General features: G+C 37.3%; 7 protein-coding genes and 1 non-coding gene across 10 annotated transcripts; 4 read left to right on the top strand and 4 right to left on the bottom strand.

Annotated features, from left to right (window-relative positions):
- Nucleotides 1-14778: 14778 nt before the first annotated feature.
- LOC130746310 (AAA-ATPase At2g46620) lies at nt 14779-16760 on the top strand. Its single transcript, XM_057598891.1, has one exon. The coding sequence runs from the start codon at nt 14969-14971 to the stop codon at nt 16397-16399; it is 1431 nt and encodes a 476-aa protein (XP_057454874.1). The 5' UTR covers nt 14779-14968; the 3' UTR covers nt 16400-16760.
- A 1851-nt stretch (nt 16761-18611) lies between these two features.
- LOC130746311 (ras-related protein RABA3-like) lies at nt 18612-20364 on the bottom strand. Its single transcript, XM_057598892.1, has 2 exons — nt 19877-20364; nt 18612-19217 (listed from the first exon to the last, which is right to left on the bottom strand). Exons 1-2 carry the CDS (start codon nt 20140-20142, stop codon nt 18761-18763), a joined length of 723 nt encoding a protein of 240 aa, XP_057454875.1. The 5' UTR covers nt 20143-20364; the 3' UTR covers nt 18612-18760.
- Nucleotides 20365-21371: 1007 nt separating this feature from the next.
- Nucleotides 21372-21444, bottom strand: TRNAE-CUC (transfer RNA glutamic acid (anticodon CUC)). The gene has a single exon. It is a non-coding gene; the product is annotated as a tRNA-Glu (tRNA).
- Nucleotides 21445-31256: 9812 nt separating this feature from the next.
- Nucleotides 31257-40850, top strand: LOC130746308 (U-box domain-containing protein 43-like). Its single transcript, XM_057598888.1, has 5 exons — nt 31257-31560; nt 32404-33788; nt 34401-34704; nt 34872-35359; nt 39330-40850. The coding sequence occupies exons 2-5, from the start codon at nt 32568-32570 to the stop codon at nt 40323-40325; spliced, it is 3009 nt and encodes a 1002-aa protein (XP_057454871.1). The 5' UTR covers nt 31257-31560; nt 32404-32567; the 3' UTR covers nt 40326-40850.
- Nucleotides 40851-41754: 904 nt separating this feature from the next.
- Nucleotides 41755-43939, top strand: LOC130746307 (pentatricopeptide repeat-containing protein At5g08510). The gene is made up of 2 exons (XM_057598887.1): nt 41755-43104; nt 43217-43939. Exons 1-2 carry the CDS (start codon nt 42106-42108, stop codon nt 43817-43819), a joined length of 1602 nt encoding a protein of 533 aa, XP_057454870.1. The 5' UTR covers nt 41755-42105; the 3' UTR covers nt 43820-43939.
- A 30-nt stretch (nt 43940-43969) lies between these two features.
- On the bottom strand, nt 43970-48950 carry LOC130746306 (calcium-transporting ATPase, endoplasmic reticulum-type). Of its 2 annotated transcripts, none has more exons than XM_057598885.1 (8): nt 48666-48950; nt 46734-48233; nt 46522-46643; nt 46033-46311; nt 45555-45938; nt 45233-45342; nt 44924-45152; nt 43970-44810 (listed from the first exon to the last, which is right to left on the bottom strand). In XM_057598885.1, exons 2-8 carry the CDS (start codon nt 48211-48213, stop codon nt 44250-44252), a joined length of 3165 nt encoding a protein of 1054 aa, XP_057454868.1. In that variant the 5' UTR covers nt 48214-48233; nt 48666-48950; the 3' UTR covers nt 43970-44249. The 2 variants fall into 2 exon arrangements, with proteins under 2 accessions (XP_057454868.1, XP_057454869.1); XM_057598886.1 differs by lacking the exon at nt 48666-48950 and adding an exon at nt 48574-48594.
- Nucleotides 48951-61326: 12376 nt separating this feature from the next.
- On the top strand, nt 61327-64230 carry LOC130746304 (serine/arginine-rich splicing factor RS31-like). 2 transcript variants are annotated; one of them, XM_057598882.1, is made up of 6 exons: nt 61327-61623; nt 62405-62828; nt 62955-63067; nt 63196-63419; nt 63516-63812; nt 63900-64230. In XM_057598882.1, the coding sequence occupies exons 2-6, from the start codon at nt 62801-62803 to the stop codon at nt 63928-63930; spliced, it is 693 nt and encodes a 230-aa protein (XP_057454865.1). In that variant the 5' UTR covers nt 61327-61623; nt 62405-62800; the 3' UTR covers nt 63931-64230. The 2 variants fall into 2 exon arrangements, with proteins under 2 accessions (XP_057454865.1, XP_057454864.1); XM_057598881.1 differs by lacking the exon at nt 62405-62828 and having other exon boundaries at nt 61330-61623.
- A 3042-nt stretch (nt 64231-67272) lies between these two features.
- Nucleotides 67273-68000, bottom strand: LOC130746305 (calcium-binding protein KIC). The gene has a single exon (XM_057598883.1). The coding sequence runs from the start codon at nt 67876-67878 to the stop codon at nt 67498-67500; it is 381 nt and encodes a 126-aa protein (XP_057454866.1). The 5' UTR covers nt 67879-68000; the 3' UTR covers nt 67273-67497.
- Nucleotides 68001-70730: the final 2730 nt, after the last annotated feature.

Raw genomic sequence — 70730 nt, 5'->3', positions numbered from 1 at the left:
GAGGCGGCAGAGGATCGACGCAGTGAATGGGCCAGCGATGTTGGTGTCGGAGAGGTCGAGTGTCGTGGCGGTCGCATTTGACGTCGTACCAGTTGTTGTTGCAAGGGGTGGTGTCTCGTTGATTCTTCCATGCCAGAAATTTCAGAAATCTCCTTCAAGGTTGACATGGCAAATCTCCCTCTCTGTGTGAAAGAGGGATTAAAGTATTGTACGGTGATGAAGAGGTGGTTTGGCTGGAATTTGATTCTTAGTATTGGTTATGGGTGGTTTGGGGATTACTGTTGATGATGGATTGGGGGTGGATGGGTCTGGGAATTGGGAATCACTGTGTTTTACGTACATAATTATTAAAAAGGGTAGGACATATTTAGTAAGCTAAAATTTAGGTGGAGTGATAACGTAAATAGTGTAAAAAATCTAGTCATCACTTGTTATATTAAATCTAGTCATCTCTTTTCTTCTCCCTTTTGTATTTGAGTCTAGCACCCCTTGTGCTAGTTTTGAATACAATTCTTTGGCTTATCTAAAAAAAAAAAACTTGTTATATTAAATGTTCATGTATTACTGGTACACCTCACTACTGTAGCCTACACTCATATAAATTTATGGGTATCCAAGCATGCATCATTTTTTCAGTTTTAAAATTTGACATCAATGTTCCAACCAACATCCACCCATTGGAAAAGTTGTATGCAATGTGAATGTACGTTGGAGGAGGAGGCTAACAGAAAACCATAGTAGAATTGCATGTTTCATGCTTGTCTTATCACTGCCAAATAGACACGTTAAAATCAAAACTAAAGACAAATAAATTGATCTTATTGAGCAGACGCAACTGAATGTAACTGTTGTGTAGGCTTAACCAATAGCAGCTTTTGGAAGCTCAACCAATTACCAAATTCTAACCTTCATTAGAATATGATATTTGATGCTGATTTCATCATGATTGGTCCACAGAATCATACGTGTCAACCACACTGGGATGCTATATTGAACTCAAAAGTAAAAAAAAATAATAAAGAAAAAAATAGCCAGGATTAATTAACCTAAATTTCATTTGTTGTACGGAGCATCATATACAAGTTGTAATATATTTTCTGTAATATATTCAGACAAAAGCAAACGAAGAACAAGAAGCAGTCCAAAACAAAGCATAAGGCATGATGGTTTGGCAATATGCTAAAGTCCCACAATGTAGACCACAGTTTTAATTTTAGTAATCAAAACGATTGGGATGCTTGTGGTCAGGAATCGTATGCTTGTAGAAAATGGGTCCAGTTTTTGCCTTAATTTATTTTTTACTCAATATTATGTTCTTGATTTAGATTTTGACAATAAGGTTCCTCTGTTTTAGCGTTTAATCTGTTTTAACTTTTAAATGAATATGCTGTTATAAGCAAAGGGTATCCGTTGTTGATAGCAGTGACTATTTTTTGCAAATGTTCGCACTAAACAATTAATAAAATGAGTTTCATTCTCCTAGACGAAGATTAAATCTTCAATCTCATTATTAAATGACAATGTGATTTAACCATCACATAACACCTTTCTGGTTATTAATTTACAACTTTGATATAATAGGTTCTCAAGCTAGTTGTAATTTCAGTATATTGCAATTCAAATATTCCACTGCTTGACCTGATCAATGTGTAACAAACCTAAAATAACGAGACCTCAAAGGTCTATTACAGAATACAGTGTTAGAAACAATGAATTGATTGAATGATTCTTCTTAGATTCAATGCTTGAAGATTACAGCTTATATACAAGTTCCTAATCAGTGAAAGATAAAGAAAAACTAACTAACTGAACTCTAACAAACTCTAACTGACTATTAACAAACTCTAACTAACTGCTAACAAACTAACAAACTCTAACTGACTTGACTTGTGAGTCAAGTTACTAATTTAAATTACAATAATTCCAATACCCTCCCTCAAACTGAGGCATATATGTCTCTAAGACTCAGTTTGGAAACAAGATGATTGAACTGCGTTGGATGAAGTGCTTTGGTATGCAGATCTGCAAGTTGGGCATTAGTTGGAATTGGCATGAGTTTGATGATCCCTTGTTGAATTTTCTCCCTAACCAAGTGGCAATCAATTTCTATATGCTTAGTCCGCTCATAAAATGTGGGGTTCTGAGCTATGTGAATGGCCGACAGGTTATCACAGTAAAGAGCTACAGGAGATAACATAGGATTATGTAAATCTTTCATCAGATAAAGGAGCCATTGTATTTCACAGGTTGTGGATGCTATTGCTCGATATTCAGCTTCAGATGAGGATCTGGAAATGGTACTCTGCTTCTTGGATTTCCAGCTAATTAAGGAAGTACCATAAAAGATGTTGAAACCTGTGATTGACCTTCGAGTATCAACACATGATGCCCAATCAGAATCACAAAATGCTGTAAGTTTATGTGCTGAAGGTGAAGAAAAGAATAAGCCTTGACCAGGATGTTGTTTGATATAGCGAAGAACTCTAAGTGCAGCATCATGATGCTCGTTCATAGGATTAGATAAGAACTGACTAAGAGTGCTCACAACAAAACACAGATCAGGTCTTGTGTTTGTGAGATAGAGTAGCCGACCAATCAACCTTCGATAAGCAAGAATGTCTGAATAAGGTTGGCCCGAGCTAGCTGAAAACTTGGTTCCTGGTGTCATTGGAGTAGTAACTGGTTGACATGCTAACATGCCTGCATCATCAATCAGTTCCAGAGCATATTTTCTCTGTGACAAGATTAAACCCTCCTTGGATCTAGCTACTTCAAAACCAAGAAAGAATTTGAGAGCTCCAAGGTCTTTGATCTTGAACTGTTGATCCAGAATGTGTTTGACATGTTGTATTTCTTCAAGATCATCTCCAGCCAATACTACATCATCAACATAGACAAGCAAGATGGTAATATGGTTGGCTGTGTGCTTAACAAACAAGGAATAATCTGACTTGGATTGTGTGTAGCCAAGTGTGATTAAAGAGGAGGTGAGCTTGGAATTCCACTGTCTGCTGGCTTGTTTTAGCCCATATAGAGACTTGACCAACTTGCAAACTTGTCCAGAATGACTTGGCCTATATCCTGGTGGAAGAGACATGTAGACCTCCTCATCTAAATGACCATGCAAAAATGCATTATTAACATCCAACTGTTGCAAATGCCAGTTATTTAATGCTGCCATAGCCAGAACTAATCGCACTGTGGTCATCTTTACCACTGGTGAAAAAGTCTCAAAATAATCAAGACCATGCTGTTGAGTGTAGCTCTTAGCTACTAACCGAGCTTTGTACCTTTCAATGCTCTCATCTGCATGTCTCTTGATTTTATACACCCATTTACAACCAATGGGGTGTTTACCAGAAGGCAGATCAGTTAATACCCAAGTCTGTGTGCCTTCAAGAGCTGCAATCTCAAGATCCATAACATGCCTCCAACATTCATGTTTGACAGCTTGTGCATATGTGGTTGGTTCAACACTTTGAGAAACAGCTAAGACATAAGACTTATGGGATGGTGACAATGAATCATATGAAAGAAAATCAGAAAGAGGATAAGAAATACCAGAAGATGTAGAAGCCTGAGAAGAAGTATGAGCCATGTTACAATGGTAATCATGAAGATATGTAGGTTTCTGTTTTGGTCTAGTGGAATGCCTCAATGGAATCTGATGTGGTATAAGCTCAGGGGTAGGAAGAGGTGAAATGGCTACTGGTTCTACTAGTTCTAGGGGAACAGGTTGAGGGGGAGTGAGATCACTAGGGAGTCACTCAGGGGAGTGAGATTACTAGGGGAGTCACTCAGGGAAGTAGGAAGAGGAGGAAGATGCAGAAGGTCAGGGTGTGAAACTTTGTCACTTGCTTGAAAAGGAAACAAATTTTCATAAAATATGACATTCCTTGAAAGAAATATCTCTCTGGTGTGCAAATCAAGCAACAAATACCCTTTTATCCCATCCTTTTGTCCTAAAAGAATACACTTTCTAGCTCTAGGCTGAAACTTAGTTCTATGAGCAGTAAGGGTAGTTGCATAACACAAGGATCCAAAAACTCTTAAACCTGTGATATCTGGTGTTGTGTTATGCAAAACCTTAAAAGGAGAAGAAAACTTCAGAATTTTAGTTGGCAAAATGTTCATCAAATACACTGCATGTATGACTGCAAAAGACCAGAATTAAATGGACAGATTTGACTGAAACATTAAAGCTCTAGCAATGTTTAAAATGTGCTGATGTTTCCTCTTCACAACACCATTCTGTTGTGGAGTTTCAACACAAGATAACTGGTGTTGGATGCCATTTTGTGTGTAAAAATCTGTCATGGCAAACTCTACACCATTATCTGATCTAACAATTTTTACTAAGGAGTTATACCTCTTTTGAGCATAAAGGATAAAGGCTTGGAGTGAGGCCCGAGCCTCTGATTTGGCTTTTAACAGTTCAAGTTGGAACAAGTAATAAAATCAAAACAGTACTTCCTTCATTCTTATTTATCTGTCAAGGAAGAGAAAGTTCACACAAATTAAGGAAAGCAATTAATTATATTGATTTTCATAAAAGTATTATTTGTTTTCCTATATCACCCTTTAAAATATATTTTATCTTTCTTCATTTATTGTTTCTGTACGGGTATTTCTTGGAAAAACATCAATTAATGCTCTCTTGAAACTCTAAGTGGACAAGTATAAAGGAACAATTTTTTTTTCTTCAAAGTGGACAGTTAATAAAGAACGGAGGGAGTTAATTAGAAAGAAACCTACAACAGCATATATATATACAAGGTCAAGAACATGTGTTGGGAGACATAAGAGTTGGGTGGGATGAAGGGTGAAGGGTTTAGAGTTCGAACCTGGAAGAGTGACTAATTTACTAATATTACTAACAACTAACATTTACCCATAAAAAAACAAGTTGGAGAACTAATTTAAGGATTTATTTGCGCACCAAAATCTCTGGGATTTAACACTTTTCTTGGAATTATGCAGGTGTCAAAAATGCGAGAATAGTTTTTTTTTAATTGTAAACCAATTCACCAAATAAAAAGGAGAAGAAGAGTAAAAGACAGAGGGACTCAAGAAGCGTAAGTTTTGATAGTGGCCGGGTAGATTAGAAATGGTTAGTGGAAGTATGGATTGGAATTTCCGTTGAACTATCCGTCGAACCCGGGACCCTTCACCCCACTCAACCCTTATGAGCTATCCATCAAATACAATTTTTCCGTTGAACTTAATATGAACATTGAACTTGACTTGAACTTGACGACGTAAACTTATGTTTCTTTAATCTCCGTTAAATTTTACCACGTGGTGAATTCCAGCTTCTATGTGAGATCATGTCTACATAATTGCACCATAACAGACTAAGTCAAAATAATGAGTATGAAATCAAACTAAAACTTATAAGAAATGATAAAATAAATTTCTGATTTAAAATAAAATTATATAATTTATTCTCACTAGGTAATGTGAGACTTGATCTGTAAATTTTTTAAAATACACTAAAAATATATTTCAAAAGTTTCTAAGAAAAGATTTTAGAAAATTTGAAAATGCATTTTTTTCTTAAGTTAAAGCCATGAGCGTACATGTTTCTAATATCTTGTATTTTACACTTGACATAACTGATAAAACATAACATATAAGCATGTTTTGTTATCAGTTAGAACTCCGTTGGCGCACATTCAAAGAGAAAATGAATGTGGTTTTTACGTTTTTCAATAACAAATGTGAAAGGAGGTTATGGGTTCTGTTGGAATGAAAACTGTTCTAGAATAAAAACCCTAAGGTAAGAACAGATGAACAAAAAGTTTAGAGTCTTATTCAGGTGGAAAAGTCGAACAAGAATCATACATCATTGGATCCTCATTATATAGTTGGTGAACTCAAAACCCTAGTCATAAGTACATTAATAAGTTGACTATGCTACATAAATGGGAGAGAAAATCAAGGGAAATAACAATTAATTCATTTGACTAGTCATGAGGATAGGGGGGGTGATGAATCTTGATTACACCTCATGCTTGGTTGTCTTCCTTTTGGATTTTCTTACTTGATTCTTGGGTCACTCATCCGACTTTGGAGGCACACTCGGTCCAATCCAAATCCATAACGGTACAAAAACTTTTACCGTTGCATGTGGTAATAAATAACATTAAATATATTAATAAATAACATTAAATATATTAATATAAAGATGAAATAAAAAAATTTAATCACTCAAAATTATTTGTAGGAAAAATATTATATCTTACTTAACCTTTAAAAATATAAATGGGAGAATACAAAATTATGAATTAGACATTTAATTAAAGTAAACTATTTTTCAACTTGAATCGTCATGCATGATATAACAAAAGGAAAAAAACATTGACAGTGAATATAACAAAACAACTCTAACTGTACCGTTGCATGTGGTATAAGATCTGAAATAACAAACCTTTGAACCAAAGACATTTTTGAAGAAGATTGATAAAAAAAAAGATATAGAACATTGTGCATTAGAAAAAAGAAGAAAAAAAATCTCAATTGTCAAGATGAAGGTATATAAGGAACAAACCTTTGGTCATTGCATGTTAATGGGAAAAAGATGAGCAACCAACGAAGAGAACTTTTTTCTTCATGTTATATGAGAGAAAAATATATATACAATCATGTAATAAATAGGATAAGAAATTAAATAGGGTGATAGAGGGTCATCTGTTAAAAAAATTTACTCAATAAAAGATAAACACCTAAATCTCTTATCCCTCTTTTGGTATGGATCGTTTTTTTCTTCCTCTCATTGTGTATTGCACACTTCTGTGCTTGACACAATTTATAACACTCTTATAAAAAAAATTGATATCGTGGTCAATCTATAAAAAAAATTGTCTTAAATTACTATAATTAAATTATATGTACACAATTTAATTATAGCATCATAATAAAAAAAATTAAAAACTCGTGGTCAATTTTTTATCTTAAATTACTATAACTAAAGAGATGAGAAGTTTATTTTGATACAAAATCATGTTCATCTATTATCTCTATCTAAAAAAACCTTCTTTTTAGTATAATGAGATCATTGCACAAAATACCCAAAGGGAATGAAAAATAAAACAACTCCAATTATTTTTAATATTTTCGAATATGTGATTCTTTTATGTATCATATTTTTCTATTTTGTGATTTCTGAATATGTGTTTCAATTTTAATATTTAAAATTATTTATTTTCAATTTTGTGACTTTAAATATGTTTATTTATGGAATATGTGATTTTATTATATTTCAATTTTTTTTTAATAATTTCTTAAAATTAATATATTTCAAAACGATGTGGGGGTGACATGTGACAAAACATTCTAGAAAAAAATATTTTTTTAGTATATTTCCAATGCAACGCACGGGTAAAAAAACACTAGAACACATATTCGAATATATAATATGAAAAGAAATCTAAAACATACATTTCTAACAACCATTTATACATCTTTTATATCACAAAAGTCACCCGTGCAATGCACAGGCTATGCACGGGTTACTCCGCTAGAAAAAGGGGCACTCTCATCTCTCTTTTCACCAACCAAATCCAGTGATGAAATTGACTTCACCCTGGGGAGTGATGATTGTGCTGAAAACACAGATTTCACAGCCTGCAACAATTCAACGCTCTCTCCCACCACTCTCACAGAACCCATCTCCAAAACACCCAAATCAGTAGGAACTAAAACAATAGTTTGAATTCCAGCAGATTTTTCCAAGAAAGACCTCACACAGTAATCAGCAATGCATCTGAGATCCACAAATGCTTCCAGGATGGAAAACACTGACATGGGGCCATGCCCACGAGGGAAAGAGAAATACATGGAAGCAAGAAAGAACATCTTTGTGTCGGTGACACGGTAATTGTCCTCATATGAAGCTTCTGCAACACCTTGTTCCTCATCATCTGCTGCTTCTAGAGCTGGGTACGCGGGTGGCCCGCCCCGCGTAGGCCCGCCCCGCACAAGCCCGCCCCGCGTAGACTCGCCCCGCGTAGGCCCGCATTTTAGCGGTCCTCTATTTTCCGGGCTATGGCCCGCACTAGTCCGCGGTTTCGCGGGCCGGTCCGCGGACTTTGGCCTCTCTTACCCCTTTTTTGCCTTTGTAGGCCTGCCCCGCATTGACCCGCCCCGCGCTGGCCCGCTCCGCGTAGGCCCGCATTTTAGCGGTCCTCTATTTTTCGGGCTATAGCCCGCACTAGTCCGCGGTTTCGCGGGCCGGCCCGCGGACTTCGATCCGCTTACCCAGCTCTAGCTGCTTCTCATCTTCAAGATGAAAAACCCCTCTGATTCCTCCACCTTCTTCTCCCCCCCTCGGCTCCCTGCAACACCCATCTCTAGGGGCGGACCTATATGGTCCTGAGGGGGTTCATCCCCATGAAAAAAAATTACACTTAATTTTGAACATAATTTTTAACCCCTTGAAGATTTTTAATTATACTAGTATTTTTTACTCGTGCATTGCACGGGAAATATGTCTATTATATTTGATACAACAATTAATAGTTTGATTATTATAAATATAATCAACTACAAATGAAATAGAAGAGTCGGAAATGATGAGTAAAGTTGACAAAAAGTCTTAAATTGAAACCTTTGTTGCATATATTAAAATTCGTACAGTTAAATAACTAATAAAAAGATTGCTTAACCAAATCTCAAATTCTGCAAAACATATCAGGGAATGGTTTAATGATGGCTAATAAACAATAGTTGATTTAATATACAGTAAAAAAAAGAGAAAATGTTCTTTATGAACGTGATTATGCAAGCTCGTTTTCACACGGTAAAATAAACTAAGCTTGATCCAGATCAACAGAAAATCGTTTCACATTCTTCATGAACATGAAGGCAATAGCACAAAGCATAGATATAAGAAATCACCAATAAATCATTCAGAACACATATTAATCTTAGAAAAAAAGAATGTGATAGTAGCACAAATTAGGATTGTGAAAGATAAATCATAAAGTATGACATCATTTTGTGTTTATACCAAGTCATCCAACTTTGAGCCAATACTGTAGTGTACCTACAAAATTTATGAAATACATCTGACTTTTTATTAGTAGTTTGTTAGTACTAATTTAGTTGCTTGTAATAATAAAATGTGTAAGAGATTTATATTGATTAGTCTACTTGAAGTTTGCCTTCTAAGGGAGAAGGACCGAAATATATAGGGAGTTTATTATCTTTTATAGTATATCAAGTAACAATTTTGTGTCTAAGGGTGACGGCTGTCCCTATAAGGGGAAAACACAATTGCCTAGAGGACCCTTTAAAAGGATAAGCAGTAGCAAATTGTGTACATTCCCATAACAAATCTTTCTAGTGTTTTTACGGTGAAGTTTGCTCTTGTGTTTGAGGCATGAATCAATACCTTGGTTTATACAAATTTGACATGCTAAAAACATTATTTGTTGAGATTCTTACCTGATGGAATTAAGAAACTAACAAAGATAACCATTCAATAAATGAACTCCACAAGACAAATGAAATACCACACACCCCGTGAAATCTCACATAATTTTTATGTATATTTACTCCTAAAATCATTAAAAAACTATGAACAATGTACTTAAATCATATATGAAATTTTATTTCCTTATTATGTTTGACATTAAAGCATTTCCATGCTAAAATTTTCTTTCCCGTAGGAGCTTTTTGCCTTGTAATTTGAACAAAATAAAAAAATAAACTTCATTGTTATGTAGAACATGTTTAATATGAAGTTACATTGTAAAATAGTGACATCTTATTAAAATCTATTTTTCTGTTAATTTTACATGAATTTTCTTGTAAAATGTTACATTGTTTATATTTAGGTGCCCACTAGGGTGGACCATTAATATTTTGGTCCACCGGTGCACCATGATTCATAACCATTGGATCTTAGCATTTTGGAATATTTTTTAATTGGATGGTCAAGATTTAATTGATGAAAAAAGGGTAAAAATGTCAAACCCTTCTTCCCCACCCCTTCCCCTTCTTGTTGGAACTGAACCACTGTCCATTGCAGACGCAGTTCGAACTTCTACCTCCATTTCTCAACTTCATTTCCCAACACCTCAAGTTGCAGTGCAGAAGTTCTTCAAGTTCTCTTCATAATTTTCCATTTTTCCCGAGCATAAATCAAGCAGATCTTACAACACAAGTTCTTCAACTTCTCTTCATAATTTTCCACTTTTATGGGCATAAATCAAGCAGGTCCTACAACACATTCACATAAACATAGAAATATTCAAAAATCGTGCAATAAGATGGAATTAGATTGAAAAAAACCAATTTACATCCAAGTACTCCAGACAGGCGTATTTACTCACAAGAATGCCAATGCCCGTCACTGTGACCTTCAAAATCTTCAAACTCAAACCAGGCTCCCCACTGCCTATATTCTGAAAAGCAGCATCGTCCACCATGCCTCAAGATCCACAGATCTGGTTCGTTTCACTATGTTCACACCGATCTGGGTTCGATTCACCCTTTCAGATCTGGGTTCGATTCACTCTGTTCACACCGATCTAGACTCACACTCGCTGCGCCGCCGATCTAGCACCGTGCCGCGTCGCGTTACCCCGTCGGCCGCCACCGTGACGTCGCACAATCCACAGTGTCTCTTGGGGCTCTCGGCATGTGCAAAAAGAAAGGGGTTTCAGGGAGATAAAGAAGGAAAGCCATGGTGCTGGTGATTTGTCAGAAGAATATGAAGAACGAATGCCATGGTGGTGGGGATTTTCCAGAAGAAGCGTGAAGAGGATTGAGAGACGGAGAGAGATGCGTGAGTGAGGAGAGAGAGTTTCATTTTAGGAATTAATTTTTTTAAATATTTTCCTTTTTGCAAATTACTAATATAACCATGGTGCATGGGTGGACCAAAATATAAAAGGTCCACCCTAGTGGGCACCTTATATTTATTTGTTTTTAAAACTTTCAAAAAGTTGTGAAAAAATTAATGACATTATATTGATTTTTTATTTACAACTCATAGGAATTAGATTTTCGACCTAAGAGTTCAAACAATCACTTTTTATCCGTGCGTTGCACTGAGAACTTTCTCTTCTGCTTAAGATATGTGTTATTACCATTCTTTAGCAATATTTTCAAATACTAAAGGACATACTTAATGAGAGATATATAATGCTACATAATGCGTCCCTCTAATTTGATTTCCCTATATTTATAGCACATCTCGTCCTAGTACTAAGTAACTACTATAATAACATCTAACTAACCTAGCAGTCCCTGATTAATTCCCCTTATGTTACATCCGTACATGAGCTTGAAAATTTAAGTTAACAAACTTCTCTTAGGTGATAAATGAAATCAATATAGAAACAATCGCAGTCCGCAGCTAATGAGAAACTTTGCCAAGTTCACCTGCTTTTTTTAACTTTTCTATGATCCTCACATCATTTTTTGTTCAATTTAGAGCATTCCGGACCTTATATAGAAAAGCTATTTTCCTTAATTTTAGTGCACGGATGTTCGGCTGAATAACATCTTCTTCCTCCCAATGCATATGTCAATCTGTCCATCTTCTTTATCCAGGATAGAATAAAAAATCATAAGAAATAAAATTGTACTTATAGTTATTTCAATAATAATAATAACGAAGGATGAAGCCAACAAGAAAATCAAAGTGAAGAGTGAGTTCATGAGGAAAACAAAAACTCAGCATCGATAAGGAGTGCAGCATGCACGGATGCTTGGAGGTGGTATGCTGAGTCAGGATCACTTGGGGCCTGGGAAAGTTTTATCGGCCCCACGGTGGGCGTCAGTGTTCTAGAACAAAAATCCTAAGGCAAGAACAGATGAGCAAAAAGTTTAGAGTCTTATTCAGGTAGAAAAGTTGAACATGAATCATACATCATAGGATCCCAATTATATAGTTGGGGAACCCAAAACCCTAGTCATAAATACATTAATAAGTTGACTATGCTATATAAATTGGAAAGGAAATCAAGGGAAATAACAATTAATTCCTTTGACTAATCATGAGGATAAATGGGGATGAATCTTGGCTACACCTCATGCTTGGTTGTCTTTCTTTTGGGTTTGCTTACTTGATTCTTGGATCGCTCATCTGACTTTGGAGGCACACTCGATCCAAATTCAAATCCATAACGGTTCAACAACTTTTACTTTCATATTAACTTTAATACAAACATAGCCTTAAGTGAGTTGGTGAAACAAGTTTCTTGAATCAAAATATTCGAGTGTACATTAAAAATCTATCAATCACATCATACCAGACAATCCTCTTTATTAGTGTTATTTTTGTTAGGTTTTTTATTCATTCACACCCTGATTTTTCTTCAATCTCATTCTCATGCATTTTATCTTTGAAAATGTACCGGTACATACATTTTTTTGCATACAAACGATAGACATATACATTAGTGATTGTTTTTAATTGTTGCTAAACATTGTGGCAGTTAAAAATCGTCACTAATATAATATATGTTTGTTGTATGTCCCCCAAAAGAGTATGTACACATATTAGTACTCTTTCCTTTACTATTTCATTGCTCATCATATATTGCATTTCTCTCATTTATCTTCATATCCGTGTCGATGGGTTTGAGACTTTGAGGTATGTATGGAGTTTTATTGTTTGAGCTGCTAATAGATCGTGTTCGCTCCTTGATAATTCGTGAGTACTATAGAATTTGCCAGAATCTCATCAATTCAAGGAGTCTCATGCATTTTCTTACTTGACACTTATATTATTGAGTTCATCAAGTGTACGTACGGTGGAATTCACAACCACTAGCTAAACCTACTTTAACTTTTGGGAATTCAGAAGTGATGTGAATCAAACTTCCTTTCAGAATTTATGCTAAAACTTAAAAACTGTACCTAGACAAGAATAATAGAAGATTCATCACTTCAATAAATATTATAATTTGAGTGACTTAACTCAACTACGAAAGCTTTTAAAAGTTAAGAGGTATTATACTTTTATAAAGACTATTTATATCATACTTCCGACGACCAATGTGAAATTTCTAGTGGTAAACATTTGAGAAGAAGATAAAATTAATGTTTAAACTAATTAAAAACAAAAACATAGATCGAGAGAAATAGCTAAGCACCCACCGACTAATGAGATGATCTGATGCCATCACTATAGAAAAGAACAAATCAAAGATGACTGAGAACGCAACGGGAGGAAGTGGTTTTAGAAATTTTCAAAGAAGTGGTCCAAGAAGTGTGTCACCAGCTTATTCAACTGGGGGAGTTCAAATATGGGCCAAAAAATAATTTTCAATTAATTAATGGAACTCAGAACTTGGAATGAAATTCCATGAGTGGCTCAATCTAAGGGACTTAATTTGTGCGCCTCATGGCATCCTATCTTCCATCTCCTCCTCGGTCTCAACTCTCAACCATCACTGCCACAAGAAGAGTTCCAGTGATGGCTACATGTAGGGTTCAAAGAGCAGTCTAGTACCTTCAAGATTGGAATTTTTTTTTGCTAAAAGGAGTGAAAGTGACTTCATAGTTGACGTTAGCCAATGAAGTAGAATAGCAGATTTGAACTTTAGCATTTTAGTTTTTACATGTTAGTGTTGATCGTTGGATGATATATTTCTTTAGTTGGTTAAGTGTGTCGAGCATGTAATCAGCTTGATTTGAATTGTTTATATCTTATAGCTTTATTGTATTGCTATAATGAGAGATTGATTACCCGTGCTTGTACGTGCGTTTAAATTTAGCTCAGCTAGCCTCTAATATTTAATCTCCTTTCACCAGCTCAATTTATTTTTAAATAAAAGGCTTAGCATATGATAGAAATTTAATATATAGTTCTCATTTTTCTCTATATAATTCTCTTTTTATCAGATTACATCATATATCATATTTATCACTCATCTTTTCTCTCTTCCTTTATCTCTCATATTTCTTTTATTTACGTGTCTATATAATAGATTTTGTTTATTAGCTACCTCGAATGTTGGAAAAAAAAATATGATTGGAAAGCTTAATTTGACAAAATTGATATAAATAACTTGACCAAAGTTTTGTTCTATTTATTATATTTTTCCAAGTATATCATTTATATTTGTTATACTTTTATAATTCTAATGATTTGATTATAACAAATAATTAATTTTTTTTAAAACTACTGGATATATTAATAAGGTCAAATGTGGAGGATTGAATAATTTAAAAAAAAAATAACACATTAATAAATCTGATTACATGTTTTCTTAATAAGTATAATTGTGATTTTATAATTATTTAGAGATGGAGAGAGTATTATTCAGTATTAAATTAGATTAATTACCTGACAGCCTACAATTTAATTACAGGGCCGATAATTAATGAATCAAAATTGATTTTTTTTAATTCTCCATGATTCAACCAAATAAAAAAAAATATAAAAATTTAATAACAATACAAATAAATTTTACTCAGTCGTCAAATTAAAATCTATGATTTCGTCATATTACAATGAAAGTAAAATTAAGATAATTTTTTTGTGAAATTAAAATTTAGATAATTAAAATGTAATAAATGTGATTGATTATCTATATAATTGAATTAATTGTTGCACCAAAAAAGTTGGCCATCAGTCTAACACAAAAAAAATTAAAAATTACATTGAAATTAAGAAATTGGCATGGCTCTTTTTTCTTAATTCCGTGTTGAAAAGGAAAATTAAGATAGCAGATATGATTACGTAACACAGTGTACATAATAAAATAGGTATATTCCCAATTTGAAAATGGAAATCTGAAAATTAGTTGAAGGAGGATAACAAAACATTAAACACGTCAACACTACATAGAATAGAAGAATACAACACGTATAGCTGCAACCAATAAAAGACTCCATCCATTGTAGATTGTTCCTCAAAACCAAACAACGATTCTTCTTCTTCCACCACCACCATCCAACTATGTGATTAACAACACTCACATATACACCCAGTTTCTTCATAATTGCCATGGTTCCTTGGAGACCCATATTCCTCGTTATCCTCATCACTGGTCTCCTTTGTTTCGTGATTCGTTTGATCCTATTCAAAACTGGATTGTTCCACACCGTGAACAAACTTCACAGAACGTTCCAAGATTGGTTCCACGTGTACCAGTTCCTCAAGGTTCCTGAATTCAACGAAAGCATGCAGCGAAACCACCTTCATCGTAAGGTTTCTCTCTATTTGCATTCTCTTCCTTCGATTGAAGACTCTGATTTCACCAACCTCATCACCGGGAACACCCAAAACGACATCGTTTTATGCCTCGACCAGAATCAAACCATAGAGGACCAATTTCTCGGTGCCACGATTTTCTGGTTCAACCAGAAAACTGAACCGGACCGGACCGGAGGGTTTGTGTTGAAAATCAGAAAGGCTGATAAACGCCGCATCCTCCGCCCTTATCTCAGCCACATCAACGCCGTCGCCGACGAGATTGACAGCCAAGGGAAACGCGATTTGCGCGTGTTCGTCAACGGCGGCGGCGGAACGCGGTGGAGATCGGTCCCGTTCAATCATCCGGCGACGTTTGAAACCATGTCGATGGAGGAAGATCTCAAGGAGAAAATCAAATCGGATCTGGAATCGTTTCTGAAAGGGAAGCAATACTACCGGAGACTCGGCCGCGCGTGGAAACGGAGCTTCCTGCTGTATGGCCCTTCCGGCACCGGGAAATCGAGCTTTGTTGCGGCGATGGCGAATTTCATGTGTTACGATGTGTACGACGTGGATCTCTCCAAGGTTCGCGGCGATTCGGATCTGAAAGTGCTCCTTCTCGAAACGACGGCGAAGTCGATCATCGTCGTGGAGGATCTCGACCGGTTTCTGACGGTGGGATCGGAACCAGCGGCGGTGACGGCGTCGGGGATTCAGAATTTCATGGACGGGATTCTGAGCTCGTGCTGCGGTGAAGAAAGAGTGATGGTTTTCACGATGAATAGCAAAGATGGTATCGACCCGAATTTGCTACGTCCGGGTCGGGTCGACGTGCATATCCATTTCCCGGTTTGCGATTTCTCGGCGTTCAAGACGCTAGCGAGTAGCTACCTAGGGGTGAAGGAGCACAAGCTGTTTCCTCAGGTGGAGGAGATTTTCCGGCAAGGAGCGAGTTTGAGTCCGGCGGAGATCAGTGAGTTGATGATCGCGAATCGGAACTCGCCGAGTCGGGCTATAAAATCGGTAATCGGGGCGCTGCAAACGGACGGTGATGGGAGGGGGTGTGGGGATGTGATCGGACGGCAGGGAGGGGATGATGATGAAGCGGTGCCTGAAGGGTTGTTGTGTGGTGGTGAGGGGTTCTCTGCGGTTAAGGATTTGCGGAAGTTGTACGGTTTGTTTAGATTAAGGAACTCTAGGAAATCTCGCTCGTCTAGTAATAACTTGGTCCATGAAAGATGATGATGATGATGATATGTCAATGTTGTTGGTTTTGAAACTTTTTGGCAGGTTTAGGGAGGGTTTTTGTTTTGTTCATAAACAAACAAATTAGATATTGCATTTATTTATTGGTTGGATTGGATACCTCCATGTAATGTTGTTCATATTGGTACTTTAGGAGTGATTTGTTTGGGATGTTTTTAGGGGTGGATGTAAAAATGTTAGAATTTGAAAGATGATTGATATAGGAAAAGTATTGGCAAACAAAGACTTATCATGTATATAGTTTTTTTGGGAACAAAAACCACCAAGTATATTATATTGTTTCCCCCATTTTCATGGATGGGGAAGTCAATTGAATCTCATGGCATGTAACATTGAATACTTTTGTGTTCACCATTCAAATCCACCCTCCTTGATGATATTTGAAGGGAGGGGAGAAAAATGTGTGATATGATATGTGATTTGACAGAAAATGTAAAGAGAAATAAGAAAAAAAATTGAAAAGTAAGAGAAACTGGAGTGTGTATAAATCACGCTTGAATTTCACTTACACTAGAAGAGAAATTAATAAAACAGAAATATGATAGATGATAGGTGATGTGATTCCGGAAAGAAAAGAGATATTGATGAGACTAATTTGGTCAAATTACCCAAAAAGAGTCATTGAGGAAGAACAGTTGAACTCCGATGTTGGGGTAGATGAAAGAAGCTCCAGTAGTGCGAGAGGGAGGGTGCTCTGGTACCAAACACCATTGTCAAGTCCGAGAGAGGTCCTGCAAAGACACTCTAATGCCTTTTGTTAGTGGTTGGAGAGTTTGGAATTTCTCTAGGACTTGAAGTGAGAAGTGTGTACTTATTTCAGCTGGGTCTCAGCCTTTTATACCTGCCTGTAGGGTGGAGTGACCTAGAGAGATGTCATGAGTTCCTTGTTCCCGAGTAAATGGGTGATTCTCTACTAGGATTGCATCTGTTTTGGTCTGGATACAGCGTGGCTGTGAGGACTCTGTCATGTCCTGTTCTTTGGAGTTGCTCTTCTTCATGTAGGCTGAGGTTGCTTTGATGGGATCTGGAAAATTTTGTGAGCTCTTGGAAGTGGATACCTGAACAAGTTGTTGCTGCAATATCTGCAGGAAATGTGTTAAAAGTTTACTCTATTAAGTCTGAATTTCTGATCAAGATAGGTGATATTATGCTGCAATTCAATGCATACATAGTGGTTGTAGACTTGTAGTTGTTTAAGAAAACTATGTAATGATTTGATTTCATCTCTTGTATGTGGGTCTAAGACTAGCATCTGAATATGAGCCTGTTCTCAGTTTAAAGGTTGAAAGAAAGATAAAAGATGGCTACTTGGTCTTAGTTACTTCTGACTTTGAGGAGTCCTTCAACCCTCTCAAATTTGGCCAAATGAAACCCCCTTTACTGTGATACAGATACTTCAATGCAATCCTGCAGTGTTGGGTGTATGGATACACCTGTATAAGTGGTTCATTCAGAAGAGAAATGTTATCATTGTTATTAGCACTTTTTAATTAAAAAAATCTCATCATTGTTATCTGTTTGATGGCAAGTGTGGTACTAATGCTGCTGAGGAAATTGATCCACTAACAACTTGCTTGCCTGATGATCCACCAACAACTAGTGATGTGCATGCTCATTGGGTAACCCTGACTTTGACTTTTCAACTGCTGATTGATTCCTTGCGACTCTTAAATTAGTATATTAGTGATTTCTTTTGCTGTGGTTTGATTCTATAGATGAATTACAGGGTGGGACATCATATTGCAATCAGTTTCCTAGCTCTAAGAGGGAAGAGAGTTTCTGTTATAAAGAAGTATGAAGCACCAAATGTTAAAAAAGGAGAAGAACAAGAAAATGGAGTCAATTAGAAGGAGCTAGCAATGCGGAAAGTATTAAACAAAGTATGGTTGTTCTAACAAGTTATGATATATTTCTTCAGTATTCACCCATGACTTTGTAGCACACTTATACCTTGATGTAATTTTTTGAATTTAAAGTATGTAACCATGAATCATTTGTATATCTGTTAGAAAGTATGAAACTGGAAAATAACATATTCTTGTGCCCTTTTTTTTGAAGTCGCAACTTGATTTATTAGATAAGTTACCTTTTAAGTGAGTGTTCTAAATATTAGAAGTTAATTTGTTTAAAATTTAGTGAAAGTTCTAAACTGCCAGCAATGCACAATTTTACTGCATATTGTGTTAAGTTATAATCATAATGAAAGAGGACAATTACTATTGAATTCAGAGCATGGAAGCTAGACCAAATGAAATCAGTTCAGCCTCACCCACTAGTAACCAGACACATCTATATATATACTTTCAAATCAAGTAAACTTAGATCTTGATAAAAAGATTAACAAGAGCATGAAGACAACTTCTTCATCTCACTAATTTCCAATTCAGGACCTGAGATTATTGCTATCTTTGATCCTTTGAGTGTGGCAGCATCATTGTCACCATTCCCTTTCCCAACACCACATTCCAATGTCTTTTTACAGACCACCCTGTTGATCTCTTCTAGCAATTTGAGAAATGCACTCTCCACATTCTCACCACTGAGAGCTGAAGTCTCTGAGAAGAACAGGCCCTGCTCCTCTGCATACTCCACTGCATCTTCAGTTGGGACCACTCTCAGGTCCACAAGATCACCTTTGTTCCCAACTAGCATGATCACAATGGAGCTATCTGTGTGTGCTCGGAGTTCCTCAACCCACCTCGCAATATGATCAAAGGATTGCCTCTTAGTTATGTCATACACCAGCATGGCCCCTAATGCACCTCTGTAATATGCACTAGTTACAGCCCTGTACCTATATCAGCAACAAAATTTACAGTCAAAAGTGTGAGAATTTATCTGCATTCCAATGATCATGTATTTTCCTTACATTTGTCAATAAATTTTATCTTTGAATGCATTTCCTTTGCCATTAATGCATACAGTTTGCTTGATGAATCATGGCCTTAAGGGATTGTACTTATTGAACTTTTAAATTCATTGAGTTCTAGCTTTCTTTTTCCTGATTTCAAAAAGTAAGTTTTCTTTTTCCAGAGCTGAGTATAATCTGTATGTGAAATCTGGCCAATTGAATGGGCTTAGATGTTGAGAAGCAATACAATCTACTAAAGCTGCTCACTTTCTCATTATAACCCCTTGTTGGAGTATTAATGTGGCTTATTTTGAGACCAAATCAAGGAGAATGAAATACTTATAGTACTTAAGTCAAAATCATGTGATTCTTGTTAACATATGTTTCTGAAGTCAAAATGGTATCACATTGTAAAATGTTATATCTTTGACTTGGTACCATCTTTGAAACTCAATATCCTCCCTTTAGTTCAAATGAGAGACAAACAAAGTAGACCAAGATATTCAGCCCAAGCAAAAGTGTGTGTGTGTGTGTGTGTGTGTGTGTGTGTGTGTGTGTTTGTGTGTGTGTCAGAGAGAGAGAGAGAGAGAGGTGTGATAAACCTTTCTTGGCCAGCAGTATCCCAGATCTGGGCTTTGATGACTTTGCCATTGATAGTGACAGTCCTAGTCTGGAATTCAACTCCAATGGTGGACTTAGAGTCAAAGCAGAACTCATTCTTTGCAAACCTTGAGAGTATTTGAGTCTTGCCCACGGCTGAGTCCCCTATCACCACCACCTTGAACACATAATCTATTTTCTCCTCCACATCATAATCTGTTTTGTCTTGCCTCTTCTTAGCCTCAACCCCATTCATTCCCTGGCTCATTGTCTTCTCAAGACAGCAAGAGCCTTCAAAAAGGAAAAAAATCAACAGGGCCTGTTTTTCTTGCCCAAACTAGGCACACACCTTGGTTTTAGCCTTCCTCAGCATGTAAAAAGATAACTTGGGAACTCAAGTACTGGTCTTGGAGTTAAGTAGAAGCAAGTAAATGAACAGGGAAAAAGGTTGAAAAAAAGATGAACCAGACAAGACCAAGGTTGAATGAATCACTAGTGGCAAAATAAATAGGTAAGGAAATGGGGTCCAGTCTGTCTTGCCTTTATTAGTATGATGAAGCACTGTTATCGGACTTTATTGCCTTGATGCTTTCTTCTGTTGATATATTATGGCATGTAATTAATCATGTAGTTGAATTCCTAGTAGCCAAAAAGGAAAATGGAAATAGAAATTAGTCAACAAAATTCTAAAAGCTGTTTGTGGTTTCATTGCCTCAGGTTAAGGGAACCAGGAATCATGATTTTCTGAATGGTTGATTTGAAGTGTTTAGTTTGCAGACTATAAATATAAAAGTTTCTAGTTCAGATCACTTTTGGTCTTAATTTAAGGCACAATTTAAGGATAAAAGGGCTTTCTTTACACGATTCTTACCCTTTTCATTTGCTCTTTTCCTTTCTCCTAGGATCATTGATTTATATCTTATAAAGTTCCTATAATCGTTGATGAAGAAAACGAGGGTGACACGCATCAACAAAGCTCATTGTAGGTATCAGATTTTTGTTATAAAGGAAAATGTAATGTGTATATAGTATGAGCATAGACACAGGTTAAGTAACCACATGAAGAAACAATAGGAACAGAGCCCCAAAGATCACAAAATACAAGCTCAAGGGCAGAACTATAGATTGTATTTGATAAATGTGATGACAATCTATGGACTTTTCCTAAAGAACAAGATGTCAAAAAATCTAAATGAGATTTATTTGGAAGAGAAATATTACAAGATTGTAAAGAGACTATTAATGAATCATCATGGGGATGACGAAATCTAAAATGTCACAAGCTATACAAAGAATTATTGGCACTATAGAGGAAGCAGAAAAACTAGATTGTAAGAGATGCTTGGTGGTGTTGGGCTGAGAAGCAAAATGGACAAATTGTTGAAGATAGCGAGAAGGAATAGAATGATTGATAACAAGATATTAAAGTTTATGATCTCAAATGATACCTTCAACTTGCTAATAACATTGCAGAAAAGGAAGTTTTGAAAAAAAATATTCCGTTGCCGGGACTTGAACCCGGGTCTCTCGGGTGAGAGCCGAGTATCCTGACCAACTAGACTACAACGGATTGTTGTAAAAACTGTTGGTCTTAAAATATAAATTCAATAGTAAAGATTTTGCATAAATACAGCCTTCCATTTAATGTCTGACTGAGCAGTCGGCCTGCCATATAATTTAAGTAAGGATAGAGATATTTCACTATAAATATTAAATTCAAGAGTTATGAATATGATACATCCATCATACTTAAGTGTATTCACACAAAAAAAACACTTAAGTTTCTCTACATATTAATTTTATTCATTTTTTCTATCATATATCACATATTTCTCTTTAATCTTATTATCTAACGGTAAGTATGACTGAAATTCAAGTGTGATTATCTACCAAAAAAAAAAAAATTCAAGTGTCATTTTTTTTTTCTCCAAATTAAAACGGTTGTTGATGTGCCCTTTTTTTAAATTTTAGGTATAAAGATTGGATTAAAGAAATATGCACTGATAGCATAAACTTTGTTTACACATGCATTAAATTAAATTCTGCCAAATTAAAAAAAATGTTTTTATTTCAATTAAAATTTAAAATAAATGTATTTCTCTCTCCTACGTGACATACATTAATTTGATGTTGGTGTAAAATAATTTTACACTAACAATACATATTCATTAAACTCATTTTAGCCCTTGCTTATAAAAATCAATGGTTTATAATTGTACAGGAGAGGTCTATATAGAACATATATTGTAGATGATTCAAACTCTTGGATAAATTTACTAATATTCATGAAAATAAGTGTTTATTCATTTGAGATTTTTTTATCAACCAATAGCAGTTCCATTGAATAAATTTATTTAAATAAGCTCAAAATAATTTATAAATAGACACAAAATAATTTATAAATAGGCTTATGGTGATTAGCTTTTTGTTGCACTAATCACTTTTCCTCTTTGCTTTGGTTTTGAGATTTGTTGCCAAACTATATGCTATTATTATATATATAATTATCCTTTTGCTGTAAAAAAAAAAAGTGAATATGTGCAGCTTGTGAAAACAAGGTTTTTTTTTTAATTGTGAAACAAGGTTAAATCTACTTATACTAGTGTTTTTTTCCCATGCGTTTGCACGGTGAATATGTCTATTGTATTTGATATATCAATTAATCATGAATGTTTTTTTTTTGTTAAATTAATCATGAATGTGATTATGCATGTTTGTTTAAATCTTAGATAATTAGGGCAAATATTTTAAAATTCAGTTTCAAGATCTGTTTTGGAATTAGGAAACACGTGTCAACAAAAGAGAAGTTATCTAATTATTTTCTAATATACTAGTGTTTTTTACCCGCGCGTTGCACGGGAAATTTGTTTATTGTATTTGATACATCGATTAATATTTTAAATTATAAAATATTTAAGATGCTAAGAATGTAAGAACAATCATAATAAAGATGTAGATATTTAAAGAACATAAATTCAGACACTCAATTTTAGTGTTTTGTAAGCATACACTTCATTAACTAATATAAAGATTTTGAAAAACACAGAAGTTAATAAGTCAAAAGCTTTAAGTTTTGCATATGTGAGGTATAACTGAATTTTGTTTGTGAAGATGTACTCGTGTTGCATAAAGGGTAATGCTTTTGTGTTTTAGATATGTAACAATACACAAATATATAATTATTGTTTAAATTATTAAAAATACACTTAAGTTATAGAAAAAATGAATTTTTTTAACTCCTACAAATTTTCATTTTACATATAAAATGTTCCTCCCCGTGAGATCTCGTAACTCTAATTTGTTAGCACTAATAAATTTAGGTCATAATTTTATAGTACATATGTATTAATATTTTTTATTCCTCGTACTTTTCTTACTATCCAATTATTATAGTTATAAACATATATAAATATACACTCTTAAATTTTTGAAAACAATACTAAAATTAATTATATTAAATTTTTCTTATTAAAATAATACCAATCAATTAGTTTAGAATATAATAATTGTATAAAAAAGTATAATGATACTTTTTATATAAAATAAAATCTCACGTAGGTAGCATTATAGTAGTTTAAAATTAAAACATATCAATTGAAAATTATACGCAAATACAAACAATAGTCGCTTTTAGGTTTCAGAAAGATAAGTAGTAGAAAATTGTGTGCATCTCCATAACAAATATTTCTAGTGTTTTTACGGTGAAATTTGCTCTTGTGTTTGAGACATGGATCAATACCTTGGTTTATTTCTAGCTTTTTGCCCCGTAGGAGCTTTCATGTAAAATGTCCATCCCCGTGGGAACTCTTAACCCTATAGTTTAACTTAAACAAAAATACACTATATATGTATCAATGTTTTCTAATCTCCGCACGACACATTTTAATCATCAAATTATCATGCCTTTATATTTATTTATTTTTAAAATTTTCAAAAAGTTATGAAAAAAGTAATGACATCATATTGATTTTTTATTTACCACTCATAGGAATTAGATTTCGACCTATAAGTTCAAACAATCACTTTTTATCTATGTGTTGCACGAAGAACTTTCTCTTGTGCTTAAGACATGTTCAATACCATACTTTAGCAATATTTTCAGATACTAAAGGACATACCTAATGAGAGATATATAATGCTACATAATGTGTTCCTCTAATTTGATTTTTCTCTATTTGATTTCTCTCTCTATTTGTAACTACTATAATAACATCTAACTAACTTAGCAGTCCCTGATTAATTTCCCCTTCTGTTACATCCTTACATGAGTTTGAAAATTTAAGTAAACACACTTCTCTTAGGTGATAAATGGAAACAATATAGAAACAACCGCAGTCCACAGCTAATGAGAAACTCTGCCAAATTCACCTAGCAACCATCAAATCTCTGCGTGTCCATAGTAGCTCTGTGGACCCTCAACACCAGATCAGCTCCCTTTTCCTGGAATTAATATTTAATAAAAATAAGACAAATTAAGAAAAAATCAAGAAATAAACAACCTAAATCCTAATCAAATCTAAAATTTAAAAAGGTACTAATTAAAGATAGATAAAAACTACCAAAATCTAGCAAATCACAATAAAAACTCATAAAATCCTGAATTAAATAAAAATCCGAAAATTCAATAAAAATACGATAAAAACTAATTAATACTCTTAAAATAAAATAAAATACCCAAGAAAAAATCAAGAAATAAACAACTTAAATCCTAATCAAATCTAAAATTTAAAAAGGTCAACATGTGCTTGGATTTTTCTTCATATTTTTGGTCAACATGTGATTTTTTTTATAAATGTTTTAAATTTAAATCCAGTTACCTATTCAAAAAATTAATTCAAACGGCTTTTTGTGTTTTCCAATATACAATTTTTTTTTAAAAAATATACACTAACTATTTAGAATTATTCAATTTTTATATATTTTATTAAAAACAACATTCAATACGATGCTATAACTAATAAAATAGGGTCAGGAATAACAAAGTGAAGTATGCAACTTTAGATCACACCATGTCAGAGAACTATATCACTGTTGATTAAACAACAAAACTACGTGCAGATGTATACAGTAACAAACACTGAAGTTGTTAAATTCTAGAGTGTAGTCCACAATATAAAGGAGGCAAATCCAAGAAAAGAAAGGTGAGCAATAACAATGATCACAATTCAAATAACATATCAAAAACATAAAACACAAAACGGTTTCTATTTCTATGTTAAAACTCATAAAATCCTGAATTAATTAAAAATCCGAAAATTCAATAAAAATACCATAAAAATTAATTAATACTCTAAAAATACCTGAGAATGACACGTGGAATTTTTTTATGAGAATTAACGTGAGAATGACACGTCACTAAGAATTAATCTGGTGCTGACACGTCATGCTAGAAGTTGTTCTTTTCTAATATATATTGATTGATATTGATATTGATATTGATTGATTGATATTAATATATAGAGGAGGAGATGACTGATGCAGTATCTTAGATAATTAGGAAAAATCTTTTAAATTTTCATGGATTATAATCTCAGCACTACATATTTTATTTTTATATTGTGGATCATGAGAAAGAATAAAAGGAGAAATCATCTAAAAATAAATAATAAGATAAATTAAGATAAAATCATGAAATAAACAACCTAAATCCTGATCAAATCTAAAATTTAAAAATGTACTAAATAAATATAGATAAAAACTATCAAAATCTAACAAATCACAATACAAACTCATAATAAATTAATTAAAAATCCGAAAATTGACAATAAAAATACCATAAAAATTAATTAATACTCTAAAAATAAATCAAAAATAAATTAAGATAAAATCAAGAAATAAACAACCTAAATCCTAATCAAATCTAAAATTTAAAAATGTATTTTTTTATGAGAATTAACCTGAGAATGACACGTGGAATTTTTTTATGAGAATTAACGTGAGAATGACACGTCACTAAGAATTAACGTGAGAATGACACTTCACTAAATCAGCCTGATAGAAGTTCTTCTTTTCTAATATATATTGATATTGATTGATTGATATTGATATTGATTATATAAGTTGGTTATAAATTAATATTTTCAAAATTTTATCAAATACTTGAATTGTTTATACTAAAAGAAAAGCTCTTCCAAATGTGGCTTTAAAGTGTGGCAACCCATAAGTTCAACGGTGAAGTGCAAAAAAATTATGATTCTTTTTTTTTTGGTACAAAAAAAATTTATGATTCTGAATACTCAATATAAATTTTACTCAGTGAACCAAATTGTAAATATTTATTAGTCCCTGTCTTTGTGTCGCCGTTTGAACTAGGTCCCTTGTTGGTAAAATTATTGGAAAAGCTCCTCTACTTTGTAAATCATCTAGAACAGATCCTCGCCGGAGCCCAGAGCTCCGGCAAATGATGAAATGGCATGCTGAGTGGATTAATGATGTTTATGTGGAATAAATAATTTTTTAAAATAAAAAACACATCAGAAAATTACAAAAATTAAAGCCCAAACCTTTTCAAAACTCACAAATTAACCCAGATCAAAGAAACCCTAAATCCCAAAATTCATAAATCCCAAAATAACCACTTTGTAGACCAATTTGTTCTTCTGAAGATGCAACGATTCAGGAACACGACCAATTTGTATAACGAAAACCACCAGATTTTCCAATTTGTACAACAAATCAGTGTTTGACATCTTCAAAACCAAATATTTCGAATCATGGGTACCATTTTTTTCTCGATAGAAGAATTTGAAGAGGTAAAGTAATAGCCTAAGACTCTGGAAGCGGTTAAGCTCTATTCTACAACACCGGCGTACCACCGAACCCAGGAGCTGAGTTCAAGCGATTCAAAATCGGTGTCGTCGCGAAAATCAGAGAGGTTGAGGAAATTTCGGCCGCCGTAGGAAGGGTAGCAGGAGAGCGTGTCCTTGAAGCGTGAAGGAGCCCTTGACGACAACGTTGTGGAGGGTGAGGAAGCATTTCAGAGCAACCGGCGGCGACAGCGGTAAAAGACGCCAGGACGCGAGGAGGAGCGCTGAGCCCTCTGTTTTGTGTTGTTGATGCTCTTCCTGCTGGGAGTTGTGGGAAGCATTGTTGGCTCGCAACTCTTCATCGTTGGGCTTGGTATTGCATCACGTGTTTGGCTCTTTGTCTTGCCTAGTGGATGTTTGAGTTGTTTTGTTCTTTTTGTTTCTTGCTCTGTTTTCAATTTGTTTCCATTGCCAGTGTTTTTTCTTCTTTTTCTTTCTCTGAGATGTAACTGGTTTGTGCCCCTTTTATTAATCTTGCCCAGTCATAATTTTTACCCAGGTCTTATACGTTGAATGATGAGGGTGAAGAGGTAGGAAATGGTTTTTGGGGGTTTGGTTTTCTGGGGTTTTGTTATTTCTGGGGTTGGTGTTCTTGTTTTGAGTGATTTGATTTTATGGAAATGGTGAAGAGCTTGATGGAAATGAGGATTAGCATGAAGAACATGGTGAAGATGAAGATGGGGATTTAGGGTTTCGTTGATTTGAGGTTAATTTGTGAGTTATGAAAAGGTTTGGACTTTAATTTTTTTAATTTTCTGATGTGTTTTTTATTTAAAGAAATTTATTTATTCCACATAAGTATCATTAATCCACTAAGCATGTCATTTCATCACTTGCCGGAGCTCTTGGCTCCGGCGAGGACCTGCTCCAGATGATTTACAAAGTAGAGGAGCTTTTTCAATAATTTTTCCGGCGAGAGACCTAGTTCAAACGGCGACACAAAGGCAGGAACTAATATAATGCTTAACCCTAAAATCTATTGTACTTGTCACAAACTTAATCATGAGATACCCTTCACCTGATCACTTTCTTTTTTTACACACAAACGAACATTTGCCTCATGGTCAAAAAACAAGACATTGGGTTTACATTTACCTCATGGTCAAACAAGAGATTTGGCACGGGAAACATAATTTAGGAATAAAACGTCAATTTTATGTATGGTTCCAGGAAGTTGGTCAAAGCCATCAATTTTGTTAGCGAAAAATAGAAAAGCACAGTGGCTGTTCTTTTTTTTATTTATTTAATCCGTACCATCTTATGATTAAATTAATCCAACTAACTTATACAAATTATTTAATCTGTAATGGTAAGTGAGGATCCTACTTTCAGACAAAAATAGTTAGGGTACATCTAGTGCTAAGGGGAATTACTTAAAAATTACTTAGAGCATCTTCAATGGTAATATTTAATGTTAAATACATACTCATATGAGTATCTATTATTATTGGAGTACATATTCAATTCCAACATGACAAAGATGAGTATGTGGGAATAAATACTCTACACTATACTTGAAAAGTGAGCTTGTATTTATTACAAGCACTTACAATTAATATAATTAGATTAAAATGAAGATAAATAATAAAATATACAAATGTGATGTTAATGGTGAGATCCACTATATAAACTTTTAAGAGTTGTTGGGTTGGAATAAAAAGTTAGTAAAGTGGTGTGGATGATATGACATTATGAGAAATTGTAAAAAATGAAGTGTAGATATTCTAGTGAGTATGATGGATGTAGATGCTCTTAGGCCACTTTAGCGAGTTTATCGTAGGCTTATACAAGTATTTATGAGAGTTTTAATTTGTAAATAATTCATGACTCACATATAAAATATTTTGATGTTATTTGCATATGTGATCTATATTAGCTTATGAATGGTTATTCATAACCTATGTTCGACCTATTGAAATAGGTTTCTCAAATTAATTAATGAATTAGCGTTGATGTAATACACGTTTATTACCGTAAGTGCTTAATTAAAGTGTTATCCACACAGAGAACCTTGAGAGCTCCTTGTGTTTTGGAGACTTGCTTGAGGCCTTCTAGAGGGTGAGGGCGGCCTAAAAAATCGGGTAGTTGCAGCAAGCCTACCTCTTCTCTAGCAAAAGTGTCTCGACCTCGGGGAAGACCCAAGAAAGTGAAGCGAGGGGGAAGAAAGAAACGGACGATAGAAGAGAGGGACTGTTGCGACTCTGAGTTGGTGGATAGTGTGGAAGATTTTGCCGTCATGGGTAATGAATTAGCGCTTTTGGAGCCTGAGGGTAGTGACCCTAAAGGCGTTTTGACTAGGGCGAGGTGCGCTTTACTTATGGGGAAAATGTGTGGAATGGTTTATGATTGCTCTGATGAGTGTGCTCTTCAAGGTCTTGTGGCTCAAATTAGCTCGCGCAGATTGGGATAGGGCCTTTTGGAGTCTATCAGAGTTTATCTTTTTTGGTAGGTCGAGCATCTCTCTTGGGTTAGCTTTTAGGTTGGTGTTTATATTTTTGGAATTTCCATTGTATATTCTTGAACGGGGTTTCTTTTTGTGGGGCGTTCTATCTCAGGTCTTTGGGTTGGGGTTAGAGATGGCAAGAAAACCCAAACCTGCGGGGCCCAACCCGAACCCAACCTGAACCCAACCCAACCCAAAATTTCAGGCGAAACCCGATTTCTTTGGGTTTGGGTTTCACCCGAATTTTAAAACCTGTTTGGGTTTGGGTGTGAGATTGATTAAACCCGCACCCAAACCCGAATTTGTGGTTGAATTTGTTATTTTGTTATATTATTTGTGGTTGTTGTTGTTTGTTGAAGACTTCGACTAAGAAGTTTAATTAGAAGAGTATTGAAGAATGAAGTTTAATTAGACATTTAGAATTGAAATGTTTATAAATCCATGAATTATGTTGTTAAACAGCTTATGTTCATGAACTATAATTTTTCCTTTGTATTGGAAAGATGATGAGGTTTAATCAGCTTATGCTCATGTTGTTTCCGGATCGGGTATTTGAGTTCTTTTGCGGGTTCAGTGCTCACATCGGGGTTTGGGTTTGGGTTTGGGTAACCCGAAACCCAGGGATTTGAGTTTGAGTTTAACTTTTGCACTCATATTGGGTTTGGGTTTGAGTTTGGGTTTAGATGTTAAGTTCGGGTTCGGGTGTGGGAATGGTCAAACCCGCACCCACGGGGCCCATTGCCATCCCTAGTTGGGGTTGGCATTTCTATTTTAGGTGATTAGCTTTTTGCTATACTAATCACTTTTGTTACCCTGTACTCTTTTGAGCTTTGTTCCCAAAGCTTTTGCTTAATATATCTTTATGCTTTCAAAAAAAAAGTGTTATCAACACGCGTCTTTATTTTATCTTATTAAAATACATTTAAGTAAATACTAAACATTCATTATTTTTTTTGAAATATTAAATATTTATTATATACTTTAGTATGAATGTTTTAATTTTAGAAGATATTTTAACCTTTAATTTTTTTTATAAAGTAGCGTTTAATAGATAAGTCGAAACGAGACATATCATGACAATTTTTTAAAAATAGCACTTTTTTTTTATAAATTTAGTGCTATTATATTAAAAAATAATTTTTAAATATGATAATTTTTGTAAAATTATATTTATGGTTCTACTCTAATATTTATATATATGTTGAAAAATAAATTATGTTAAATGAAATTTTGTATGCTCAATCATATATTAAACATACAATGTTATATATGTAATCAAGCTTGTGGTTATGTTCTAATGACCTCATGTTGCTCTAACCTCATTGTTTGGTACTCGTCCAACCAAAATCAGAGCATTTGTGTGATCCCTTGGTGGTTGAGGAGATTGTCGATGTCGCTGGAGTAAACTACGGTGTTGTTGTTGTCGCACCTGAAACGATGGCCTGAAACTCGACAAAGGAGGTCTTGTTCATACGATTTTTTGGCTTCTGTTTGTTTTTATTGGCATAATCGTTGTTATCTTATTGTATGGTTTTTTAATTCTTTACGTTATACTTAATTCTTTGTCAAGAGGATTTACATCTGTACCGCTTTTCAATAGAAATAAACTTTCACTTTTAAAAACCAAGTATTATTTTATTCAGCTCTTTTCTATCTTATTCATTTCCATTATCAAAAGCTACCACTAATAGAAGTTATAATAAGTTAATAACCATGAATACAAACTATCACACAAACAAGTATGCCGGCATAAAATCCCTCTACATTTTTTTAAAGCAGATATATTTTTATATATCGAAAAGATAAATTACACTCGTCAGTAATTGATCTCTGAACCTCCCAACCCAACCCACATGTCTCTTAACTCTTACGGTCTTATCATTTGAGCTATCGTTCGATGACAAAATAAATGTATTTTAACAAAACTACTTAAGCTCAAGTGGTAAGAGTTAGGGGACATAAGGGTGGGGAGGGGAAGGTCCAGGGTTCGAATCTTAAAAGAGAACTTTGAAGGGATTTTCTAACTTACTAACCACTAACATTTGTCTATTAAAAAAAAAAAAAAAAACTACTTAAGCTAAAACAACTCCATGACAATACTATTATGGTCTATTTCATTTCATTAATTTCCTGAATGAAAGAAAGTCTAAACTGACACAACATGTATTTTCTGCGCAATCCTTAGAATTTTCAAAGTAGAAAAACCACATCACTGTAATTCAGAAGGGATGGACTAGAATACTTTACATGGCAATGAGACAGACAAACCTCGCAGTCCCAGGTCAAAGCCTCAACCTCAAAGCCAAAACCAAACTGAAACCAAACTCTTACAAATTCTACTCTGCTTCTTGTGTGAGGGAACAAGTTTCCTTTGCTGCTGAAACTGCAACTGGGTTTTTCTCCATTTTCATGGATCCATTCTTTCCGTCTTGCTCAGGTATTTGTTTGTTGACTTTGAGTCTTCTCCTTTGTTTGCTTGCTTTGAATGTGTCAAATGGGGTCTTCCAATTTGCCAATATGACCCCTTTTAACCAAGAAACGAGTTTTCTTGATATCTTCGTTTACCTTCATTGACTTGAGTTTTTTTTTTCTATATATAATACTTATAGTTCATCTCTCTGTAAGTGAAAGTTCCATGCTTTTCTGTGATTGATATTGTTGTTGCCTTTGAAAAAAAGGTACTATTTTGTGGGGAATGCTTTTATTTTTACCCCTTTTGCTGAGAAAATGTTAATGGAGAACAAGTTAGGTAGCTGCAGAAACGAGTGGCATTATGTGGCAAGACAACCGACACGTTCATGGAAAAAAAGGGGTGTCAATGAGTCAAGTCAACTTTGCCTTAGTTGGAAGAAGTTTTCTTCAAATTTTTTTTATAGTACAAGCATTTGTCTGGTTCATAGAATATTGCCTATTGGGGAAGATGAACTTTTTTGTATGTAGTCATAGCAATTTAGCTTCTTGTTTCATTTTTGGCTATGAACATCAATTTGCTTTCTTCCTTCCTTACATCAATAATAAGCTAGGCAAGATGCCAGGTCCAGGAAAAATAAAATCAAAGTTGAGAAACTTGTCTTATTTTTCAGCAGCTCAAAAAATTGTCAATATTTTGTTCAATTTCGTGTGATTTGTTTATCGGCACTGTCATAAAAAATCAAATGGAGACCTTAAATGTCTGCAAACTTATGATAGTAGTTTATTGTTAGTTACATTTAGAAAATTAATTGGTAGATGAATCTGATAAACTCTTTCTGTTTTTCTTTTTTTAATATATTGATATCAGATTTAGGCCTTTGAAATTGAATTGGAGTGGGCAGTGGGGTATGGAAGCATTCCTTGATCAGAAGGCTTTGGAAATTTCTGCTACTCCTCTGCCAACATTAATTGGTGTTATTGTTTCATGGGAAGAAAAGGGGTATTGTTACCTTGCCTAAATTTTGCTGTGAGATGATGGTTCTAGATATGCTCACTTCTGGTCCTACCTCAACTGCCATTTCTCAAATTATAGAGACCATTGGTGAGTTCGTAAGCCATGCCGATAATGTCCTTGTGAACAAGGATAGTTTTAATGAACTTGCAGCTTACATGGAAAGAATTACGCCCATCTTAAAAGAATTGAGGAAAGAAAAAGTCAGTAATTCTGAGACATTCAACCATGCCATTGAGGTTATGAGCCGAGAAATTAAAGATGCAAAGCAACTGGCTCAAGAATGCAGCGAGAAGAGCAAGTTTTATCTCCTAGTGAATTGCAGGTCCATTGTTGTGCGCTTAGAAAAACACACAAAGGAGCTGAGCAAGGCTATTGCTCTTCTTCCTTTAGCCACAACCGGTCTTTCTTCAGGAATAATGGAAGAAATTGAAAAGCTGCGTGAAAATATGCAGACAGCTGGGTTTAAGGCAGCTTTAGCAGAAGAAGAGATTTTAGAGAAAATTGAGTCAGGGATAAGGGAAAACAATGTTGATCGTTTGTATGCCAATAACTTGGTGATCCTCATTTCAGAGGCTCTCGGGATTACAAATCAGAGGTCAACACTGAAGATAGAACTTGAAGAGTTTAAGAAAGAAATTGAAAATGCCCGTGTTGAGAAGGAATTGTTTGAAGCTAGGCAAATGGATCAGATCATTGCTTTGTTGGAAAGGGCTGATGTAGCCTCATCACCTAGGGAAAGGCAACTCAAACACTTGGCCAAACGCCAATCTTTGGGTAGTCAAATCTTGGAGCCTTTACAGTCATTTTATTGTCCCATCACCCATGATGTTATGGTGGACCCTGTCGAAACTTCATCAGCGCACACGTTTGAGAGAAGTGCAATAGAGAAGTGGGTTGCAGAAGGAAACAAATTGTGTCCTCTGACCTTGATTCCTCTAGACATATCAATTTTGAGACCTAACAAAACTTTGAAACAATCCATAGAAGAATGGAAGGATAGAAATACAATCATTAAAATTGGTGCATTAAAAGAAAAAATCCAGTCCGGAGATGATGTGCTGGATGATCTGGGAACTCTAAAGGAGTTGTGTGAACAAAAAGACCAACACAGGGAATGGGTAATACTGGAGAATTACATACCAGTTCTTATCCAAATTCTTGGTTCAAGAAACCGTGAAATAAGGAATCTTGCTCTTGCCATTCTTTACTCGCTGGCAAAGGATAATGAAGAAGCTAAGGTACGTAAATGCGTACAATCCCTTTTCTTTTTTAATAATGTGTATAGAATTCTAAATATATATTGAACAATAACTTCTATAGTTTTAGATAAAATAAATATATTCTAGACATTTTTGTTAACAGTGATTCTAGTTTCTATAACATGAACCTAGAGATGACTTTCCCTTCAGGCTATAAACTTATCATGACATATAGGAATCTGGAGAAGAGATTCGTAGTTAATGTAATGCAGTCTGTGTGACATTAAAGGACAGATTGGTTAGGACCTTTCTCACGCCCACCAATAATAGAAATTAGATAACACTACCAAAATATGAGCTTATGAATTAAAATAATTTTCAACACAATTTTATCTACAATTTTGACCATATTATACTCCCTGGTCCTTTAAGCTCTTCTTTTAACTAACTTTCCTCCTTGTTTTCTTCCTCAATTTGTATCATTTTATTTTATGAGATTAGTGGTTGTATCTACCTTTTTAACGCCTAGTTCTATCTTAGTATCTCATTTATCATGTAATAAAACTTACAAATATGTTGCAGTATTTCATTTTGAACTACATGTGATTTCTTAACAAACGTGACCAGGCTATTGAACTTCCATTTCTGCAGGAAAAAATTGCAGCTGTTGATAATGCAATTGAATCCATTGTCCCCTCCCTTGGACGTCGTCCAGGGGAAAGGAAGATAGCAGTAACATTATTGCTCGAATTGTCCAAATGTGATTTGGCACGAGAACACATTGGAAAAGTTCAAGGTTGCATACTGCTATTGGTGACTATGTCTAGCGGAGATGACAATCAAGCTGCCAAAGATGCGACAGAGCTATTGGAGAATCTTTCTTACTCTGATCAAAATGTTATACAAATGGCAAAGGCAAATTATTTCAAGCATTTATTGCAGCGTCTCTCCACAGGTTTATTCTTCAACCTTCATAAGTTGAGCCTGTGCATTAGTATTCCATTGCATGTTCTTTTCCCTGCTGTTTTTTTTCTCTCTTTAAAGATATACATGTACAATAAATGAGCAGAAATACATAAATATCTTTTTCTCTAACCTGTTTCTCTCTCATTCTCTGTGCAGGACCAGATGATGTCAAGATGATTATGGCTAAAACTTTAGCAGAAATGGAGTTAACAGACCACAATAAGGAGTTGTTGTTTGATTGCGGTGTACTGACTCCACTTCTTCACTTGTTCTCTCATAACGATCTTCAGGTGAAAACAGAGGCCACTAAAGCTCTTAGGAATCTATCAAGTTTAAAGAAAAATGGACTAGAGATGATTAGACAAGGGGCTGGACGACCGTTGCTTGGCCTCCTTTTCCTTCACAACATGCACACCTCAAGTTTGTGGGAAGATGTAGCAGCCATAGTTATGCAACTTGCTGCATCAGCAATCTCTCAAGATGCCCAAGCACCAGTTTCATTACTAGAATCTGATGAAGATGTTTTTAACCTCTTTTGTTTAATTAGGGTCACACTGCCTGAGGTGCAACAAAAAATTATCCTGACCTTTTATATATTGTGTCAGTCACCCTTGGCTTCATATATCAGGACCAAGCTGAATGAGGTATGAATCTTACTGAAGCTAAGTAAATTTATCATAGCTAGAAATGGTTTTCTGCTAAAACACTTGTGGCTTAACTGCTTAAATATGTAAATCAATCTGTTGGGAAACAACAGAGCTGAAGAAAAAATAAAACACAATCACAACACAAGAAAATTACGTGGAAACTCCAAAACCGGAGAAAAAACCACGACCGTTGTCTAAACCGACAACCAGAGAAATATCACTATGTGAAAATTGTTACAACACATAGACTTCTCTCACTCTCACCCCAATGCCCCAGTACAACCACACTCTCACAAAGCAAATATTAAACTAAGTCAGATATAAGCTTAAAGTGCTACTGACTGGTGCATCTAAAAACAAAGAACCTAGGTCCAATATATAACCTTGGTCTTCCCCTTGCTTCACCACACTAAGCGATGTGGGACTTCTCCAATAGCCCAAGTCAGATATAAGCTTAAAGTGCTACTGACTGGTGCATCTAAAAACAAAGAACCTAGGTCCAATATATAACCTTGGTCTTCCCCTTGCTTCACCACACTAAGCGATGTGGGACTTCTCCAATAGCTAATTTTTAACCTCCTTCTTTATTTTAGAAACTTGGGCAATGTGGGACTTGACAATCAACCCCAACAATCTCCACCTTGATTGTAAGAGTTACACATCTTCCGCTTGCATTGTCTATACCGACAATCATACTCCACCATAAAAGAGTACACTTTACTTGGAAACAAATCATCCCAAGAATTTTCTTCACTTGGAACTAAACCATTCCAAGAATTTCCACATGTCGAAACCTTGCTGAAATTTTATGGTGCAACTCCCATGTTGGCTTCCAGGAAGTTCTTCAGCCATCGACACCTTTCACCACACACCTTGCATCAATGCCAACCAATGCCCGTGTGTTGTTTCTGAATCCGCTAGCAATAACTTGTCCTTTTCCATGGTATAGCGGAAATACCATAAGGACAAACTGTATCTTCTAGATGAGATCATCACCATCATCTCCCAAAACAAGGGAGACAGTGCTAGCACTTACCTCAGAGTCTTTTTCAGATACTGCTCCACCTGGACAATTTCTCTTCACATGCCCAGACTTTCCACACTTCCAGCACGCCAGATTCTTTGCAAGGATCTTCTTCCCATTAGCCCCACCTCCAGTTAGCAATATTGAGCTTGTTGAAGTGCTTTCATCATTTTTCATTCTCCTTTCTTCCGAAATAATTTTAGTTGCAACTTCTTCAAAACTCAAACTTTCCTTCCCATACATCAAAACAGGTTTAAGATGAACATAGGAAGATGGAAGGGACAAAATGAGCCTTAACGCTTTATCTTCATCATCAATCTCTACTTTGATAGATTCCAGCTCGGAGATGATATTATTCAAAGTACTCAGATGATCAGATATTTTCGTACCTTCATCCATGCGCAGATTGTGGAATTGCTCCTTCAGCAACAACCGATTTGAGATGCCCTTTGCCTGATATAACCCTTCAAGCTTCTCCCAGAGCTCCTTGGCTGATGACAAATTCTGCACATTTACAAGAACATTCTTTTGCAAACACAGACGAATTGCACTTGCAGCCCTCAAATCTAGTTCCTCCCACTTGTCGGCCTCCATGTTAGAAGTGTTTCCTTTCAGCGCCTTGTGTAATCCTGATTGTATCAGCACATCCTTGACTTGTACTTTCCACAAGCCAAAGTTGATTCTTCCATCAAACTTCTCTATGTCAAACTTCATAGCGCTCGAGTAAGACATAGCAGCTGCAAACTTCTTCTTCAGCACCTCCACAATATCACACTTCTTTTCTGGTGTGGAAGATAAGATAATTCTGCGACCACAGAGCATACTAAGAATTGTGATATCTCACTGTTGGGAAACAACAGAGCTGAAGAAAAAATAAAACACAATCACAACACAAGAAAATTACGTGGAAACTCCAAAACCGGAGAAAAAACCACGATCGTTGTCTAAACCGACAACCAGAGAAATATCACTATGTGAAAATTGTTACAACACATAGACTTCTCTCACTCTCACCCCAATGCCCCAGTACAACCACACTCTCACAAAGCAAATATTAAACTAAGTCAGATATAAGCTTAAAGTGCTACTGACTGGTGCATCTAAAAACAAAGAACCTAGGTCCAATATATAACCTTGGTCTTCCCCTTGCTTCACCACACTAAGCGATGTGGGACTTCTCCAATAGCTAATTTTTAACCTCCTTCTTTATTTTAGAAACTTGGGCAATGTGGGACTTGACAATCAACCCCAACACAATCAACATAGTCAGAGCAGACTTGTCTAGAAAATCTAGGCAGCGCTTCTAGAAAGTCCACCTTATTGTCTAAGTGTCTACCAAGATAATCGTGTTGAAGACAAAGAAATTTGCAAACATCTTCCAGTTAGAAAACAACTAAGGCTTGATAATTTCAATAGATCAACTCTCTCTGTCAATGGAAATCACTGCCTGATTAATATTGGCAAGAGTGTAATTGTTGATTACTTAGACATATCAGGCATCTAGATGTGATTTCATTGACTAGAGAGTGAAGGAAACCCTGGTAAATTCTAGCCTTATGAAAATTATATGCTTAAGCAAGAAAGCATCCAGGAAGTAACAGCTTTTAAGAGTTGTTGTTTTATTTCAAGCACTCTATAAGTTTAGAAATTCATTACACTGGGATCAGATATGACAAAAACAAACTTGTTTTCGTATTTCCTTAATTCCCTGAATCTCACTATTCCAATCATATGACTGATGCTGATAATTGGTGCTGTTATAATTTGCAACTCTTCTTAAACCTACCTACTGACTAGCGTGGTATAATTATGATGTTTAACTTCTAACTACAGATGATCAGTCTTCCACCTGAACTAAATTGGCAGTGAAACATTGTTTTCATAAAAATAAAAATAAAAAGACAGGTACCTTTTAAATTGTTCTTCATCCCCCCTTTTTCTTTTCATGTGTCATTTTTCTTTTGAGCATTCATGTAGATTGTAATTGTTATGTATCTGCTAGTTAGAGGTCTATTATGAAAGTATATAAAAGGAGAAATAAGGATGGTCAATAGTTATATTAATATAGTAATTAGGAGATGATATTGTGAAACAGAATGATTAGGAGATATTGTTAGTTGTAGTAACTAGAAGACAGTCATTCCTGAGTTATTAGAATTAGAAATTGTTAAATACAATTTTTAGGGGGAAAATCATTCTGTAATGTAATTAGGCTTATTAGGAATAGGACATAACATGAGAATTAGGCAAAAGATAGTATGTTGTACATGATGGAAGGGAAGAGAGTAAACCTATAGGGGTATTTGTGAGAAAATTTGGGGCCTTAGGACAAGAAGGTGCAGACCCTCAGGGAGTAGAACTATAGTGCTGTAATCAGGGAGATTTTTCTTATTCTTTCTAATAAATACCAAGTTTCTAACTGTGATAAAGATGTCTAAAGGTGTCAGCAGTAATTTTCTAATATTTGCAATCTGCGACTTAAATTTACTGTTCACATTATGATCCGATGGTTACATACTATGTAATATGTATTTACTTTGCTTTTGTACCTTGCATTGCTGAGTCATTGATCTTCTATTAGTGTTTGTCTAATTTGGTGAGTGATTGGAACTGGATTAGATTGAATGTAGAAAAGTGCAAGGTTGCTGAGTAATTGGAGAGACTCAGCCACTCTCCCCAAGTCCCAAATCCCAAATGATCCAAAAGATAACAATACTCACCCTAAGCTCTCTATTTATAGGCAACATGCCTCACTCACTAACCTACCCACTAATTAACCCACTCTTACTAATTGAGTGTGTCTAACAGTGAGCTAGCACCAAACCATTTGCTTATTATGCCTTGTCCCAAAATTATCTAGTATTTGGGTTAAGATTCTCCTCTGTTGTTCTGTCATTCTTTCACTATATACCATAACTAATTAGTCCACTTATGTATGAACAGTGCCCAGCTATACCAGACTTGGTTCGGTTGTGGGAGAATGAAAATCTAAACCTACGAGCAAGTGCTGTAAAGTTATTATCTTGCTTGGTGGAAAGTTGTGATGAAGCCATCATAGTGGAGATTGTTGATCAGAAGTGCATTGATACTTTAATCAGGATCCTTAAATCTTCATCAGATGAAGAGGAAATACATTCTGCTATGGGAATAATATGTTATATTCCAGAAATTGACCAGATAACACAATGGCTTCTGGATGCCGGTGCCCTGCCAATCATTTACAGGCATGTCAAAGATGGGAGAGACAGAGATCTTCAGAGGAGTAAATTAGTGGAGAATGCCACTGGTGCCCTTTGTCGTTTTACAGTTCCAACAAACTTGGAGTGGCAAAAGACTGCAGCTGAAACTGGGATCATAACTGTTTTAGTGCAGTTGCTTGAAAACGGAACTACCTTAACAAAACAACGCGCAGCTTTGTCTCTTGCTCAATTTTCTGAAAGTTCACTCAGGCTCAGCACGCCAATACCGAAGCGCAAAGGACTATGTTGCTTCTCAGCTCCAGCAGAAATTGGCTGCAGAGTTCATGGAGGAAAATGCACAGTCAACTCATCATTTTGCCTTTTGGAGGCCGAAGCTGTGGGACCGCTTACAAGGATTCTTGGGGAGTCTGATCCTGGGGTTTGTGAGGCTTCTTTGGATGCTCTATTAACATTAATTGAGGGTGAAAGACTACTGAGTGGCAGTAAAGTGCTTGCTGACGCAAAGGCTATACCGCTAATAATAAAATTTCTGGTTTCTACCTCCTCTGGGTTGCAAGAGAAGTCTCTACAAGCATTGGAAAGGATTTTCCAGCTATTGGAGTTCAGACAGATGTATGGAGCCTCAGCTCAAATGCCTCTAGTTGACTTAACTCAGCGGGGTAGTGGTAGTGTGAGATCCATTTCAGCTAGGATATTGGCACACTTGAACGTGCTTCAGGATCAATCTTCATATTTCTGAAGAAAAATGTTTGTTCAAGTTCATGAATTTAGGTGCTAACCATGCGGAGTAACCTCAAAATGCTTTGACTGTGAATGACATCAATGATTGCAAACTACACTCATGGACTGGAAATGGGGCCTTTGCTTTTTCCTCAGAGCGAAAGCAGGATGTGGTTTCATCTGCTGGGAGAATCCATCATGAATTCATGATGTCTCTCAGTAAACATGTGATAGAATTTTTTTGGAAACTTTGCATCTGGCTTTTTCTCATGGAGAATTGCTTTAGCTCTTCGATGTTCAGGTTGAGCTGTTTGCGTATAAAGGCAGGAACACCATTGGACATGCAGGGACATTGTTAAGGCTTATATGAAACGCCTCAGATAGCTTGTATATTTGTATTGTGTTATAGTTTGTGTTACAGAGAGTGAAATAAAAGACCCTTTCTCGAAGAATTGTATTCTTTGGTATTTGAACTCATTGTGATTTTTTTTACATAGTGAAAAAGGTAAATAGATATTGGACAAGACTCATGGCATTGTTATGATGTTGTCGACTATCTATAATAGCAGCATAATATTTGTGCATCCATGTGTGCACTTTGCACAAGTCTAATCATTGTTGGGTTTCCTTAAATATGTGAGCATGACTAGGGTGAAACTACAGATGTGCAGCTCGTTTAGGGCTTACAAACTGACCTGTATCATATTGGACTTAACTTAGGTTTTATTAAATAAATCATTCAAAATTCTTTTAAATACCATCTACAGCGGGTTTGAGCCTTTATTACATGGGCGTGTTGAGGATGGAGATTCTATTTCTCCATTTGGTGTCTCCTTTCATGTCTCACCGATGAAATTATATCATATAAATCTTTGTGTTGAATACTGAAATAGTATGGAGAGTTTTGTTTAGTAGTCTAGTGGAGAATACATAACATCTACATTATTTTAAAAAAAAATAATGCAACAAATTTAAGTAAATACGGGTAATAGAATATATAATTGTTTTCACAAGTATAACATCTTACAAGTATATATATGATTTATTTAAAAGCTTAGGTCCATTAGCCTAAACAAAATTTAGGTATATTAGTCTACTACAAGGTATGCTTGTATCTTACTTTGACATTTTATTAAGTAGGAATTTAAAGAAAACTTTTTTTTATGCATTGGAAAACTATTTAAAGACAACTTTTAATTAACTTGTTAACTAGATTCAAACAAGAGCATTGACGTTGTAGTTCATCACTTGTAGTTCGCTTTTTAAGTAGATTGAAGTTTGATTCTCAACTCTAGTAAATGAAGAAAAAAAAAACTCATTTATCACCCGCTACCGTTTAGTGCGCTGATTATGGGTGAGAGATTAGTCTCATAACTTCTGCTTGTGACGATATCTTGATCAAGAAAAAAAACTTATTAAATAAATTTACGGAACATGAGATATATGTAAAAAAAAAAATAGAGGTAAACAAAATAACCCTGGTTCGTGTACCATTGGATATGAGCAAAACTCTTACATCATACGTCATTTTTACTATACCTCGGTGGAATCTAGGGTGGACCAGCTAAAATAGTGGTTCACCCATGACCCATTAGGAAAAAAAATCTCTCTTAATATCACATCATATTGCATATCCCATTTACTACTTTTCTCACTTCTCTCCATAGATTTTGTTGCTACACCAAAAATAAAGTGGTTAAGTTCTTTACTTAAATAAATAAAACACAGTAAATCTATACTCAAAAACGAAAATACAAGTGAGTGTGGCATGAGGCTTCGTTTGTACTTTGTACTATGACATGGTATTGTCGGGAACAACAACCTTTAAGTTTTCAACTTTGAGGAACCCAAACTCCAAAAACATTGGAATGAACCAAGTGAAGCAAATCCATGGTTACACACTAAGAACTGGCATAGACCAAACCAAAACCCTCATTGAGAAGCTACTTGAAATCCCAAACCTGCATTATGCCCAAGCTGTGTTGCACCACTCACCCAACTCCACTGTCTTCCTCTACAACAAGCTCATTCAAGCCTACTCCTCCCATTCCCAACACCAACACCAATGCTTCTCCCTTTACTCCCAAATGCGCCTTCTTGGTCACTCACCAAACCAATACACTTTCAACTTTCTCTTCTCTACCTGCACTTCCCTTTCCTCCCTTTCCCTCGGCCAAATGCTCCATGCCCACTTCATCAAATCAGGCTTTGCACCTGATGTCTTTGCCGCCACCGCGTTGCTCGACATGTATGCGAAAGTGGGTACGTTGGAGCTCGCACGCCGGCTGTTTGATGAAATGCCTGTGAGAGAGGTACCCACCTGGAACGCTATGATGGCGGGGCATGCGAGGTTTGGTGATGTGGATGGAGCGTTGGAGTTGTTCAGGTTGATGCCTTCTAGGAATGTGGTGTCATGGACCACCATGATATCTGGTTACTCGAAGAACAAGCAGTATGAGAAGGCTTTGGGGTTGTTCCTGAGGATGGAGTGTGAGGAAGATATTATGCCCAATGCAGTAACTTTGGCAAGCATTTTGCCAGCTTGTGCAAATCTTGGGGCACTGGAAATTGGGCAGAGGGTTGAAGCTTATGCGAGGAAAAATGGGTTCTTTAAGAATTTGTATGTGAGCAATGCTGTGTTGGAGATGTATGCAAAATGTGGTCATATTGATGTTGCTTGGCGGGTATTTAATGAGATTGGTAGCTTGAGAAACCTATGCTCTTGGAATTCAATGATCATGGGTTTGGCTGTCCATGGAAAATGCGGCAAGGCCCTTGAGCTTTATGATCAAATGCTGGTAATTTCCTTCACATATGTCATACTAAATCATTTTTGGGTGTGATTTTGATCTTTGAGAAGTTCTGAAAGATACTAACACTGATATGTCTCTGTGTCACTGATGGTACCAGAGAGAAGGAACTACACCTGATGATGTAACATTCGTGGGGCTTCTCTTAGCATGCACCCATGGAGGCATGGTTGAAAAAGGCAGGCATATCTTCAAGTCAATGAAAACAGACTTCAACATCATTCCCAAACTAGAACACTATGGCTGCATGGTTGATCTACTAGGCCGCGCTGGGAAGTTGAGAGAAGCTTATGAGGTCATACAAACTATGCCAATGAAACCAGACTCAGTAATATGGGGGACTCTATTAGGAGCTTGCAGCTTTCATGGTAATGTTGAGCTGGCTGAGATAGCAGCTGAGTCACTATTTACACTTGAGCCTCGGAACCCGGGAAACTATGTCATTCTTTCCAACATTTATGCATCAGCGGATCAATGGGACGGAGTTGCAAAGCTCAGAAAGGTGATGAAGGGAAGCCAAATTACAAAATCAGCTGGACATAGTTTCCTTGAAGAGGGAGGTCAGCTGCATAAGTTCATTGTGGAGGATAGATCACATCCAAAAAGCAATGAAATTTTTGCTTTGCTTGATGGAGTTTATGAAATGTTTAAGTTCAATAGAAGTGCATTTGAGTGCCATTTGGATCTTGATTTGTGCAACTAATCATAGGGAGTAGGTGTAGTTTACACCAACCCCATTTTGGCCAAGCTAATAAGTTGGTATAATCAGTTTATAATACAACCAAGTGCAAATGAAAAATATAGGAATTTCCATTTTTGTGCAGTTACAGCCTATCAATCGTCATGAAATAAATAAATAAATAAACAAAGCGGTTTCTTTTCTAAATCTTTTGGCTTAGCAATTACATTTTTCTTAAAAAAAAAACAGCAGTTAAACAAGATGTTTAAAGCAGACTTTCTATACTGATCAGTGATCACAATAAGTGACTAGTTTCTAGGCATAAGTTGATGAACTGTAAATTTCCTGAAAGTTGAAGTGAACATTGTACAAAGAATTTGGTTTGGTATTCCCATTTATCATTCTATGACCCACTCCTATTGCTTTCTATGGTGACCATAAAACTGGGACTTCATCATGCTTGTTTCTTTTTTGTCATCCTCCTTTGACTCCTAACCACTAATTTTAGAATCTCATCAATAAGAATAACAGGTGCTGATATTAGAATCACCATGAACCACTCATTCAAACTTAGTGGAGCAACACCAAACACCTCCGCGAGGAATGGGATGTAGAGGATGAGGCAATGCAGTCCTAGTGACACTGACATGGCTACCAAAAGCCAGGGGTTCCTCCAAGGTGGTAATTTCCTCAAACTATTCTCTTCTGAGAGGGCATTCAGAGAATTGAACATCTCAATTGCCACCAAGACCGAGAGAGACAGAGTCATGGCTTTTACTTTGCCTACTGAAAAATATTCACAAGGATTTGAAAAAGTGATCAAGCGCCCCCCACCAACAGAAAATGGAGCAGCAGTAAAATTAGACCATGAGTGGCACTCCCCCCAGTTGCGAAGCTGGGAAAATTCTATGATTGTGTGCCCATCACTAACAAGATTGATGCCAAGAAAAGATGCTTGGGTGTACCACAAGACAAAAATGCCAACTGTTGCAATCCCCACATAGGAACCAATTACCTGCCATGAACATTAGTTTGGTTACCATCTGATATATACAAAATTTGAATGAGGTTAATGAATTTATGATGCAAAGTCATGAGTTGAGTTAAAGAGACTGGAGCAGAACTTACTATATAACGAAATAGAACCCAATAACTTATAAGAGGATCATCACTTCTGCGAGGTGGCTTTTGCATGATATCAACATCAGCGGGATTAAAACCAAGAGCTGTTGCAGGTGGACCATCAGTAACCAAATTGACCCACAAAAGTTGCACCGGAATCATGCATTCTGGGATCCCCAGAGCAGCAGTCAAGAATATGGATATTACTTCTCCAACATTTGATGATATCATGTACCTGAAGAAGATTGTCAGATTGAGTATACATCAAGGACTTCTGCAGATCAATCAGATGGACGATGAAAATTTGAGACATACCTGATAAATGCTTTCATATTATTATAAATAGCGCGACCCTCAGCAACAGCTGAAACAATAGTACTAAAATTGTCATCTGCAAGCACCATATCTGAAGCTTCTTTTGCAACCTGAAGAGTGTAGCATACAAGGTTAGAACAAAGTAAATAAGAATGATGCATTTGACTTTCAAATGAATGCTATAAAGTCCAAGATAGACACATCTCTACTTATTTATAGTCAATATAAGGCTCACACTACACATTGATGTTTCTAACAAAAGGAAATATACATCTCAAAGTTTATGATAAGTTTAACATAACACTAGCAAAATTCAGGTTACCTCTGTTCCTGTTATGCCCATAGCAATCCCTATGTCAGCAAGCTTAAGTGCAGGTGCATCATTCACACCGTCTCCGGTCATTGCAACAATCTCCCCCATTTCCTTCAGCAGTCTCACAATATCTTGCTTGTGTCTAGGCTCGGCTCGGGAGAAAACCTTTCCTCCAGGTTTCAACATTATTTTAACTTGTTCTGAAGGAGGAAGTGATATGAATTCCTTACCTGTCAAACTTTTCCCTGTAAGATCCTCATCTCTAGAGAACAATTTGATTTCCTTACAAATAGCCTCTGCTGTTGACTTGTTATCTCCAGTTATCACCATGACTCTAATACCAGCTTCCTTACAATCCTCAATTGCTTTATGAACTTCCTCACGAGGAGGGTCCTGATCACAACAAGTATGGTAAATAAACATCCTCAAAATTTAGCAACACAAAAGATTGATTGATAGGTATAGCAAAAGTATGTTATAAACTTACTCTTAGGCCAACAACACCAACAAAAACTAGATCTTTTTCAATGGATGAGTAGTAATTTGGATCAAGCAATTTCTTGTGGGCAGGATGAGTGTCTGCATAATAGTCTGAGAATTCTCCCAGTTCATCCTTATATGCCAAACCCAAGCAACGCAATCCCTTTGAACTCATCTCCTGGAGTCTTTCAAGAAGTAGTTCCCTACATTGATCATCTATGGGAACCAGGGATCCATCGGCAAGTTGCACATGTGAACTACGCTCCAGTAAACTCTCAGAAGCACCCTGTGAACAATTTGTGAAAAGGGAATATCAAAATGATTCATTTTACATTTAGAATACATAAATTATCCTAAAGTTGACATGAGGTCCCATTTGAATAAGGGTTTTAAGTATCCAACTTCCTGTGTACAATTCAATATGCTTCTAAGAACTGATTAGTAATTCCTTTTCTGATAAAAACAAATCTGATGGTAAAGCATCAAATCAAGTCACCTTGACAAGAAGCCGATTTTGCCCATCTGGTTCACGAACAATAACACTCATTGACTTCCTAATGCGATCAAACTCCAATGTAGCTACCCTTTTGGATCTCTTATTCCACCACTCACAGCATCCTGCACAATAAAAGCTAAATGTTACTTTGTTATTCCTATTTCCTAGTACTTTGACAATTCATTTATCCTTCATAAAGTCCATTTGCTAACCTAACTTCACAGGGTTGCAAGCCATCATGTTGTTTGCAGCAACTTGCGCATCATGAGTTTTGTTCCTTGACTTAACTTCTGGAACTCCCATCTTCTCAACCAGAACTTTGAGAGCAGCTTCAGTAGGCAAACCCGTGGCTCGAAATAGGCGACCATCAAAATAAACCCCAGCATCGTTACAAACAGCACATATTTCTGCCATGGCTACCAAGTTAGCATCCATGTTATAGCAAGTCCAATCAACAATTCCACCATCATTGGGATCATAAGTTGTGCCTTCAACGTGAATGACTCGAGAAGCAGTGGTTTTCCCACCCAAAGTAAAGAACTCCATCACAGACATTTGATTTGTAGTCAGAGTCCCAGTTTTATCTGAACAGATCACAGTAGTGCATCCCAGAGTTTCCACACTTGGAAGCCTTCTCACGATTGCATTCTTCTGAGCCATTTTCCTTGTACCAAGGGCTAAACAAGTTGTGATAACAGCAGGAAGACCTTCTGGGATTGCAGCTACAGCAAGAGCAACAGCAATTTTGAAATAGTAGGTGCATTTCTGAAAAGAAAATTTGATGTTTGTGGGCCATCCATCAACAACATCCCAAGAAATGAAATTTTTGTAGTTTATGATCCACACAATAAGGCAAACTATCCCAATTGCAGTGGTGAGCCTCCCACCAAACTCATCTAGCTTCTTCTTCAAGGGAGTATCACTTTCCTCCAGAGAAGCCTCATGTATTTGCTTCTGTATCTTCCCAATTTCAGTGTCCATTGCTGTGGTAATAACAATGCAAAGACAGCTTCCATTGACAACAGTTGTGCCTGCAAAAACCATGTTTTCTTTTGCCTGCAACTCACAGTCATCCAAGAAAATTGGATTGGTGCCTTTGAGAACCGGCATCGCCTCTCCGGTTAACGAGCTTTGCTCAACTCTCAGAGTCGAGGTTTTCAAAGCTGCAACCCTCATGTCAGCAGGGACTTTATCTCCAACATGGAGCTCCACAATGTCACCGGGAACAAGCTCTCTTGCAGGCAAATCAGGCACAAGAGAGCCATTCCTAAACACTTTTCCAGACTCACATTGCAACTCTTTAAGAGCTTCAAGGGCCTTTTCAGCATTGTTCTCTTGCCAAACTCCGACAATCGCGTTAAGGACTAAAATAAGAACGATCACAAGTGGCTCCACATAAGCTTCAAATCCAGACTCACCTGATTCGCTTCCGCTAAAGTATGCCAAAAGAAATGATATGAAGGCTGCAGCCAGAAGAATCTTCACCAACATGTCATCAAATTGTTCTAACACTAGTTGCCATAGTGGCTTCCCCTTCTCTTTCGCTAGCTCGTTCCAACCATATTTCCCGCGCCGCTTCAGAACCTCTTGAGTACTCAAACCCTTATCCAGTTTGACACCATACTCTTTCAAGCACTGCTCAACTGACCATGACCAAGCAGGGAATGGTTTTTCCTCCATTGGAACTTTCATGCCCGTCACAAAATTCACCACTAAAAAGTTTCAAACAAAAATATTAACATGCTGTCACAATTCACACACATAATAAAAGCAATCCTATTAAGGGTCCATTTGGATGCGGACCAAAGAACATTTATTGTTTTTTTCTAGTAGAAAAGCTTCAATTGGTGTTCTTTGATCAGCATCCAAACACTCTCGAGTAAATAATCTGATAGAAGCGTGTTTTATCCATGTTAGCATGGACAAAATCACAAGAAAAAGAGAACAAAGTTTTGTGACAAAAACATTTTCTATTTTCCAGGATGAACTTAACCAACAAGGACAAAGTAATTGCAGAAGATCAAATATTATGACACATAAAAAACATCTTACAAGGGCATCAAATCAAGACAAATTTGCATGCATCAAACACTCTCACAAACACAAAATAGAGTACATGAAAAAACAAAAAACAAAATATTTACCATTAGAAGAAGCAGACAAAGTTGAATCCTGTCAGCTTGGAAACCAAGCAAAGGTATGGATTGGAATTTTGCAGAGATGCTGTGTGGGGAAACCTTTTGTACAAGAAATGGAAATTGTGAGACAGAGGACTAATCACTAGTCTTGTCTTTGAACAACTTTAGATAGTGTTGTTGTGGGGAATTTGACAGAGACTCCTCACAACTTTGAAGAGAATTTAGGAATCTGATGCTTTCAAAATTCTTCTTCTTTCTTCCAAATAAACTTCACATTACTTTAGAATTTTCTAAACGTCTGTGAGTTGGAACGAACTGCACACCCCCACTTTCTCCTTTTGACTTTGCTATAATAATTAATTAACCTAACCCTTCTCAGTTCTCATTTTATTAAAAAAATGGTATAACCGTGAGAAATCATCTTGAGATCAGATTAGCAATAGGATCATACGACGTATGGGAGTTAAAATTTGCCGCTTCTCATTTTAAAATTTGCTTCCATAATTCTACCTTTTTTTAAATACATATATACAACATAGAATACAATTATACAAGCAAAGAGCTTTGCTTGCTTTCAGATTCGTCAAAAGATACAATAATGCCACCAATAAATTACGATGATAATCAAAATTGAGATTAATACTAATTGTCGAAAGTTCCAAGCAGCAACAAAGCTACCATTAAAAAATTATAAGGAATAATATGTCAAACTTAGAAAGTGGTGATTAATTTATTCAAGTAATGTGAAGTTTATTTAAAAAAAAAAAACCAACTTTGAGTTTTGCAATAAAAGGAAGTTTTTTTTGACAGCGTAAGTAAAGGAAGTTATGAACAGGAAAAGTTGCAGTTGTTTGTATTCATGTAAAATCGAATTATTTAAGAAACAAAATAAAATTGCAAATATTTTTTTTAACATGGAAATTGCAAATACTGAGAGCCTATAAACAATTATGTAACTAACAAATTGGTAGGAGAATAAGGTTTGGTGAATGATGGTCACAGGTAGTGGGAAGCCAAAACAACAACACAGCTGGCCAATGTTTTGTTTTGTAGTTCTAGCTTAATTGGCGAATTATTTATAATTTATAATTCCACCTGACTAGGTGTTAAAAGGGATTTTTTTATTTGAGTTAATGGGATCCCTTGAAATGGGAAATGCATTTAACAGACCAAAATCATTCATAATCTTAACGAGATTTTATTTGGTTTGATTTTTTGAAATAAATTATGAAATTCAAATAAGGTCTCGATGAGAGGCTCACCTACCTAATGAGATTTTTAAGACTTTAGATGATTAATCTCAGGGCTGTTAGTCGGTCGTGAGAATATTTTAATATAATACCAAAAAGTTTAAGTCACTCTAAAATCTAAATTGTAGCTTTTGAGTAGATGAGCACTAAATTTTTTTGAGATTAATTTCTATGTACCGATAGTGTAAATAATTTTTACACAATTATTCAATCACAAAATAGGAAATGGAAGATGTGATTGAATAACTGTGTAAAACATTTTACACTGTCAGTGCATAGAAATTAATCTTAATTTTTTTTCACACTACTCAACAAAACACACATTTAACGGTTAGTAAATGATAATAATAATTTGGTATCTCATTTATGTATTATCTAAACTCTTATTGTTAATTAATTTTCAGCCCATTCTGAAGCAGATTTACAGATGTTTTAAATTCACCCTATAACGTTCAACATAAATACTACAAATATTTTTTATGTGAGATAAATAGATAATCATATTTGTTTAAGAACAATTAAACATCTCTATCACTTAAACCAATCATTCATTCACAAACACTTAAGCACAACCCAAGTGTAGTAAACATTTATCAAATGCATTCATTTACATCCGAACTCATAATTAATATTCAAATCCGCTTCTACAATATTGATCAGTTCAATATTTTCCTCAATTTGGTGCTATAAAAAATGTATTGAACTCATCTAATTAATAATCACATAAAAAATAACGAAAGAAAATTAAATTAGTGACAAATTCAGTATCCCAATTCCCAGCAACTGTGAAAGTACCTTGAAACGTGAAAGATAAAATATTTATTGTTGGTTGTTAGATTAGTATGATTATCTCTTATGCTTATGCTTTAAAAACACTAGTGCTAGTTAGTCTGTTAGACCTAGAGTTAGTGCTCATGATTATGGCATCAGAATGTTGTGGAACAATGAGTGTGCAGTTTACTAATTATAATTAGCAGTTGCTAATATTCGACCAAAGTTGATTGGTGGAAACACATTGTTTGTTCAACAACTAAGCAACACCAACCAAAGTAGAGTATCGGTAACACGTTGATCTAGTGATATGTCAGTTATATAGTATATTATTATAGTAGTAACATTAGTTTTTTTTTTGGTCAAGGTAATAACATTAGTTTGAATTTCAGAAATATCATCTTTTAGAAGAAACAATTACGATTTCTTAAAATGGGTATCTATCAAGTAAAAAAAACAAAGGTTAGAATGTGTTTGGAAAAAAAATTAGTTATGTTCTGGGAACCCTGACCGGGAACGGACAGGACACCCAGGACGGGGCTGGGCCCCACGAAACGTCCGGCTAGGGAACACCTTAAGGGAGTTTAAAGGCCCTCTACTCCTGGGCCCCACCACCAAGGGTGAGGACAAGGAGCCCGGGGCCCACTATGTAGAGGTGAACCTAGACCAACTACCCCTATGGGGTAGGTTGGCTGGTGCAGATCCGTAGGGCCCCCAGGCCGTTGGATCACTGTTATGCAGCAGGAGATCCAACGGTGATCCATGCTCCCAAGTACGAGCCATGCATGACGTTGCATGGCTCCAACCCTAATTCTACCTCTCCTATATAAAGGGAACACTCCTTCAAGCTAAAGGTAAGGTATTCTCTCCATTCTCACAATTCTCACAACTTCACTCACTGACTTTAGCATCGGAGTGTCTTGCAGGAGCCCCTCCCGGGACCTTGCCAACTTGGAGTGCTCCAGCGTGTCCAGATCCCCTCTCCTACCCCTTGTCAACGGGTTGTTTGGTCTCTCTCAGATCATCTGCGATCGGCCGATTTTTGCCAAAGGCTGCTCTCCGGGCCCTACCTCTTTACACCCTCCTGGAAAAGGGAGCAACTTTTGAGTGGTCGGCGGAGGCCGACGCAGCATTCACTCAGCTGAAAGAGATCCTCTCTTCCCCACCTATTCTGGCTAGCCCTAAACCAGGAGAGACACTATACCTATACCTGGCCGTGCGGGAAAAAGCAGTGAGCTCTGTCCTAATCCGAGAAGAGGAAGGAGTCCAACTACCGGTCTATTTTGTTAGCCGTTCACTGAAGGGTGCGGAGCTCAGGTATAAGATGTTGGAGAAAGTGGCACTGACCCTACTGACCACGGCGCGACGACTAAGGAGGTACTTTCAAGCTCATCGCATCGTGGTGCGAACCGATCAGCCGGTCCGACAAGTCCTTCATAAACCCGACCTAGCCGGTCGGATGGTTAGCTGGTCCATCGAGCTCTCCGAGCATGACATCCGCTACGAGCCCAGGAGAGCCATTAAAGCACAAGTCCTAGCAGACTTCTTGGTCGAACTCACCGATGAGGAAGAGCCCCCTGCCGAGACTACCTGGGTGGTCAACGTAGATGGCTCGAGCAACAAGGAAGGCGGCGGGGCTGGGATCGTATTGCAAAGTAGCACCGGGATGGTGGTCGAACAATCCCTCCGCTTTAACTTCCCAACCACAAACAACCAGGCCGAGTATGAGGCCTGCATCGCGGGACTAGTCACAGCTCGAGACCTGGGAGCTAAGGAGATACTTGTCTGCTGCGACTCACTTCTGGTCGTCTCACAGGCAAAGGGGGAGGCTCAAGCTAAGGATCCCATACTGGAGCAGTATTTGGCCCACTTGAAGCGACTGGCTTCAACCTTCACCAAGGTAGAGTTCCGCCACGTCCCTAGAGCCCAAAATGATCGCGCAGACACCTTGGCCAAACTAGCCAGCACTGGAAAACCAGGCCTGAACGGGACAGTCATCCAAGGGACCCTGGCCCTCCCCTATGTTGCGGACCCTGATCGTCCAACGGGGCAGGTTATGATGCCGATCGGTACCGAGGAAGACTGGAGGACCTCGATCATCAAATATCTCAGATCTGGGTGGTTGCCCGAGGGAAAGACTGAAGCCAAGAAGCTGGTTAGGTGCGCCTCCTGGTACACCATAATTAATGATGACCTCTTCAAGCGGGGGTTCTCCACCCCCCTCCTCAAATGCTTGCCCAAGGACAGAGCAGCCTATGTCTTAGCAGAGATCCACGAGGGCAGCTGCGGCCACCATCCGGGTGGACGCTCCCTTGCCCGAAAGGTACTCCGAGCCGGCTATTACTGGCCAACCCTAGAGAAAGACGCTGCGGAGCATGTTAAGCAGTGTGACCCCTGCCAGAGGCACGTTGATCTGCACAACGCTCCTCCTGCCCGTCTTTCCTCTCTAGTCAGTCCTTGGCCTTTCCACCAGTGGGGCATGGATTTATTGGGCCCGTTCGACACTGCACCCGGCCAACTCAAGTACTTGGTGGTAGCAGTGGATTACTACACCAAGTGGATCGAGGCCGAGCCACTAGCAACGATCACCACAGCTCGAGTGCAACGCTTCTTCTACAAGAACGTCATCAGTAGGTTTGGAGTCTCCGGAGTCCTGGTCACAGACAATGGAACCCAGTTTACCTCTAAGGGGTTTAGGGACCTCTTGGACGGGCTGCACATCAAGCAACGATTCACCTCTGTCGAGCACCCCCAGACAAACGGGCAGGCAGAGTCGGCCAACAGGGTCATTCTCCGAGGCCTCCGGAAGAGATTGGAGAGCGCCAAGGGCGACTGGGCCGAACAGCTCGATCACGTCCTGTGGGCATACCGTACCACTCCGCACTCGACTACGGAGGAAAGCCCTTACCGCCTCACCTTTGGCACAGAAGCGGTGATTCCTGCCGAAATAGGGGAACCGAGCGCTCGAACAGCGGGTTTCGACCCCAGCCAGAACGATCAGCTCATAGAGGAAGACCTCGACCTACTGGCTGAAAGGAGAGCGGTGGCCAACTGCAGAGAGCTGATCGCAAAGCAGCAGGCAGCCATTCGCTACAACAAGAAAACAGTTCTCCGCTCCTTTACCGCAGGAGACTTGGTCCTCCGGAAGGCCAGCGTCGGAGCACGATCAACCGAACGGGGAAAGCTAGCGGCCAACTGGGAAGGCCCTTACAGGGTGGTCGAAGCAACCGGCACGGGAGCATACAAACTGGAAACTCTAGCAGGAAAGGAAATCCCTCGTACATGGAACGCAGCCAACCTGAGAAGATACTATAGTTAAGCCGCGACCGACCAGGCACCCGCTATCTGCCTAAGCGTGGTCTTTTAATTTAGTCTTTTGTAATTAAGGGTACACACCCATCTCGTCCAAGTTTGTAGACGACTAGAGCTACGAGCTCCAAGCGCAGAAATGAAGCAGTTTTTTATGTTGAATTATTCGAACTGGCAATATATTCGACCGCATTGACAAACTATTAAAGACCCATAGGGCACTAAAGACCCACCGGGCACGAAATTAACAAAGACTCATAGGGCACTAAGACCCACCGGGCACGAAATTAACAAAGACCCTTCGGGCACCAAGACCCACCGGGCACGAAATTATTAAAGACCCTTCGGGCACCAAGACCCATAGGGCACTAAGACCCGTCGGGCACAAAAACGTTAAAGACCTTTCAGGCACGAAATAACTCTAAGACGAGTAATGAAAGAAGAATACATCGCAAAAAGAAAATATAATAATAAGTCCTTACAAACACCGGGTGAAAGGCAGGAACAACGAGTCTTTACAAAGACGGAACAATAATTAGAAACAACAAGTTTATACAAACACAGGACGATCATTAAACACATCAAATTACAATAAAAAGACAGGAACTTCAAGGAGCTGGCTCGGCTGGGAAGGTCGGAGTAAACTGTTTCTGGTCGTCCAGGGTCCCGATCTTTCCCCCCAATACAACCTTCCGGTAGTGAAGAGGGCCCACATCCAGTCCCGGATGGACCACCTCAAGCTGAGCCAAAGCATTGTCAAAGGAAGCCTTGTGAATCTCCTTCAGATTCGACCTCAGCTTATTTCTCTCAGCCCCCAGATCGGCAACTTTCTTCTTGAGCTCAGCATTGCTTGCTTTCAAGGCCTCCATCTCCTTAACTTCCCTCTCCCGAGCAGCCTTCTCGTCTTTCAGTGCCTGCTCAGCTTTCTCTGCCCGGGAGCGCAGCCAATCATTATCCTTCTCGCTCAGCTCCAGTTTCTCCGCAAACTTCTTGGCTGTGGCCGTCACCTCATGAACCTCCCCTTGCAACTTCGCCTTAGCAGCGGTCAGCCCCTCAACCGCCTTCTTGGCATCAACCAACTCTTTCTCCGCCTCAGCAAATTTATGCTCAACTGCACTCGCCTGTTCCTTGACTTCTTCCACATCGAGCACCGGCCCCTGCTGCACATGACGAATGATGGAGGCAGTCTGAAGCACTGCTTTCAGAGCATAGTTCAAGAGATTGTAGGGTTCCTTTGTGCTCAAGAACGACTGGTCGAGCTCATTGTACACCAAATCATCGATTCGGTTGTTGTGCTCGTCCGTGTCCACTGCATTTCGACCCCACACAGAAATTGGCTCCGGGGGATCCACTTGAGTAATCGGAGCCGCTCGTTCAGGGGTACCGACCTCCCCACCCGAAGAGCGGCGTTTTCTCTTGACCGGGCGCTCCGAGCCGGCCTTATCCCCCTCAAAGGAACCCTCCTGCTGACGTTCGGGGTTCACCGGACCCGACCCGGTAACCCGGTTTACTTCATCGTTGACCGGCTCGTTCTGCCCGGCCCCAGCGGGGTTGGCCCCGGCCAGAGGTTGCCCCTGGTTGTCAAGCCCGTCCCCTTCGCCTCGAGAAACTTCCTGTTCCTCCTCACTGTCAGTCTCGACCTCGTCAACTGGAACTTGTAGAGCAACGACCAAGGCAGCATTGATCTCCATCTTAGCACCTGCAAAGGAATTACAAGAAGAAAATTAGTAGGACGAAAGGGCACACAACACTTTGGACATAGTAATAAAAACACCCTACCTCTCTCGCGCAGCAAGCAAGCGTTCCTACGAACGCTATAAGTACAAAGATCGTAACAGCGCAACGGCCGAATGCAGAATTCTTTGGGTGGGTTACCCCTCACTTCCTTCCGTATGGCGGCCACCAAGAGGTTTTTGAAGGCCAAGTCTGCCTCCGACAAGGCCCCAGCCTCGTAACCAAAAGCACTGATCTTTACGTCGTAGTGCTTGGCGTTCCAGGTCAGCGGGAACCGGGCGCGACTGCCGCCGTTCGGGGCTCTCTCGAACCACCAGTGAGGGGGCGGAGTAGTAGGCGCCACCCGGAAGAATTGATCTTTAAAGTCCCGGTAAGACTCTGCGAACGGGTGAAAGATCTGGAGATCTTTACCCGACCTCAGAGTCACGATCCCGTGCCCGCCATATCCTTGAGTGTGGGCCACCTCGAATAAATGGAAAAAGAGCGGAATGGACGGCTTCTGGCCAAATAAGACGCAAGCAACCTCGTACGCTCGCACGAAACCCCAAGCGCCGGGATGGAGCTGCGACAGCGCGACCCCCATATGGCGAAGAACGTCACATTGAAAGTCCGTGAGTGGCATCCTCACCCTCACCTTCTTCATGGTGTAGATGTGCATGTACACCCCAAACGGCGGGGTGTGGGGTAGCCGCTCCTTCTTGCCCGGCGAATACACCATGTGACCGGGGCTGATCTGAGTCTGCGACATAAAACGCTGACTCCAGAAATAGTCTTCCTTCTCGTTCGCGTACTCCGACGGGAGATCGAGAATGGTGCGACACCACTTGTCATACACGGCCTCGTCCCCCTTCAGATGAGGGTATTTCTCCCGATCGATCTTCTTATTCTTGGGGGCCCCGGACCGGGGCCTGGAAGTTAAGGCCCCGCCCGAAGCCTCGTCTACGGTCTTGCTTTTCTTCTTCTGGGTAGGCTTCCCCATAACGACACCTGCACAAGGGAAAACGCCGTATCAACACCTAGGTCGTTGGAATCGGCTCAAAGAAGGACCCACCCGGAATCCATCTTTGCCCTAGGCAGGACAACGCGACCGTGCGGCGGCGCAGACCCTCAAAGAGAATCTCCTCCGCCGCAAGAGGGGGCCACCAGGGGAGGGGAAGCTCCCAACTCCCCCAAGAGCAAGCCACCCTTTCTACTAAAAGAAAGAAAAAATTAAAGCCTTAAGAAGGAAAGTCAAGTGAAGCGAGGACTTACAAAAAGAAACTGGAAGAGCTTCCAAACGACCACCGTGCGAAAGAAGACACCACCGTGAAACACCGGTACCTGACGAAAAGAAAGGGGGAAAGCTTGGGGAAATTCAGAAATGCGAAAGTGCAAATGAATCCCCTCCTCCCTCTTTTATAGAAAATGAGGAGGGAGACGTGACGTTTCGACAGCCCTAGTTTCCCTAATCATGACGCTTGGGGAAACCAAAGGGCTTCGTCCAATCAGGCCCTGCCACGTCAGAAAAGAGGCAGTGACAACGAAGCGACACACGCCTCCAGAGGCACGTGGGAGAGGAGTCGCGAAGCGACGCGACCCACCCGGAAACGACACGTACCACCTCAAGAGTCAGGTACATTAAATGCAGTGGGCCCAAAGCCTCACACCGTTTCCTTCTCCCGCGTCTTTTTGACTTCTCAAATTCAAACCCGGCGACAACCCACTCGGTATGAGACCCGAGCGTCCTAGACCCACCCGGTATGAGACCAGGGCGTCCTAGACCACTCGGTAGGAGACCCGAGCGTCCTAGACCACTCGGCTCCGGTCGGTCGACTCCGTATACACAGCCTCGGGAGGGCGCGCGTTGACCACCGACCTCTACATTTAATGCCCCGTTTTATTTCCCAAGGGAAACTCCTAGGAAAAGGCTAATGGGCGTTACCACCCAAGAACGTTTCGATTATAAATGGTAACCACCCCCTTTGCAGGATCCACATTTTCCTCAGGCCAGAATGACCTCCATGGAGGCTTACCTGAAGGCACTCAGGGCCGAGGCTCTAGACGACAACCTATACTACTTCTACCAAACGCAAGCCACCACCCCCAGTAGGATCAGATCCCTAGTTGGCAGAATTCTGGCAGAGGACCCTGACCCCCAACTGAAGGCGGGGCTGCTAACCTTCTTGGAGCTGACGGAGGAGATGTGGGAATTACACCGGCGCCGCTCGGAAGTTAACATGCTGATTTGGGGCCTTGAGGTTTCTGCCACGGAACACCAGGGCGAAGGGAAGGGAACAATGGACGAAATCAAAGCCGAGCTGAACCCCCTCCTGACCGTGAGAGAGAGTCTCGACAGAGACCTACAAACCGTTCGCCTCCGATACAATGCCACACGAGTAACACCCCCTTTCTAGGGGTACTGAATGTAACGGCCAAACGGCCCCCCACTATTAATGAATAAAGCTTTAAAATTTCTGACCCCTATGTAACGACCCCGAGAACGTCTATGACACCACGAACACAGGACACGAATAGCCCTCGCTCCGCTGGAACAGCCGACCAGGGCTAGGGGGCTACTGTTCTGGGAACCCTGACCGGGAACGGACAGGACACCTTGGACGGGGCTGGGCCCCACGAAACGTCCCGGCTAGGGAACACCTTGAGGGAGTTTAAAGGCCCTCTACTCCTGGGCCCCACCACCAAGGGTGAGGACAAGGAGCCCGGGGCCCACTATGTAGAGGTGGACCTAGGCCAACTACCCTATGGGGTAGGTTGGCTGGTGCAGATCCGTAGGGCCCCCAGGCCGTTGGATCACTGTTCTGCAGCAGGAGATCCAACGGTGATCCATGCTCCCAAGTACGAGCCATGCATGACGTTGCATGGCTCCAACCCTAATTCTACCTCTCCTATATAAAGGGAACACTCCTTCAAGCTAAAGGTAAGGTATTCTCTCCATTCTCACAATTCTCACAACTTCACTCACTGACTTTAGCATCGGAGTGTCTTGCAGGAGCCCCTCCCGGGACCTTGCCAACTTGGAGTGCTCCAGCGTGTCCAGATCCCCCCTCTCCTACCCCTTGTCAACGGGTTGTTTGGTCTCTCTCAGATCAAGTTACTTGTGGAATACGTGTCCTATATATGCATTTGATTTATAATCTACTAATAAATTTTAATTCAATCATTTATTAAAATGTTGAGTAAATGAGCAGAAAATTTTGGATCTGCCTATTGTGATTGTGTTTCAGATCAGCCCGTCCTGAATGGGACTAGCTCTTTACCCATTTCTTTTGCCTTTGCTTCCAAAAAAAAATTCAGCTTTTTCTTCTTTCTTTCCACATTATCATTAAATATATTTAGGCGATACCAAACCCAAATAGCAAGATATGTTTTTCAAATCTTTGTCGGATATGTGGAAGCTTCCATGTAACTTCCTCAGTCTTTTTCTTCTCTTTGATCATTTGATGTCTATCTCGTGCTTTGTGTGTGGCTCTGTATTTACTATTTAGAAAGCTGAATCAACTACTTTATCTTCAGTCAACAAATGAGAATATGTTTATTTAATTTGATCAGGCTGTCACAGAAAAATGAAAATTGTCTAATCCATTCTATCTTTTATACTGTGTTTGGTGGTGGAATAAAAGTAAAAGGAAAGAAAAAATTGAGAAAAATGAGATGGCTTTTTAAGTTGTTTAATTGAAAAGAATGTGGAAGAAAAAAGAAAAAGTTAAAGTAAAAGAGTAGAATATATAATTACTATTTCACCCTTCAATTCACCTGTAATAATGTTTTTAAACTTTTTTCTTTCAAAATAATAATAATAATAATGTTTTTAAAAATTATCTACTACTTTTTATTTATCTATCAAAATAGTATTATAACATATATTTGATAATAAAACTAAAACTGAAATTATAATATTAAAATACATTATTATTATTATATATTATTATTAAAAAGTAATAATAATATTATTTTTTGGTAGATTAATAAAAATATGATGATTAAAACTTAATAAAGTTACTAATTAAAAAATAAAAGTAAATCATTCAAAATTATTTATTAATAGCAAGTTAGCAACTATTTTTCGATGTACCAAAAAAGTTAGCAACTAAGTGTTTACCAAACAAAAGTTAGCAGCATAGAAAAAAAAGGGTTTTTAATTGAAAAATTGTTTTTTGTTTATTGCAATTCACTAGTTTTCTTTCCAAATGTGGTGAATTTTTTTTAATGGGACCCACCTCTTTGCAACCTTACCTTCTATTTAAGTAACCAAGCAGAGGAAAACACGTTGCTTTATGTGTTTTCTTTCCATCCCTAACTATTCCTCGTAGTTTTCCTGGAACCAAACAAAGCTTTAGCAGTTTAAAATCTAACACACTGTTTGGTTGGAGGAGAGTGGAGGGTAAGGGAATGAAGGAGAATAGACTTTATAAATTGTTTGGTTCAGTTTTTAGAAGTGAAAATTGAAGATGAATAGAGGGGCCAAAACTGCTCATGACTCTTTTTTGTCTCCCCTCCAAACCAGAAATTAGAGGAGAAATATTTCATTAAATAAAAATATTCTTCTCAAATTTTAAAATCAAGGGTAACTAAAGTAGTTTCATTTTAAAATTCCTCCCCTCCCATCATGAACCAAACATGAAAAGGTTATTTAATTTTCTCTCACTCCCTCACCTCCTCTTTACCAAACACGATGTAACATGATATAGGAATTAAAATCCATATACTACCTTATTTTTCCCTTCATTAAAATGACCATAAAAAGGGGAAATACTTTGCACAAGTTAACTCGTACACAAGTACTCTAGTCTTGTGTCTCCTCACGTTTAATGAATGCAACTGCAAAAGCCAAAGTCGTATGATCATCTATCCTCATTGAAGATCTGATGGATACAAATATGAAATTGAATTATGAACAAAACAAGAAGAAATTTTTCGCATACATTATTAATACATAAATGCGAAAAAAAATTCAACGAATTTATTTCATTCTTTATAAATAGTATTTTCTCTCTTGTATTTACTCTTAGTCTTATACATCCAAAGAAAAATATTCCATTTGTTTTCCTTTTAGATCTCCATCAAAGCATTTAAAGACTTATTTATAGTTACTTGAGTTCAAAGGAATTTTCTTACTGACGAATTGATCAGCCGATATCAAAGTACAGGTTGAGCTATCAAAATTCACTCTCAATCTAAATTTTTTCCAGCCCTCCTCGCACTGAAAGTTAACCAATATTTGTCCATATTTTTCTTACTATTATTATTTTTTTATGCATCGGAAGACTAGACAATAATACAAAGCTAAGAGAAGGAAAACGAGCCTCTCAACATGAAGAAGGTTTCCACCTCTACAAGAGGAGGTCTCTCAAGATATTATTTCTATTGAATATGAACATGGCCCAACCAATAAATATAAAAAATTCACAAATGTTTTGAAATTAAAAAAAAAATTAGAAACACAATTTTGTTTATTCTCATAGAAAAATGGGCCACATTACTGGACTCATTGATTGGGCCCAACAATGACTCTCTACTCTTAAAATCACCCCCCTGAAACCAATAATGTGAAAACGAGAAAATTTTCAGGTACGTTTTCTCTCTTCTTCTTTCTCTTCAATTTTCATCAACCATCGCTTTTCTAGGGTTTCTGGGTTTCGGAAATTCATGCGATTCTCCTTTTCGAATCTGTTGAAATTCCAAAGGGGTTAGGGCATTGTGGGTTTTGTATCTTTTTCTTCTCTATTATTTGCTTGATTTTTGGTTCGGTGTGTGAAATTAGGGTTTGATTCTGGAGACGAATTGAGAGCTGAAGATGAGGCCGATTTTCGCTGGGAACTTGGAGTATGATACCCGTCAGTCTGAGCTTGAACGCTTGTTCTCCAAGTATGGCAGGATTGAACGCTTGGACATGAAATCTGGTAAATTTCTTGCTTTTTTGTGTCTTGTAATGTACAGAAATTTGGATTTAACTGTTGTAGTTTCCCCTGTCTTGATGAAAAGTTCAAACCTTTTTGCTCAGCATGATTTTGGGTATCTTAAAAATGAGGTCATTCTTTTTATCAGTGTTGTCAAATAGGGGCTATAGTGTAGCGGGTATTTGGCTAATTGTGATGCCGAATTGCCCATTATAGCGCGCTATTCCCGCTAGTTGCTGCTAAATAGCCGCTGAAATAGCGGATGTTTGGCTCACCGCGATGGTCCGCGATCTTGATTTGACAACACTGCTTTTGATTAGTTTATATCTTATTATTTTCTCTTTCTCGAGTATAAAGAGTTATACTTTTTCTTTATTGTTTTCTTTTAATCCCATATTGAATGTATTGAATGACCAATTGTCAAACCAAAATCACAGTCCTATAGGCTCTGTCATTTAGGGATTGTAAATAATGGCTTTTCTTAATATTACTGGATGTAATAGATTGTGTGAAGTAAGGCTGTCAGTTATAGGTTAACAGTGTATTGTAGTTGAATAAGGTATGAGGATGATTTTCAGTTAATCATCAAACAGGTGCTGAGAACTAGGATAGTGCGACGGCCATTTGGAACTGGGATATGGAGTTATGGACATGTAGCTGCTTTTTTGTGGCTTAAATGTCTAGTACTCTAGTTCCTGTATCCTTATGGGAAAAAAATGGAAGCCACAAAAGAACAATGTCTTTGCGAAAATCCTCTGGTATTTAAGTTTTTCTTTTGACGCAGGAACTTCTACCATGGGAAAGTGTTCTGAGCTTCACTATCTTGGCTTGCCAACCTCTCTGAAAAATATTTTTTTGGAAGGAAACCTTCCTGCTTGTCATCTGCATTTACTCATCTGATCATTCGTCACACTCACTCACCTTCTGACCCAACATTGACATTTCCACCAGAATGTTCTTAGGGGATCATCAATCAATTTATTAAGCCATGCCTAGCTTCACTTAAAATAGGGGATCAATGAAATTCTATCAAGTCTCATGCCATTCTATTTCTGAATTCACTTGTGCTGTCTGAATGGAGAAGCATGCTTGGCAATGACAATCTCAGATCTGAATTTTGGATTTAAACCTTTAAATGCAATCATGATTTTTGTTCATCATTCAACGCCCCTACAGCTTCATGTGTATCAGCCCTCACTTATATTCAGGTGTTGTATTACTCTGCTTTTGATAGGGAAAAGGATTTCGTAATTTGGCTGGTGTGCTTCTGGTGAGGGATAACATGCTGATGTCTTTCATCATCATCTGTGTCTCTAATACTAGTAATGGTGCAGGTTTTGCTTTTGTCTATTTTGAGGATGAGCGTGATGGTGAAGAAGCAATTCGCGCACTTGACAATATTCCATTTGGTTATGACAAGCGACGTCTGTCTGTGGAGTGGGCTAGGGTATGGTAGTATTTTCATGATTATGTTTTACTTTTATGTTCTTATATTGATGAGATCATCAGAGTAACACAATGTCCTGTCTATGTTCAATAAGAACATTCTGATCTGTTTTTTTTTTGTTTCTGCAGGGTGAACGTGGGCGTAATCGTGATCCCCCAAAGGCAAACCAGAGGCCCACAAAAACCCTATTTGTGATTAACTTTGACCCAATTCGTACTAGAGTTCGTGATATAGAAAAGCACTTTGAACCTTATGGCAAGCTTCATCATGTTCGAATTCGTAGGAACTTCGCATTTGTGCAGTTTGAAACACAAGAAGATGCTACCAAAGCTCTAGAGTGTACAAATATGAGGTCAGTGATGAGATTATAATATTTTGCATAGAAATTCCTGAGTTTTTTTTTTTACTATGTTCAAGTGATGAATTTCTGATCTTGTTGCACTTGCAGTAAGATACTGGACAGGGTGGTGACTGTAGAGTATGCTCTGAGGGATGATAGTGAGAGGGGTGACCATTATGACAGCCCTAGAAGAGGAGGGGGTTATGCAAGGTCGCCTAGTCCAGCTTATCGAAGGCGACCAAGTCCTGATTATGGTCGTCCTCGCAGTCCTGTATATGATAGGTATAATGGACCAGACAGGCGGAGGAGTCCTGATTATGGCAGGCCTAGGAGTCCTGATTATGGCAGGACCAGGAGTCCTGATTATGGCAGGCCCAGGAGCCCTGTAAATGCTAGATTTCGCAGGTATTGAATTTGAAGCCAGTTAACTATCTCCTTGAGTTGTGTTCTCTCTATTCTCAGAGCTAATCTACTCTGTTATCTTGTCTGCAGCCGTTCACCTGTAAGGAGGTCAAGAACTTAGGTGATATCTGATTCCAGTGGCACTGTCGCTTTCTGGATATTGAAATTGTGAATGGGACATTATGTAGGAAATGTACTTCTCACAACTTTTATGCATTTTATTTGGTTTGGGTCTTTAGTGTTTAGAAGTATGACCTGAATATCAATGTTTGGAGGCGGAATTATTGATGCATGTTTTTGCAGGGATATGTTGTGTTTAAAGTTGATGTTTTTGGACCCTAGTTCTGTAACTACTGTGATTGAATGTCCTTTTACTAGTGTTGATTGAAACACCTTAATATCAGAAATGGTTACATGACAATGGTCACGAATGCTGATTTTGGGGAAATGATATCTGTGTGAGAAGGCAAGATAGAATAGTTCTTAGGGTTTAGTTTCGATAATCCAAACTATACCGAAAAAATATATTTAGAACTAGTGCCATCTCACACAGATATCATTTCCCCAAAATCAGCACTAGGTGGAAATTTTGGTTTAGTTTTGATAATCCAAACTAAACCTAAAAAAAATATTTTTCAGAATCACTAGTTCTTTTCTGTAAAATGACTAAAATTAGTTTTTGCTATAATTATTTTTCCCTTCCATCTTGTTAACCTATTGCCTTTTCAACCACATTTTTTTTGCAAAGCAACTGGTTGAATCATGTTCCCACTAGGGTGGGGAACTTTTATTTTGGTCCACCCATAGACCATTATTAATAACCGTTGGATCTTGGAATATAAGAATATTCTTTAGATCAACGATCAAGATTGATTTTCTATTAAAAGGGCATAATTGTCCCCTAAAATCTCCAAACCCAATCTCCTTCCTCCTCATTGTGATTTTTTTCAGGAACCAAACATGCTATTCACGTAGCAGAGCTTAGAAATGTGCCAAATCAATTAAGATTTCAATTGCAAGATACCAAATCAGTACTCAACCCAAATAACATTGAAATTAAAGTTCACACACGCCCACACACAGTAAGACAGACGGAAGAGATCTTTCTTCCACTTGATAAACAAGAAGCAAGTGAAGAGAACATGTAAAAAAAAAAAAAAAACACAGTGAAAACAGGAGGAAGGTGAAGAGTTTTGATTTTTTTTCCAGATTTGGTTGGAGTTTGATGGTTCAGCCATATCTCTCTCAAGCTGCTTCAAGGTCCCTTCTAAAGTTCTAACCTTTTTCATCTCTTTTCAATTTTTGTGTTCTGATGCCTTCTTATTATGATGATAGAGGCAAGAAAAATTGGGGCTTTCTTGCAACTTCAACAAAAAAAAAAAACGGGAGGAAGGTGAAGAATCATATTGGTTTGTGAGGCTGGGAAGTAAGGAGAGAGAAACTTCAACCCAGATCTGAAACTTCGAGGTCAGTTTGCCGATTTCAAGATGTATTTTGGGGTTAAGAGGAGCTCAGATCTGGGGTTTGTTTGCGGAGGTGGTGAAGACGGTGCAGAGGAGCGGTGGTCGTTGGTTGCTTGTGACTACAGGCGCCTCTCTTCCCACAGCCGGCGATGTCTGTTATACCCTTGGTCTATGGGTGGACCAAAATAAAAGTTACCCACCCTAGTGGGAACCTTGAATCATAGCCTCAATTGATTCTATTATTTACTTTTCGATTGCTATATCACTTTATTTAAACACAGTTTCGGCCTCAAAACAAAAAAATTTAAACCCAGGTTCTGTATTATAAAATTTTAATGGTTGGTATGCTTTGTTCTGTTGAGATCATTTTTGCAGCGGTTTGGTGTTAAACTCAATGCTAATGTAATTTCATGTATCTTAATGCCTCATTAAAGAGTTAGAATTTGTCAAGTTTTACGGGGATTGAAGAAGTAAGACTTTAATACGTTTGGCTTCAAAATATCTCAGTGTACACAACTGCAACAATGTTATAACGTGTTTTGTGTGCAAATTTTTCTTTATGAAAAGTCCATAATAAAATGAAAAGTCCCTCCTAATACTATTATCCTAAAATGTCAAGGTTCTTTATTTGCTCAACGTGGGGCCTTACAAAGTTCAAGTGGAAATCATGAATGGTGATGGAAGTTTTAACAAATTGTCAAGTGTTAAAAATGTGAGTAATTTTACACGGCCTAAAATATTTAACAAAAGTAAACCAAAAATCGTGAAAAATCGTGATGGAAGTGTTAACATAAACCAGGAGTAATACTGGCAAAAGAATCTAGGTTGTTTAGTACACCATCCGTTCCAGAAAGTTTGTTGTTTTGCACCATTTTTCAATATCCCAAAATGTTTGTTGTTTTAGAAAACCAATGCATTTTTTGCTAATTTTTTCCACCTCTACCCTCATTTAATACATTTTCTCTCACTTATCACCTTTCATATTAACTAACCACAACTCTTCACTATTAATTACATTCTTCTTTATCTAAGTATAATTTAATAGTTGCACATCATACTAGTAAAATCAAATAAGGGCAATTTAGTCAAATTATGCTATTAATAATTGTTTTCTTACTCTTTGTGCCACAACCTTAAACTACAAACTTTCTGGAACAGAGGGAGTAGTATTTTCTTAATTAAATATATTAATCTTTAAGATAATAATTTTAGTAATTTGTTTCTGGTAAGAACAAAAATATTCATTTTTCCTCTGATCCTTTGATACTTAACCACTGAATAATGAACCTGATCTTGGTATTTGGTCATTTCAAGCACTGAATTTTGTAGCTGAAAGTTAACGCAACTACACGTACATCTCTTTGACATTGATGTGCCTTGCTTCCACACAAAGTTATCAAGGAAAATTCAAGCAACACTCACTTTAACAGTTGAACGTGCTCTTATTAATTCATTGAAATCCATGTACGTCCCACTAGTGAAACTAAAATGAATTCTAACCAATCAATAAGAGAGAGCGGTCCTCAAGTCATCAATGTTAGATGGTCTTTGTTTTTGTCTGTTGTTCTAACACTTGACTTTAGGAAAAGGGTGACTTTGAGTTAGTTTGGACAAACATGTCGACAAGTATTAACGGAAGAAGAAAATAAAATAAATCAAGAAGATAAACTGAATCCAAATTTTTTCTAAGGTTAAAATTAGTTTATGCACCTCAACTTTTTCAGAAACTCTGAATCTAATTTCTCCATAAACACCTAGAGTTGTAAGAATCTTTTTCAAATAGTTTCCTTTAGTAATAACATCTTTGGATCAACATTTCTTTCATCGTACTCAATTCTGACATTCAAAAACTATTTCCAGAAGTTTTTTAGCTTCAAAATCAAATAATCAATTGCACTAGAATTGGAAACAAACCTTAGAGAAAGCTACTAGACCTTGTAAAATGAAACTATGAACTGATGTTAGTATTTACTAGTGAGATTTAAGAAAAACACCTTGGCTTCACTGAAGAGATTCATTTCATTAATGATGGAATACCCTTTAGGACACAGATGAGCTTCATCAAATTTTGCAACTAATAAATACATATATGTAGTAACTTACAATTGATCATCTATAATAGCATGATTGGACAAGTTTCTTTTTCATCGGAATGAATTCTAAAACTCAGAAACTACTCACATAAGCTTCATTCCAAATTGATTCTTGCTCCGGAATCAACGGCACTAAGTTGATGATTTTCTGAACTCTTCTTCAAGTGCCTTCTCCAACCACGACTCAGCATCCTCCATCATTCCAGGGCTAAGCCTCACCATGAGGATGCAAAATTCAGTCTCATTCAGGCTTCCATCTCCATCAAGATCACCCTGTTTAACCATCTCCTCTGCATCCTCCTTGGTCATCCCATCCATGCCAAGTAGAGCTGAATTTCTCATCAGACTCTCGCTTGAGATCAAACCTGTTTCAGGATCTGATAGAAGCTTGAAGCCCCCACATAGTTCAGACACGAAGGTTTCCACATCAAGCTTCTCTGCCATCACTGGTAGCAAGTCCTCAAACTCTTCTGCTTCCATGGTGGTTTTCTTCATGTCCTTGTTGCTTTCCATTGTAAAGGTCAAGGAATTAACTTTCCTTTTTTTCCTTCTAGTTTATGAACATTGAAAGAAAGGTTGAGGAAGAAAGCGACTTTGGAAGATTTGTATATTATATTATAATGAGAAATGAATGAGGATTTGTTAGGACTATATGGCCTTTTATAGAGATCTATAGAAGTTCTTGGCCTTTTGGAGTAACTCTAATGGTAGCATAGAATTAATTTGGTAAAATTAATTATAGTTAAAATGAGTTGAAATAAATTGATAGTGGAATAGTTTCTATGTACATGAATTAAAATCTTTTTTAGATGCCTCATTCTATATCCTATTAATTATATTGTGTCATGTTAATTAAATAAATGTATAGATATGATAATTATAATTTTACACGAGTGAATTTTAAATGATATGACATAATTTAAGTGTTGAATCAAGAAATGGAACATCAAGTTAGTACAGAGGATTTCAATCCCTATTGACATAGATGCATGAGAAAGGTGATTTCTACATGATAGTAATATCAAACTTAATTGTAAAATTTGATAATTAATTATATCCATAGAGCGGAAACAACTCCCTCTAGTTTCCCTACAAAATTAACTTCGAAATATAAATTAGTTTTACTCTATGATTCTTAATTAAAAACTTTTCTATAATCAATTATAAGGAATAGCTTTTAAATTTCATAATTGATTTTTATATGAAGGGGAATATGATATAGAATATACTGCAAATAATCATCAAGAAGTCATTGTGGCCTATGAGATGAGAATTGGTTTTAGGGGTTTTCAATGCGAAAACAAACACACTTCATGGTGGCTAATTGGCCGGCTTAATTATGTTTGTCATCTCAACCGTTTACTTTGAACTATGATAAGAGTCGTTCTTCCATGCCCCCTCCCCCTTTTTCTGTCAAACATACCTTTTCTTCTACAAGTTACACATTCATGCATATGTAATTGGTTTCATTTTTTGATTTTCGAAGTATCCTACAACCAATAATTATTAGACTAATTTTCTCGAAAATCAAATTAGATAAATAGGGCTTTCCTAATACACATAGCCCATAATTGAATTCTAAATTAAATGATTAAAGATCTCATCAACTAGTATTTATTTATAAATGTAATGGACTTTGTTGGTTAGTTTTTTCTGATTTGCAGTAGTGTACACACATCCATTATAAAAAGTTTATTTTATTGCTATTAAGAAAGAGTAACGTGTTCTGGAGAAAATGAAATTGCTGTGGATGGGGTTCACACAAGAAAATGTGTGGTGTGGCTCAATTAGCATTGATGGGAGAAGACTGTCTTGTCACAATTATTAAGTAGATTCATTTATTCCTACGCCATTGATTTTTACATGTATTTTTTCATTTTCATGGATATAATATATGGTCCATGCTTGTATTTAATTTATTTGTGATGGTTTCTTGGAAGTTGCCTTTGCTGGAAACAGGGGATATTTTGGTAAGACGTGATCTAATTCGGTAGGTTTTGTTTGGCTTTCCATGAAGCTTCCTCTTCTTGTATCAGCCAAAGTTTTGATAATCTGCACTCTTCTGTCGTGGTCTCAACTCTCAAACAACCATATATATGCCAATTGTCAAGTGTCATATTAATCTATATTTTGTTAAATCAGACAAAGATGCCATCATTTTCACACGGGTCACATTCTTAATAACAAATTTCTTTTACTATCTTTTTACCTCTTTTATGAAATAGTAAATTATGTCACTTACACTGATTGGAGTATTTGCTTCACTATGTCACTATTCGACTTTGGGTCTCTCTATGTTTTTTTTTTGGGTCTCTCTATGTAATTGGATCAAATTGGAGGTGGGGGTTGTTGGGATGCTCTTCTTTGCATTGGCTTTGATGTATAGAGGACAAAAACTTAGGAAAAATAAAATGCTCCATGCCACCCTCTTCAACCTCACCCGCATTGCCAAGAACCCCAACCTCAACCTCGTCTTTTTATATGACCCCTTCACCAAAAGGTCACAAAGGTGAATATGAAGGTGGAGTGGCTAAGGTTTTGAAATGGTATTGTCAAAAAGAGTTGGAACTTGGAAGGCATTCTTCCGCATAAGAAAACAAGAGGTGGAAAAGTTGGATTCCTACATGTTTTTCTAATTTAAACTTTGTTTTAACGTCTTTTTAAATATAAAAACAAAGTTGCGATCGTCATTTTTAATGATTATATATATATAGCTTTTATCTTTGGTGGATTCTGCTGTCGCCATATTTTAACTTGCAATAGCCCATTTTTGGAGCTTTGAGAGACCCGAGTTGTTGTGGTATTATTTGATTAAGAAATTTTTTTAGGATTTAGAAGTGAATTAGGGAAAATGATTTTGTAACACTTCAAGCTCCATAATTGTTGTGTGGTTTGTTGGTCGATCCTTGTTGGTCTTCTTTAGAACTAAACATGTTAACAAGTTTAATGACTATAACTTGTTTAGAATATGTTATTCATGTAGTGGGGTGAGAGGAACTCTACCAAGCAAAATCTAAGAAGAAAAAAGAAAGAAAACTAAGAGAAGAAAGTAAAATAAGAATTTTGACAATTTTCTTATTATCCATTCAACAACAAAAGATACTCTCTCTGTTCCTATATATAAGTCACAAATAACTAATTTTCTTAGATTAAGAAAAGTAGTTACTAGTAATAAATTTGTAAAAAAAAAATGATTTACTTTCCTAGATTACCCTTATTTACTTTCCTATAATTTTCTCTTTCCATGTTAATACTTCTAAAGTTTATCATCTCTTTTATACTCCCTCCGTTCCCTATTATAAGTCACATATTTTAAAAAAAATTTGTTACAAAATATAAGTCACTTTCTAAAATGTAGGAAGCAT

Source organism: Lotus japonicus, chromosome 3, assembly GCF_012489685.1.
Source record: "Lotus japonicus ecotype B-129 chromosome 3, LjGifu_v1.2".
NCBI classification, from domain to species: domain Eukaryota; kingdom Viridiplantae; phylum Streptophyta; class Magnoliopsida; order Fabales; family Fabaceae; genus Lotus; species Lotus japonicus.
This window is presented reverse-complemented; position numbering and strand designations above follow the sequence as displayed.

Coding starts and splice junctions, on each gene's coding strand:
- LOC130746308 (XM_057598888.1), top strand. CDS start 32,568: ATGATGGTTCTAGATATGCTCACTTCTGGTCCTACCTCAACTGCCATT. Junction 34,705..34,871: donor ATTGCAGCGTCTCTCCACAG/GTTTATTCTTCA, acceptor TTCTCTGTGCAG/GACCAGATGATGTCAAGATG. Junction 35,360..39,329: donor TCAGGACCAAGCTGAATGAG/GTATGAATCTTA, acceptor ATGTATGAACAG/TGCCCAGCTATACCAGACTT.
- LOC130746311 (XM_057598892.1), bottom strand. CDS start 20,142: ATGAGCCAGGGAATGAATGGGGTTGAGGCTAAGAAGAGGCAAGACAAA. Junction 19,218..19,876: donor GATACTGCTGGCCAAGAAAG/GTTTATCACACC, acceptor TTGCTGATATAG/GTACAGGGCTGTAACTAGTG.
- LOC130746304 (XM_057598881.1), top strand. CDS start 61,518: ATGAGGCCGATTTTCGCTGGGAACTTGGAGTATGATACCCGTCAGTCT. Junction 61,624..62,954: donor ACGCTTGGACATGAAATCTG/GTAAATTTCTTG, acceptor GTAATGGTGCAG/GTTTTGCTTTTGTCTATTTT. Junction 63,813..63,899: donor GTAAATGCTAGATTTCGCAG/GTATTGAATTTG, acceptor TCTTGTCTGCAG/CCGTTCACCTGTAAGGAGGT.
- LOC130746310 (XM_057598891.1), top strand. CDS start 14,969: ATGGTTCCTTGGAGACCCATATTCCTCGTTATCCTCATCACTGGTCTC.
- LOC130746307 (XM_057598887.1), top strand. CDS start 42,106: ATGGTATTGTCGGGAACAACAACCTTTAAGTTTTCAACTTTGAGGAAC. Junction 43,105..43,216: donor AGCTTTATGATCAAATGCTG/GTAATTTCCTTC, acceptor TGATGGTACCAG/AGAGAAGGAACTACACCTGA.
- LOC130746306 (XM_057598885.1), bottom strand. CDS start 48,213: ATGAAAGTTCCAATGGAGGAAAAACCATTCCCTGCTTGGTCATGGTCA. Junction 46,312..46,521: donor AAAATCGGCTTCTTGTCAAG/GTGACTTGATTT, acceptor AATTGTTCACAG/GGTGCTTCTGAGAGTTTACT. Junction 45,939..46,032: donor TTGGTGTTGTTGGCCTAAGA/GTAAGTTTATAA, acceptor TGTTGTGATCAG/GACCCTCCTCGTGAGGAAGT.
- LOC130746305 (XM_057598883.1), bottom strand. CDS start 67,878: ATGGAAAGCAACAAGGACATGAAGAAAACCACCATGGAAGCAGAAGAG.